At 42.5% G+C, this 72089-nt stretch overlaps 4 protein-coding genes across 4 annotated transcripts; all 4 read left to right on the forward strand.

The window, feature by feature from the left end:
• The first annotated feature begins 3541 nt into the window (after nucleotides 1-3541).
• Nucleotides 3542-5894, forward strand: LOC135574998 (uncharacterized). The gene is made up of 7 exons (XM_065027132.1): nucleotides 3542-3679; nucleotides 3780-3912; nucleotides 4041-4180; nucleotides 4396-4515; nucleotides 4612-4753; nucleotides 5021-5160; nucleotides 5390-5894. The coding sequence occupies exons 1-7, from the start codon at nucleotides 3607-3609 to the stop codon at nucleotides 5530-5532; spliced, it is 891 nt and encodes a 296-aa protein (XP_064883204.1). The 5' UTR covers nucleotides 3542-3606; the 3' UTR covers nucleotides 5533-5894.
• An 11685-nt stretch (nucleotides 5895-17579) lies between these two features.
• On the forward strand, nucleotides 17580-19633 carry LOC135574999 (uncharacterized). Its single transcript, XM_065027133.1, has 7 exons — nucleotides 17580-17620; nucleotides 17721-17853; nucleotides 17982-18121; nucleotides 18337-18456; nucleotides 18553-18694; nucleotides 18962-19101; nucleotides 19331-19633. The coding sequence occupies exons 2-7, from the start codon at nucleotides 17819-17821 to the stop codon at nucleotides 19471-19473; spliced, it is 720 nt and encodes a 239-aa protein (XP_064883205.1). The 5' UTR covers nucleotides 17580-17620; nucleotides 17721-17818; the 3' UTR covers nucleotides 19474-19633.
• A 4957-nt stretch (nucleotides 19634-24590) lies between these two features.
• LOC135575050 (uncharacterized) lies at nucleotides 24591-37699 on the forward strand. The gene is made up of 9 exons (XM_065027208.1): nucleotides 24591-24693; nucleotides 31273-31356; nucleotides 31457-31589; nucleotides 31718-31857; nucleotides 32075-32194; nucleotides 32291-32432; nucleotides 32700-32839; nucleotides 33069-33166; nucleotides 37529-37699. Exons 1-9 carry the CDS (start codon nucleotides 24591-24593, stop codon nucleotides 37697-37699), a joined length of 1131 nt encoding a protein of 376 aa, XP_064883280.1.
• Nucleotides 37700-47502: 9803 nt separating this feature from the next.
• LOC115141509 (uncharacterized) lies at nucleotides 47503-49856 on the forward strand. Its single transcript, XM_029680433.2, has 7 exons — nucleotides 47503-47640; nucleotides 47741-47873; nucleotides 48002-48141; nucleotides 48357-48476; nucleotides 48573-48714; nucleotides 48982-49121; nucleotides 49351-49856. Exons 1-7 carry the CDS (start codon nucleotides 47568-47570, stop codon nucleotides 49491-49493), a joined length of 891 nt encoding a protein of 296 aa, XP_029536293.2. The 5' UTR covers nucleotides 47503-47567; the 3' UTR covers nucleotides 49494-49856.
• Nucleotides 49857-72089: the final 22233 nt, after the last annotated feature.

Genomic DNA, 72089 nt, shown 5'->3' on the forward strand with positions numbered 1-72089 from the left:
CTCTTCATTACTCAATGCCTAGGTTTACCTCCAATGTACTCACATCCTACCTTAATAACTTTGTCTGTACACTATGCCTTGAATCTATGCTATCGTGCCCAGAAACCTGCTCCTTTACTCTCTGTTCTGAACTTGCTAGACGGCCAGTTCGTAAAGTCTTTAGCCGTACCCTTATCCTACTTCTCCTCTGTTCCTCTGGTGATGTGGAGGTTAATCCAGGTCCTGCAGTGTCTATCTCCACTCCCACCCCACAGGTGCTCTCATTTGTTGACTTCTGTAAACGTAAAAGCCTTGGTTCCATGCATGTTAACATTAGAAGCCTACTCCCTAAGTTTGTTTTACTCACTGCTTTAGCACACTCTGCCAACCCAGATGTCTTAGCCGTGTCTGAATCCTGGTTTAGGAAAACCACCAAAAACCCTGAAATCTCCATTGCTAACTATAACGTTTTCCGCCAAGATAGAACTGCCAAAGGGGCGGTGTTGCAATCTACTGCAAAGATAGCCTGCAGAGTTCTGTATTACTATCTAAGTCTGTACCCAAACAATTTGAGCTTCTACTTCTAAAAATTCACCTTTCCAGAAACAAGTCTCTCACTGTTGCCGCTTGCTATAGACCTCCCTCTGCCCCCAGCTGTGCCCTCGATACCATATCTGAATTGATTGCCCCCCACCTATCTTCGGAGCTCGTGCTACTAGGTGATCTAAACTGGGACATGCTTAACACCCCGGCCATCCTACAAACTAAGCTTGATGCCCTCAATCTCACACAAATGATCAATGAACCTACCAGGTACAACCGCAAATCAGTAAACACGGGCACCCTCATAGATGTCATCCTAAATAATTTGCCCTCCAAATACACCTCTGCTGTTTTCAATCAAGATCTCAGCGATCACTGCCTCATTGCCTGCATCCGTAATGGGTCTGCGACCAAACAACCACTGCTCATCACTGTCAAACGCTCCCTGAAACACTTCTGCGAGCAGGTCTTTCTAATCGACCTGGCCGGGGTATCCTGGAATGACATTGACCTCATCCCGTCAGTAGATGATGCCTAGCTACTCTTTAAAAGTACCTTCCTCACCATCTTAAATAAGCATGCCCCTCTCAAAAATGTAGAACTAGGAATAGATATAGTCCTTGGTTCACTCCAGACCTGTCTGCCCTTGACCAGCACAAAAACATCCTGTGGCGTTCTGCATTAGCATCGAATAGCCCCCGTGATATGCAACTTTTCAGGGAAGTTAGGAACAAATATACACAGGCAGTTAGAAAAGCTAAGGCAAGCTTTTTCAAACAGAAATTTGCATCCTGTAGTACTAACTCAAAAAAGTTCTGGGACACTATTAAGTCCATGGAGAATAAGAGCACCTCCTCCCAGCTGCCCACTGCTCTGAGGCTAGGAAACACTGTCACCAATGATAAATCCACTATAATTGAGAATTTCAATAATAATTTCTCTACGGCTGGCCATGCTTTCCACATGGCTACCCCTCTGAAAGAGCTGCAAAATCTGGACCCCTACAAATCAGCCGGGCTAGACAATCTGGACCCTCTCTTTCTAAAATGATCTGCCGAAATTGTTGCAACCCCTATTACTAGCCTGTTCAACCTCTCTTTCGTATCATCTGAGATTCCCAAAGATTGGAAAGCTGCCACGGTCATCCCCCCTCTTCAAAGGGGTGACACTCTAGACCCAAACTGCTACAGACCTATATCTATCCTACCCTGTCTTTCTAAGGTGGTCAAAAGCCAAGTTAACAAACAGATTATTGACCATTTCGAATCTCACCATACCTTCTCCGCTATGCAATCTGGTTTCAGAGCTGGTCATGGGTGCATCTCAGCCACGCTCAAGGTTCTAAACGACACCATAACCGCCATCGATAAGAGACATTACTGTGCAGCCGTATTCATCGACCTGGCCAAGGCTTTCGACTCTGTCAATCACAACATTCTTATTGGCAGACTCGACAGCCTTGGTTTCTCAAATGATTGCCTCGCCTGGTTTACCAACTACTTCTCTGATAGAGTTCAGTGTGTCAAATCGGAGGGCCTGTTGTCCGGACCTCTGACAGTCTCTATGTGTGTGCCACAGGGTTCAATTCTCGGGCTGACTCTCTTTTCTGTATACATCAATGATGCTGCTCTTGCTGCTGGTGATCCACCTCTACGCAGACGACACCATTCTGTATACTTCTGGCCCCTCCTTGGACACTGTGTTAACTAACCTCCAGATGAGCTTCAATGCCATACAACTCTCCTTCCGTGGCCTCCAACTGCTCCTAAACGCAAGTAAAACTAAATGCATGCTATTCAATCGATCACTGCCTGCACCTGCTCGCCCGTCCAGCATCACTACTCTAGACGGCTCTGACTTAGAATACGTGGACAACTACAAATACCTGGGTGTCTGGTTAGACTGTAAACTCTCCTTCCAGACTCACATTAAGCATCTCCAATCCAAAATTAAATCTACAATCGGCTTCCTATATCGCAACAAAGCATCCTTCACTCATGCTGCCAAACATACCCTCGTAAAACTGACCATCCTACCGATCCTCAACTTCGGTGATGTCATCTATAAAATAGGCTCCAACACTCTACTCAACAAACTGGATGCAGTCTATCACAGTGCCATTCGTTTTGTCACCAAAGCCCTATACACTACCCACCATTGCGACCTGTGCGCTCTCGTTGGTTGGCCCCCGCTTCATACTCGTCGCCAAACCCACTGGCTACAGGTAATCTACAAGTCTCTGCTAGGTAAAGCCCTGCCTTATCTCAGCTCACTGGTCACCATAGCAGCACCCACTCAGCACGCGCTCCAGCAGGTATATCTCACTGGTCACCCCCAAAGCCAATTCCTCCTTTGGTTGTCTTTCCTTCCAGTTCTCTGCTACCCATGACTAGAACGAATTGCAAAATCTCTGAAGCTGGAGACTCACATCTCCCTCACTAGCTTTAAGCACCAGCTGTCAAAGCAGCTTACAGATCACTGCACCTGTACTTAGCCCATCTGTAAACAGCCCATCTATCTACCTATCTCATCCCCATACTGGTATTCATTTGACATTATTCATACATTTATTTAATCAAGATGTTCAGTTTACTAATTTAAAATATATTATTGATCGTATGTTGATTGGTTCGTAAGCGTGTCCATAAATACTGTACTTTCCATTCATTTTTGTGGCCCTCATTCTAAAGATCCTCCGAGGCAGGGCTTCCCAACCCTCTTCCTAGAGATCTACTGGTCTGTAGGTTTTCGATCCAACCCTAATTTAGCATATCTGATTCATCTAGTTAAGATCTTGTTGAGCAGCTAATTCGTAGAATCAGGTGTGTTAAATTAGGGTTGGACTGAAAACCCACAGGACGGTAGATCTCCAGGAAGAGGGTTGGACAGCCCTCCTGGAACTCATTGCACATGCCAGTTCAAAACATGTGTTACACATACATTACACAATAACTTGAGAAAGAGGGAAGAGGAAATACATTTTATTCCTTGTCAGAAACTCCCCAGATAAGGAGTGGCTACCGGTTCAACATAAAACGTAATGTATGAAATGAGTCCTGGACACTTCCAACAGAACCTGAATGCATGATGAGTATGATCATGGCATCTTTTCTCTCCGCAGCTCTGCTGTTGCTGGTTCCTGGAATCCTGACTGAAAGTAATGTAGAATATATTTATTTACTTTACGTCTTTGTAATGTCATCTCTATCTCCTATACACTACAGTATAGTTGACATTGTAAATTATAATTTAAACAGAGTCTTCCATTGAGTTGGTGGTAGTCAACAGCATCTCAAACACACCCAATAAGACCTACAGTACTAATGTCGCATTCAGAGGGGTCCTTATCGGTGCCATGAGAAGACTGCAGGAGACCAATGCAGGATTCAAGTTAGTAGATTATTAAGTTAAATTGGCTCATTGTTACATGCTGTTTCGTTAAATTCTCGGCAGTTGGTGTGTCAGTGAATTTATGTTATGTTGTCAGGTGTCATTGGTGAGCACTGTTGTTTTTGCAGTTTCACCTACACAGAGGACCGCAACTATGGCCCCTTCCTGGTGAGTGTGAATGGTGTAGCCGGGAACAATACTGAAAACACTTTCTGGGAGCTCCTTGTTCAGACTGGGGGGAATGGGACCATAATCAGACCTGATGTGGGTGAGTAATGATGGAAAGCCTCTTCTCTCTCTTTCTCATTTTTTTGTGGTGTATTTGCTGAGGGACAAATCACCCGATAGAAATTAGGGGAAAAGCATGCATGTTATTTACAATGACGTTCATAATATATAACAACACCTCTGTCACACAAATGTTGCACATACTGTACAGTATACCTACTCACACACGGACCTATTTGGACATTATTTCTGCAGGTATTGGCTGTTACATCCCTGAACCAAATGACCGCATCATCCTAAAATTTACTGAGTTCGTCTCGGGCTCGCACTCCGTGAGTGGCAACAGTTCGAATCCTGGGAACCTCACAGCAGGAAGTAATGTAGCATTTTTTTAACTTCTAGAACATGTTTACCTCTTTGCAATGTTATCACCACAGTATTGACATCGCAGGCAACATGGTTTTTCAACAGACACTTCCAGACTAGATTCCATTGAGCTTGTGGTAGTCAACAACATCTCAAACACCACCAACAAGACCTACAGTACTGACATTGCATTCAGAGGGGTCCTTATCGGTGCCATGAGGAGACTGCAGACCAATTCAGGATTCAAGTTAGTAGATCACTAGCTTCCATTGTGTCATTGTGAGATGCTGTAGATTGTTAAATGTGCGTTCAAATCATTACAGTTTGAGCAATTGTGTAGAACCTTTCAGTGACCATGAACAGACAATATTATGTAGTGCAAGGTGTCATTCATTGCATGGCATGGAGTGATACTGCATTTTGCACCTTGTTCACTGTCAAACGTAATTGTGGTATTCTGGCATTTCACAATGACTCAAATTCAAATAAATTCATTATTCTGTTGTTTTTGCAGTTTCACCTATACAGAGTACCCCGACTATGGCCCCTTCCTGGTGAGTGTGAATGGTGTGGCTGGGAACACTACTGAGAAGACTTTCTGGGAGCTCCTTGTTCAGACTGGGGGGAATGGGACCATAATCAGACCGGATGTGGGTGAGTAGTGATGGAATGTCTTTTGGTCGGTCAATACGATCTGTCGGACCGTCTCTCTGTCTTCATCTTTCTCTTTCTCTGCAAAGCTAGAGAAATACAGTAAGGAAAAAAAGCACGCAGGAGTTATTTTATATTATTTACATTCATAAAATATAACAACTGTCACCAAAAGGTTGCACATACTGTATAATTACTCACACATTGTCCTATTTTTATATTATTTCTGCAGGTATTGGCTGTTACATCCCAAAACAAAATGACCGCATCATCCTGAATTTTACAATGTTCACCACAAACTCCGCAAGTGGCAGTTGTACAAATCCTGGTGTGTTGTTGTTTTTGGTGGGTTTGTTTTTTTGTTTTCTAATCTAAGCTTAACCCTTGCCTCAGTGACTACCATACATAACCCTAAAACACTATCTAACCCCATACCTTTGTCACTACCATACCACACCTTATTAAGTCACTAATTAACTCCATATCTAACCCTAAGTCACTTACTAACTCATTAGCAGGGAAGTTCACTTGCTTAATACATCTAAATCGGCAGATAAATATGTGGTTTTTGTTGTTTTCTGTGAGTATGATTTTCAACCAGTGTAAAAGTTATTGTGTGATCATGTTGGAATAGACAGTAGCTTCTGATCAATACTGTTTTGTGATTTGAAATTGTGCCACAGTTTATTTTTTATTTTTACAAATTGTCATTCAAATAAAAAAATTCTCTCATTGTTTGAATGACCTTTAAAATTCATGAAGCTTTACCCTGACACCATAGCAAATACGCTGCAAAGGTTCCTTGAAGTGTTGGAAAAGTATGCAATTGTCATACTTGAGTAAAAGTAAAGATACCTTAAAAGAAAATGACTCAAGTAAAAGTGAAGTCACAGAATAACATACTACTTGAGTAAAAGTCTAAAAGTATTTGGTTTTAAATATACTTAAGTATTAAAAGTGAAAGTAAAATTCCTTATATTAAGCAAACCAGACGGCACCATGTTCTTGTATTTTTATTTACAGATAGCCAGGGGTACACTGCAAATCTCAGACATCATTTACAAACTAAGCATTTGTGTTTAGTGAGTCCACCAGATCAGATAACCAGGGATGTTCTCTTGATAAGTGAATGAATTGGACGATATGCCTGTCCTGCTAAGCATTCAAAATGTAAAGAGTACTTTTGTGTGTCAGGAATGTATGGCATAAAAAGTACATTATTTTCTTTAGGAATGTAGTGAAGTATATGTTGTCAAAAATATGATTAGTACAGAAAGTACAGATAACCCAAAAACTACTTAAGTACTACTTTAAAGTATTTTTCCTTAAGTACTTTACACCACTGGTTCCTTGTTCTTTCTTGGTAAAGACTAAGAAGAATGAAGATGGAAGATGAGGATGAAGAAAATGAAAACACCTCTTTGAAGACTGTTAAACAAATGTTAAATGAAGAACTCGGAATCAAATAAATATATTTAATTAGACATACAATGAATGAAGGTAGTTAACCCCTGAACCTGCCGAAAAGGTCTATTTTCAGTTCAAGGTAATTAGGTTGTACTCATAGAACAATTAATATTTGTGGGCATGGACACCAGAAAATATTGTGAGAATGGATAACATTAATCTGAGATCTATGAGACAATCACTGTCAACCTTTCTTGTTTTCAAAAATATTCACAGACATTATACTGCAATAGAAGCTCCACTCTTAAACAACAGAAGAGGGCGCACACAGAGAAAACACAGATCAGGAACAATATATACTTGCACTGTCAATAAAGGTGAAATCCAGTACTTTACAACTAATTGCAACAAATTGCACGCATGCCACTATCACTTCCATTGATTTTTTAGCTAGCAGAGGCAAAGGTAAGCTGAAGTTTGTATTGTCAAAACCATGGATTACAGTTTCTCCTGGCCCATAGACTACTGTCAGGTTCAGGAACCATCTATGTAAAATACTGAACTTCCCATTCAAATCTTCAGTCTCACAAAATAAAATATTGACACAAGAAAATATTGTGGGAATAGAGATCCGATATCTGATATCTTTCTAAAAATGAGTCAGAGACTATCAAACTTCCTTGTGTATCACTGGTTTCCGGCTTACTGTCAATGTCGGGATGAATGTTCATTTGGACGTCAAACTGAGTAGTTGGTGGATCAAGTTCACTACAGTGAACTTAGCAATTAAACACACCAAACCTTTTTGAAAGTATGGAGATTGTGCCTGGGAGGTGCCTGGCAGGCCATCAGAGAGGCATGTACACGTGACAGACTTAATTGGTATAGAGAATCATGCACTCTTTGAAAAAAAAAAAGGTTCCAAAGGGTTTCTTCGGATGTCCCCATAGGATAACCTTTTTGGTTCCAGATAAAACACTTTTGGGTTTTGTGTAGAACCTTATGTGGAAAGAGTTCTGTATTGAATCCAAAAGGGTTCTACCTGGAACCAAAATGGTTCTACCTGGAACCAAATGGGGATAGCTGACGAACCCTTCTGCATAAAACCCAGAGAATCTCACTGCCAATAGACTGCCGATAGGTACTTATCACAGTGGGACGCCATTCCTTCTCATGCTGGAACAAAAGCAATACCTGCTGCGTGCCGACATGGTAACAACAAACCTGCCATTTCTACTAGTAGAAACGCAATGTTCGTCACTGGCAAACAATTTGACTTTGAGCTAATTAGAAAGCACAGACCCCCACCCCACAGGAGTGAGAAAAAAGAGGGCATTTTCTCCGTACATCCACTGTTAAATGTCATGAGCTAGTCACACTTTATATGTGACACCTTTCAGCAAACTAGGTGTATGTCGCACGTCCACGGGTTGTGTTAATGGCTGCCGTTTTACGGGCTCTGAAGGAATTGTGCTATTGAGTGTGTTTTTTCGTGTTTTTTGTAACTTATTTTGTATATAATGTTTCTGCCACCGTCTCTTATGACCAAAAAGAGCTTCTGGATATCAGGACAGTGATTACTCACCTCGTACTGGACAAAGATTTTTTCTTTAACGAGTGGACGCAACGGATTTACTTCCGACACCCGACAAGGCCCACATCCCTATCATTCGCATGAGAAATAGATGGAGATATCAGAGAGGTAGGTCGACACTGTAATATCTTATGTTTCACCGAGTCGTGGCTGAACGACGACATGCTTAAAGTACAGCTGGTGGGATTTACGCTACATCGACAAGATAGAACCGCTGCCTCCGGTAAGACAAGGGGTGGCGGTCTGTGTATATTTGTAAACAACAGTTGGTGCAGAAAATCTAATATTAAGGAAGTCTCGAGGTTTTGCTCACCTGAGGTAGAGTTACTCATGATAAGTTGTAGACCAGACTATTTACCAAGAGACTTTTCACCTATATTTTTTATAGCTGTCTATTAACCACCACAAACCAATGCTGGCACTAAGTCCGCACTCAATGAGCTGTATAAAGCCATAAACAAACAGGAAATTGCTCATTCAGAGGCGACGCTCCTAGTGGCCACGGACTTAAATCCTTTTAAACTAATTTCTACCAGCATGTTAAATGTGCAACCAGAGAGAAAAAAAACTCTAGAACACCTTTACTCCACACACAGAGATGCATACAAAGCTCTCCCTCACCCTCCATTTAGCAAATCTGACCATAATTCTTTCCTCCTGATTCCTGCATACAAGCAGAAACTAAAGTAGGAAGCACCAGTAACTCTATCAATAAAGAAGTGGTCAGATGATGCAGATGCTAAGCTACAGGACTGTTTTGCTAGCACAGACTGGATTATGTTCCGGGATTCTTCCCGATGGCATTGAGGACTACACCACATCAGTAAAGGTATTGGAGTGGCCATCACAAAGCCCTGACCTCAATCCCATTGGGGAAAAAAATTCACCACACTTATTGTGGGAAGGTTGTGAAGGCTACCCGAAGCGTTTGACCCAAGTTAAAAAATGTAAAGGCAATGCTACCAAATGCTAATTGAGTGTATGTAAACTTCTGACCCACTGGGAATGTGATGAAAGAAATAAAAACTGAAATAAATCATTCTCTCTACTATTTTTCTGACATTTCACATTCTGAAACTAAAGTGGTGATCCTAACTGACCTAAAACAAGGTATTTCTACTTGGATTAAATGCCAGGGATTGTGATAAACTGAGTTTAAATGTATTTGGTTAAGGTGTATGTAAACTTCCGACTTCACCTGTGCAGTGTATATTGCAAAAGGCTGTTAGGTTGGAAATTATTATATTTAAACATGCTCAATTTTAGAATGAAAAAATACATTGAGCTACTATGAATGATTTGGAAGCATACCCTTATTTTATATAAAAATGGTTCTGGCCCCCATTTAAGTTGTTACATAATGGAAGGGGGACCCCTGGTGGAGAAGTTCATTTAAAGAGCCCACTCTATAGATTTATTTAGAATAATATTTGATGTAGGGACATATTTGAGGACACAATGGTAGTCTACATAGGAGATTAGGCACAGGACCAGAAACATTGCATTTGAACTCTGGGGCTAACATTCTGGAGCATAATAATGTCATGAGTCTTAAGCATCATAATGCCCAGTGTTGTGGAGTAGTGAACTACATGTTGGCTGGAGGAGGGAAATGGAAAGGGGGAGATAGAGAGAGTTTGGATGGAGAGATGAAGGAGGACCTTGTGAAGGATCTCTGTGCACTGCTGGAGAAGAGCTGGAGAAGATCGAGAAGGAGGGAGAGAAGATAGAAATAAAGGAGGGGTGTTGGAGAAGGGAGTGGAGTTCGCAAAGGATGAAATGAAGAAGAGGAAGGAGGAGGTAAAGAGGAAAGAGAAGGAGGTGGCAAGGCAGAGAGACGAGGTGGAGAAAGACAAACCGAGGGTGAGGAAGAAGGTCAATGAAGTGGAGAAGAAGAAGGAGGAGGAATATATGAAAGACAAGGGATTGGATAGACAGAAAGAGAAACTGGAGAAGAGAAAGAAGCTGGACATTTTGGAGAAAGTTGGAAAGTTGGAAAGTTGGAGTTGGAAAAGGAGAAAGAAAAGTTAGAGTGGAGGAATAAGATTGTGGAAAGGGTGAAAGTGGATGTGAATGAGAGATTGAAAAGATGACAAGAACAGGACAGATGATTAAAGAGAAATAGGAGATGGACAGAATTAAAATGGATATGGAAGAGAATGCAAGGGAGGAGGTGAAGAAAGTGAGAGAGGAGTTGGTGGGATTGAAGGAGAAAATAAAAAAGGGAAAAGAGGGGCAGCAATGGGGAGAGAAAGAAGTGGAGGGAAAGAGGGAGTATGAGGAGAGGAAGGTGGAGGTGGAGCGTGTGAAGAAGGATATGGAGGAGAGGCTAAATATGGAAATAGAGGGGGTGATGATAGAGACAGAGGACAAGAAAGAGAAACAGGTGGAGTAGATGAAGTTAGATATGGAGGAGAAGCTTAAGCTGAAGGTAGAGAGGGTGATGGCAAAGATGGAGGAGAAGGAAGAGAAAGAGGTGGAGCTTGTGAAGGCGGGGACAGGGGAAATGTGGAACACCAAGATGAAGAAAGTGAGAGAGTTCATTGAGGTTGTGGGAGAGAAGGTAAACAAGAAAGGAGCTGGGAAGGAATGAAATAGAGGAGAAGAGAGAGAAGCAGGTGAAGCAGAAAAAGGAGGAGTTGGAAGAGAAGTGGAGGATAGAGATGAAGAGTCAGAGAGTAGATTAAGAGAATGGAAGAGAAGACAACAGAGAGAAAGGAAATCGAGAGAAAAGCAGAAGATATGAAGAAATTGATGGAGGAGTTGGAAGGATTGAAGGAGAAGATGAAGGAGAGTGAGAAAGAGGTAGAGGGTTAAGGACATGGCAATCAGGGTCAAGAAGGAAATGGAGTTGGTGAGAGAGAAGGTGGAGGGAGAAAATGAGAGAGTGAGAGAGATTATGGAAGGAGAGGAAAGACTGAATGAGGAGAAAAATAAATACAAGGAACCATACATGGACGCAGTGCTGGAGCTGAAAAAAAAAGGACTGGAGAATGTAAGACAAAACCTTGAGGGGGGGGTTGCGTGATTGTGTGAAGAGGGCCTGAGATGTTCAAAGACATCGCAGAAAGAGAGAGCAGATGAAGATTAGCGATTGGTGCTTGGTGCTATGAGTTAGAAGCGAGTTGCAGGATGAGAGGAGGGAATTGATCTACAGACTAATCAAGAAAAATAAACCGACTGAATAGGTACAGACCCTCCACATAACAGGTAGTTCACTCAAATGACCTTCTATATATGTACTGTGTTTCCTTAACTTAACAGTATTCTATGAGAGACTTAGATCCATAAACCCTATACTGCACATAGCCAAAGCCATATGAACAGAATAATGATACTATACAGCAGAGGAATTTCATAAAATAAAAATAGTGAAACATTTAAAAAGTTATTATTTTTAGATAAAACACACTGTTTTGCAATGATCTAAAGTAGCCTCAGCAGCACTCTGTAGGGTAGCACCATGGTGTAGCTGGAGGACAGCTAGTTTCCATCCTCCTCTTGGTGCATTGACTTCAATACAAAATCGAGGACGCTCGTGGTTGACACCCCCTTCCATAGACTTACACGGTAGTTACATGTATGACCACTTATGCTGCAAATACTACGTCCAAAATAACACTTTTTTACTGCAGTAATTTTTGCAGTGTTAGTGCAGTCACAGTGCAGTATAAATGCAGTTCACCTGCAGTACACTGCAGTTATTCTGCAATCACTGCACCCAAATATCATAGTCAACTGCAGATACTGCAGCTTCAAAACTTTTATAAGGGCATGATTGTAGTGGTTTACTAACACATTCGTTCTAGTAGCTATGTTGACTTGAAGTTAGCTTATATGGCAACAACGATGTAGGCTGTGTGTAACAGTTAGCGGTCATGATATGAAGGTTTGGCTTGGAATGTTTTTTTCGGGCTTGTCACAGACAGCTGATGTGTTTTGCACTGAAGTACACAAACAAAGGGAAAAGGTGAGAGGAGAGCGCCTAGATGCGAAAAGGAATTACTGAAAAATCAACGAGGCTCATGCTGTTTGTATGTGGCTGCTATGAAAGCGTTTTAATATGCCACAATAGATGTTGGCAAAATACCTACCTGCACTTTCAAACTACAAAAGCTGCAGGAGCAGCTTTTTTGGGTGTGTACGTGTGTCTCTGTGTGTGTCCTCAACTTGCAGCCGGTAGCCAAGTTGCGCATTCGTTTCATGTTTTTCCCTACCCTTTCCCCACTTGTTAGATATTAAGCACATTGATAGCTTGATAGCAAACGTCCTCGCCATGTGATTTATCATAATAGCAGGCAGCAGCAACCTAAATGATCAGACCGAAAACATGCAAAGAAATGTGATCGGGTGAAATTATGAAGTGAGTAGAAGGAGAAATAAAGCTTCATTCTATCCAACAAGAGCAGCAGGATCAACATACAGCCCGCACTTCTCTTTACAGACAGGCAAACTAGACAGTTGAGTTATTCAGACCGCACATCAACGACTCAAAGAGTACAGTATGGTTTAGAAACTCTGTGACTGACTGGCATGACAAAGTTGCTTCCTGGCACCCGAAAATACGTTTTCTTCCGATCAACAAAATACTCGGTTCCTCATAGTATCCAGAAAATTGCCCATATCCGTTACATACTCGTTTTGTCCGACTACTCGGCACACCCCTATATGAAAGTGAACTGTGTTTGCTATGATCAGAGGTGTATTCATTCAGCCAATTCTGTTGAAAAACATTTATTAGAAGGAAGCAAAAAGAATGGGGATAAACATATTTTATTTATTTAACTAGGCAAGTCAGTTAAGAACAAATTCTAATTTACAATGGTGGCTTACCCTGGCAAAACCCTAACCTGGACAACGCTGAGCCAATTGTGCACTGCCCTATGGGACTCCCAATCACCGACAGTTGTGATACAGTCTGGAATCAAACCAGGGTCTGTAGTGACACTTCTAGCACAGAGATGCAGTGCCTTAGACCTCTGAGCCGCTCAGGAGCCCAAAAACATACCTTAATTTGTCTAATAGAAACTCTCATTTGCAACTGTTGGACTAATGATTACACCCTAGATCAGCTAGATGTAGGCAATATTGTGAAATGCGGTATTCACTGTGTCAATGTCTGTCAACTTGATTATTCAAATTTCTCTCCACCTTTGCACCTGCGTTGTAAACTTTCATTCATAGGCTAGGTTGTGGGAACCTCATGGTGGGTATAGGGGAAAGTCGAGGATCGTGTAGTAGCCTAAACCTGTCAATGTTACATTGAGCTGGGTGAATGGGATATGAATGACAGTCATCCATTAAGGCCAATAAGGCCATGCTCCTAAAAAATATTATTGTCCTCCCTCAGCGCGACGCCCGCTGAAGGCCCATTATGCTAACCAGCTAGGCCTGCTAGCTACCTAGAGCTATTTGGAATCCTACTAATTCCACGACTGGTCTATCGACATCACCGCACGAAGAGGCAAAAACAGACTTACCCCCATCGCGAAGTCCCCTAAAGGCTAACTTTCTAGCCCCTGCTATCTGCTTGCTTGCTAACCCGGTCTGCTAACTGCTAGCTTGCCGGGCCGGTCTGCTAACTGCTTGCTTGCTAACCCGGCCTGCTAACTGCTAGCTTTCCCCGGTCTACTAACTGCAGTCTACTAACTGCTAGCTGCCGGCCCCGGCCTGCTAACTGCTAGCTTACCTGCCAGGTCTGTAACTGCTAGCGCATGCTAATTGCTTGCTTGCTAACCCGGCCTGCTAACTGCTAGCTATATCTCTATATCTCTCTCTTCATTACTCAATGCCTAGGTTTACCTCCAATGTACTCACATCCTACCTTAATAACTTTGTCTGTACACTATGCCTTGAATCTATGCTATCGTGCCCAGAAACCTGCTCCTTTTACTCTCTGTTCTGAACTTGCTAGACGGCCAGTTCGTAAAGTCTTTAGCCGTACCCTTATCCTACTTCTCCTCTGTTCCTCTGGTGATGTGGAGGTTAATCCAGGTCCTGCAGTGTCTATCTCCACTCCCACCCCACAGGTGCTCTCATTTGTTGACTTCTGTAAACGTAAAAGCCTTGGTTCCATGCATGTTAACATTAGAAGCCTACTCCCTAAGTTTGTTTTACTCACTGCTTTAGCACACTCTGCCAACCCAGATGTCTTAGCCGTGTCTGAATCCTGGTTTAGGAAAACCACCAAAAACCCTGAAATCTCCATTGCTAACTATAACGTTTTCCGCCAAGATAGAACTGCCAAAGGGGGCGGTGTTGCAATCTACTGCAAAGATAGCCTGCAGAGTTCTGTATTACTATCTAAGTCTGTACCCAAACAATTTGAGCTTCTACTTCTAAAATTCACCTTTCCAGAAACAAGTCTCTCACTGTTGCCGCTTGCTATAGACCTCCCTCTGCCCCCAGCTGTGCCCTCGATACCATATCTGAATTGATTGCCCCCCACCTATCTTCGGAGCTCGTGCTACTAGGTGATCTAAACTGGGACATGCTTAACACCCCGGCCATCCTACAAACTAAGCTTGATGCCCTCAATCTCACACAAATGATCAATGAACCTACCAGGTACAACCGCAAATCAGTAAACACGGGCACCCTCATAGATGTCATCCTAAATAATTTGCCCTCCAAATACACCTCTGCTGTTTTCAATCAAGATCTCAGCGATCACTGCCTCATTGCCTGCATCCGTAATGGGTCTGCGACCAAACAACCACTGCTCATCACTGTCAAACGCTCCCTGAAACACTTCTGCGAGCAGGTCTTTCTAATCGACCTGGCCGGGGTATCCTGGAATGACATTGACCTCATCCCGTCAGTAGATGATGCCTAGCTACTCTTTAAAAGTACCTTCCTCACCATCTTAAATAAGCATGCCCCTCTCAAAAAATGTAGAACTAGGAATAGATATAGTCCTTGGTTCACTCCAGACCTGTCTGCCCTTGACCAGCACAAAAACATCCTGTGGCGTTCTGCATTAGCATCGAATAGCCCCCGTGATATGCAACTTTTCAGGGAAGTTAGGAACAAATATACACAGGCAGTTAGAAAAGCTAAGGCAAGCTTTTTCAAACAGAAATTTGCATCCTGTAGTACTAACTCAAAAAAGTTCTGGGACACTATTAAGTCCATGGAGAATAAGAGCACCTCCTCCCAGCTGCCCACTGCTCTGAGGCTAGGAAACACTGTCACCAATGATAAATCCACTATAATTGAGAATTTCAATAATAATTTCTCTACGGCTGGCCATGCTTTCCACATGGCTACCCCTCTGAAAGAGCTGCAAAATCTGGACCCCTACAAATCAGCCGGGCTAGACAATCTGGACCCTCTCTTTCTAAAATGATCTGCCGAAATTGTTGCAACCCCTATTACTAGCCTGTTCAACCTCTCTTTCGTATCATCTGAGATTCCCAAAGATTGGGAAAGCTGCCACGGTCATCCCCCTCTTCAAAGGGGGTGACACTCTAGACCCAAACTGCTACAGACCTATATCTATCCTACCCTGTCTTTCTAAGGTGGTCAAAAGCCAAGTTAACAAACAGATTATTGACCATTTCGAATCTCACCATACCTTCTCCGCTATGCAATCTGGTTTCAGAGCTGGTCATGGGTGCATCTCAGCCACGCTCAAGGTTCTAAACGACACCATAACCGCCATCGATAAGAGACATTACTGTGCAGCCGTATTCATCGACCTGGCCAAGGCTTTCGACTCTGTCAATCACAACATTCTTATTGGCAGACTCGACAGCCTTGGTTTCTCAAATGATTGCCTCGCCTGGTTTACCAACTACTTCTCTGATAGAGTTCAGTGTGTCAAATCGGAGGGCCTGTTGTCCGGACCTCTGACAGTCTCTATGTGTGTGCCACAGGGTTCAATTCTCGGGCTGACTCTCTTTTCTGTATACATCAATGATGCTGCTCTTGCTGCTGGTGATCCACCTCTACGCAGACGACACCATTCTGTATACTTCTGGCCCCTCCTTGGACACTGTGTTAACTAACCTCCAGATGAGCTTCAATGCCATACAACTCTCCTTCCGTGGCCTCCAACTGCTCCTAAACGCAAGTAAAACTAAATGCATGCTATTCAATCGATCACTGCCTGCACCTGCTCGCCCGTCCAGCATCACTACTCTAGACGGCTCTGACTTAGAATACGTGGACAACTACAAATACCTGGGTGTCTGGTTAGACTGTAAACTCTCCTTCCAGACTCACATTAAGCATCTCCAATCCAAAATTAAATCTACAATCGGCTTCCTATATCGCAACAAAGCATCCTTCACTCATGCTGCCAAACATACCCTCGTAAAACTGACCATCCTACCGATCCTCAACTTCGGTGATGTCATCTATAAAATAGGCTCCAACACTCTACTCAACAAACTGGATGCAGTCTATCACAGTGCCATTCGTTTTGTCACCAAAGCCCTATACACTACCCACCATTGCGACCTGTGCGCTCTCGTTGGTTGGCCCCCGCTTCATACTCGTCGCCAAACCCACTGGCTACAGGTAATCTACAAGTCTCTGCTAGGTAAAGCCCTGCCTTATCTCAGCTCACTGGTCACCATAGCAGCACCCACTCGTAGCACGCGCTCCAGCAGGTATATCTCACTGGTCACCCCCAAAGCCAATTCCTCCTTTGGTTGTCTTTCCTTCCAGTTCTCTGCTACCCATGACTAGAACGAATTGCAAAAATCTCTGAAGCTGGAGACTCACATCTCCCTCACTAGCTTTAAGCACCAGCTGTCAAAGCAGCTTACAGATCACTGCACCTGTACTTAGCCCATCTGTAAACAGCCCATCTATCTACCTATCTCATCCCCATACTGGTATTCATTTGACATTATTCATACATTTATTTAATCAAGATGTTCAGTTTACTAATTTAAAATATATTATTGATCGTATGTTGATTGGTTCGTAAGCGTGTCCATAAATACTGTACTTTCCATTCATTTTTTGTGGCCCTCATTCTAAAGATCCTCCGAGGCAGGGCTTCCCAACCCTCTTCCTAGAGATCTACTGGTCTGTAGGTTTTCGATCCAACCCTAATTTAGCATATCTGATTCATCTAGTTAAGATCTTGTTGAGCAGCTAATTCGTAGAATCAGGTGTGTTAAATTAGGGTTGGACTGAAAACCCACAGGACGGTAGATCTCCAGGAAGAGGGTTGGACAGCCCTCCTGGAACTCATTGCACATGCCAGTTCAAAACATGTGTTACACATACATTACACAATAACTTGAGAAAGAGGGAAGAGGAAATACATTTTATTCCTTGTCAGAAACTCCCCAGATAAGGAGTGGCTACCGGTTCAACATAAAACGTAATGTATGAAATGAGTCCTGGACACTTCCAACAGAACCTGAATGCATGATGAGTATGATCATGGCATCTTTTCTCTCTCCGCAGCTCTGCTGTTGCTGGTTCCTGGAATCCTGACTGAAAGTAATGTAGAATATATTTATTTACTTTACGTCTTTGTAATGTCATCTCTATCTCCTATACACTACAGTATAGTTGACATTGTAAATTATAATTTAAACAGAGTCTTCCATTGAGTTGGTGGTAGTCAACAGCATCTCAAACACACCCAATAAGACCTACAGTACTAATGTCGCATTCAGAGGGGTCCTTATCGGTGCCATGAGAAGACTGCAGGAGACCAATGCAGGATTCAAGTTAGTAGATTATTAAGTTAAATTGGCTCATTGTTACATGCTGTTTCGTTAAATTCTCGGCAGTTGGTGTGTCAGTGAATTTATGTTATGTTGTCAGGTGTCATTGGTGAGCACTGTTGTTTTTGCAGTTTCACCTACACAGAGGACCGCAACTATGGCCCCTTCCTGGTGAGTGTGAATGGTGTAGCCGGGAACAATACTGAAAACACTTTCTGGGAGCTCCTTGTTCAGACTGGGGGGAATGGGACCATAATCAGACCTGATGTGGGTGAGTAATGATGGAAAGCCTCTTCTCTCTCTTTCTCATTTTTTTGTGGTGTATTTGCTGAGGGACAAATCACCCGATAGAAATTAGGGGAAAAGCATGCATGTTATTTACAATGACGTTCATAATATATAACAACACCTCTGTCACACAAATGTTGCACATACTGTACAGTATACCTACTCACACACGGACCTATTTGGACATTATTTCTGCAGGTATTGGCTGTTACATCCCTGAACCAAATGACCGCATCATCCTAAAATTTACTGAGTTCGTCTCGGGCTCGCACTCCGTGAGTGGCAACAGTTCGAATCCTGGGAACCTCACAGCAGGAAGTAATGTAGCATTTTTTTAACTTCTAGAACATGTTTACCTCTTTGCAATGTTATCACCACAGTATTGACATCGCAGGCAACATGGTTTTTCAACAGACACTTCCAGACTAGATTCCATTGAGCTTGTGGTAGTCAACAACATCTCAAACACCACCAACAAGACCTACAGTACTGACATTGCATTCAGAGGGGTCCTTATCGGTGCCATGAGGAGACTGCAGACCAATTCAGGATTCAAGTTAGTAGATCACTAGCTTCCATTGTGTCATTGTGAGATGCTGTAGATTGTTAAATGTGCGTTCAAATCATTACAGTTTGAGCAATTGTGTAGAACCTTTCAGTGACCATGAACAGACAATATTATGTAGTGCAAGGTGTCATTCATTGCATGGCATGGAGTGATACTGCATTTTGCACCTTGTTCACTGTCAAACGTAATTGTGGTATTCTGGCATTTCACAATGACTCAAATTCAAATAAATTCATTATTCTGTTGTTTTTGCAGTTTCACCTATACAGAGTACCCCGACTATGGCCCCTTCCTGGTGAGTGTGAATGGTGTGGCTGGGAACACTACTGAGAAGACTTTCTGGGAGCTCCTTGTTCAGACTGGGGGGAATGGGACCATAATCAGACCGGATGTGGGTGAGTAGTGATGGAATGTCTTTTGGTCGGTCAATACGATCTGTCGGACCGTCTCTCTGTCTTCATCTTTCTCTTTCTCTGCAAAGCTAGAGAAATACAGTAAGGAAAAAAAGCACGCAGGAGTTATTTTATATTATTTACATTCATAAAATATAACAACTGTCACCAAAAGGTTGCACATACTGTATAATTACTCACACATTGTCCTATTTTGATATTATTTCTGCAGGTATTGGCTGTTACATCCCAAAACAAAATGACCGCATCATCCTGAATTTTACAAAGTTCACCACAAACTCCGCAAGTGGCAGTTGTACAAATCCTGGTGTGTTGTTGTTTTTGGTGGGTTTGTTTTTTTGTTTTCTAATCTAAGCTTAACCCTTGCCTCAGTGACTACCATACATACATACATCATGTTGGAATAGACAGTAGCTTCTGATCAATACTGTTTTGTGATTTGAAATTGTGCCACAGTTAATTTTTTATTTTTACAAATTGTCATTCAAATAAAAAAAATCTCTCATTGTTTGAATGACCTTTAAAATTCATGAAGCTTTACCCTGACACCATAGCAAATACGCTGCAAAGGTTCCTTGAAGTGTTGGAAAAGTATGCAATTGTCATACTTGAGTAAAAGTAAAGATACCTTAAAAGAAAATGACTCAAGTAAAAGTGAAGTCACAGAATAACATACTACTTGAGTAAAAGTCTAAAAGTATTTGGTTTTAAATATACTTAAGTATTAAAAGTGAAAGTAAAATTCCTTATATTAAGCAAACCAGACGGCACCATGTTCTTGTATTTTTATTTACAGATAGCCAGGGGTACACTGCAAATCTCAGACATCATTTACAAACTAAGCATTTGTGTTTAGTGAGTCCACCAGATCAGATAACCAGGGATGTTCTCTTGATAAGTGAATGAATTGGACGATATGCCTGTCCTGCTAAGCATTCAAAATGTAAAGAGTACTTTTGTGTGTCAGGAATGTATGGCATAAAAAGTACATTATTTTCTTTAGGAATGTAGTGAAGTATATGTTGTCAAAAATATGATTAGTACAGAAAGTACAGATAACCCAAAAAACTACTTAAGTACTACTTTAAAGTATTTTTCCTTAAGTACTTTACACCACTGGTTCCTTGTTCTTTCTTGGTAAAGACTAAGAAGAATGAAGATGGAAGATGAGGATGAAGAAAATGAAAACACCTCTTTGAAGACTGTTAAACAAATGTTAAATGAAGAACTCGGAATCAAATAAATATATTTAATTAGACATACAATGAATGAAGGTAGTTAACCCCCTGAACCTGCCGAAAAGGTCTATTTTCAGTTCAAGGTAATTAGGTTGTACTCATAGAACAATTAATATTTGTGGGCATGGACACCAGAAAATATTGTGAGAATGGATAACATTAATCTGAGATCTATGAGACAATCACTGTCAACCTTTCTTGTTTTCAAAAATATTCACAGACATTATACTGCAATAGAAGCTCCACTCTTAAACAACAGAAGAGGGCGCACACAGAGAAAAACACAGATCAGGAACAATATATACTTGCACTGTCAATAAAGGTGAAATCCAGTACTTTACAACTAATTGCAACAAATTGCACGCATGCCACTATCACTTCCATTGATTTTTTAGCTAGCAGAGGCAAAGGTAAGCTGAAGTTTGTATTGTCAAAACCATGGATTACAGTTTCTCCTGGCCCATAGACTACTGTCAGGTTCAGGAACCATCTATGTAAAATACTGAACTTCCCATTCAAATCTTCAGTCTCACAAAATAAAATATTGACACAAGAAAATATTGTGGGAATAGAGATCCGATATCTGATATCTTTCTAAAAATGAGTCAGAGACTATCAAACTTCCTTGTGTATCACTGGTTTCCCGGCTTACTGTCAATGTCGGGATGAATGTTCATTTGGACGTCAAACTGAGTAGTTGGGTGGATCAAGTTCACTACAGTGAACTTAGCAATTAAACACACCAAACCTTTTTGAAAGTATGGAGATTGTGCCTGGGAGGTGCCTGGCAGGCCATCAGAGAGGCATGTACACGTGACAGACTTAATTGGTATAGAGAATCATGCACTCTTTGAAAAAAAAAGGTTCCAAAGGGTTTCTTCGGATGTCCCCATAGGATAACCTTTTTGGTTCCAGATAAAACACTTTTGGGTTTTGTGTAGAACCTTATGTGGAAAGAGTTCTGTATTGAATCCAAAAGGGTTCTACCTGGAACCAAAATGGTTCTACCTGGAACCAAATGGGGATAGCTGACGAACCCTTCTGCATAAAACCCAGAGAATCTCACTGCCAATAGACTGCCGATAGGTACTTATCACAGTGGGACGCCATTCCTTCTCATGCTGGAACAAAAGCAATACCTGCTGCGTGCCGACATGGTAACAACAAACCTGCCATTTCTACTAGTAGAAACGCAATGTTCGTCACTGGCAAACAATTTGACTTTGAGCTAATTAGAAAGCACAGACCCCCCACCCCACAGGAGTGAGAAAAAAAGAGGGCATTTTCTCCGTACATCCACTGTTAAATGTCATGAGCTAGTCACACTTTATATGTGACACCTTTCAGCAAACTAGGTGTATGTCGCACGTCCACGGGTTGTGTTAATGGCTGCCGTTTTACGGGCTCTGAAGGAATTGTGCTATTGAGTGTGTTTTTTCGTGTTTTTTTGTAACTTATTTTGTATATAATGTTTCTGCCACCGTCTCTTATGACCAAAAAGAGCTTCTGGATATCAGGACAGTGATTACTCACCTCGTACTGGACAAAGATTTTTCTTTAACGAGTCGGACGCAACGGATTTACTTCCGACACCCGACAAGGCCCACATCCCTATCATTCGCATGAGAAATAGATGGAGATATCAGAGAGGTAGGTCGACACTGTAATATCTTATGTTTCACCGAGTCGTGGCTGAACGACGACATGCTTAAAGTACAGCTGGTGGGATTTACGCTACATCGACAAGATAGAACCGCTGCCTCCGGTAAGACAAGGGGTGGCGGTCTGTGTATATTTGTAAACAACAGTTGGTGCAGAAAATCTAATATTAAGGAAGTCTCGAGGTTTTGCTCACCTGAGGTAGAGTTACTCATGATAAGTTGTAGACCAGACTATTTACCAAGAGACTTTTCACCTATATTTTTATAGCTGTCTATTAACCACCACAAACCAATGCTGGCACTAAGTCCGCACTCAATGAGCTGTATAAAGCCATAAACAAACAGGAAATTGCTCATTCAGAGGCGACGCTCCTAGTGGCCACGGACTTAAATCCTTTTAAACTAATTTCTACCAGCATGTTAAATGTGCAACCAGAGAGAAAAAAAACTCTAGAACACCTTTACTCCACACACAGAGATGCATACAAAGCTCTCCCTCACCCTCCATTTAGCAAATCTGACCATAATTCTTTCCTCCTGATTCCTGCATACAAGCAGAAACTAAAGTAGGAAGCACCAGTAACTCTATCAATAAAGAAGTGGTCAGATGATGCAGATGCTAAGCTACAGGACTGTTTTGCTAGCACAGACTGGATTATGTTCCGGGATTCTTCCCGATGGCATTGAGGACTACACCACATCAGTAAAGGTATTGGAGTGGCCATCACAAAGCCCTGACCTCAATCCCATTGGGGAAAAAATTCACCACACTTATTGTGGGAAGGTTGTGAAGGCTACCCGGCGTTTGACCCAAGTTAAAAATGTAAAGGCAATGCTACCAAATGCTAATTGAGTGTATGTAAACTTCTGACCCACTGGGAATGTGATGAAAGAAATAAAAACTGAAATAAATCATTCTCTCTACTATTTTTCTGACATTTCACATTCTGAAACTAAAGTGGTGATCCTAACTGACCTAAAACAAGGTATTTCTACTTGGATTAAATGCCAGGGATTGTGATAAACTGAGTTTAAATGTATTTGGTTAAGGTGTATGTAAACTTCCGACTTCACCTGTGCAGTGTATATTGCAAAAGGCTGTTAGGTTGGAAATTATTATATTTAAACATGCTCAATTTTAGAATGAAAAAATACATTGAGCTACTATGAATGATTTGGAAGCATACCCTTATTTTATATAAAAATGGTTCTGGCCCCCATTTAAGTTGTTACATAATGGAAGGGGGACCCCTGGTGGAGAAGTTCATTTAAAGAGCCCACTCTATAGATTTATTTAGAATAATATTTGATGTAGGGACATATTTGAGGACACAATGGTAGTCTACATAGGAGATTAGGCACAGGACCAGAAACATTGCATTTGAACTCTGGGGCTAACATTCTGGAGCATAATAATGTCATGAGTCTTAAGCATCATAATGCCCAGTGTTGTGGAGTAGTGAACTACATGTTGGCTGGAGGAGGGAAATGGAAAGGGGGAGATAGAGAGAGTTTGGATGGAGAGATGAAGGAGGACCTTGTGAAGGATCTCTGTGCACTGCTGGAGAAGAGCTGGAGAAGATCGAGAAGGAGGGAGAGAAGATAGAAATAAAGGAGGGGGTGTTGGAGAAGGGAGTGGAGTTCGCAAAGGATGAAATGAAGAAGAGGAAGGAGGAGGTAAAGAGGAAAGAGAAGGAGGTGGCAAGGCAGAGAGACGAGGTGGAGAAAGACAAACCGAGGGTGAGGAAGAAGGTCAATGAAGTGGAGAAGAAGAAGGAGGAGGAATATATGAAAGACAAGGGATTGGATAGACAGAAAGAGAAACTGGAGAAGAGAAAGAAGCTGGACATTTTGGAGAAAGTTGGAAAGTTGGAAAGTTGGAGTTGGAAAAGGAGAAAGAAAAGTTAGAGTGGAGGAATAAGATTGTGGAAAGGGTGAAAGTGGATGTGAATGAGAGATTGAAAAGATGACAAGAACAGGACAGATGATTAAAGAGAAATAGGAGATGGACAGAATTAAAATGGATATGGAAGAGAATGCAAGGGAGGGAGGAGGTGAAGAAAGTGAGAGAGGAGTTGGTGGGATTGAAGGAGAAAATAAAAAAGGGAAAAGAGGGGCAGCAATGGGGAGAGAAAGAAGTGGAGGGAAAGAGGGAGTATGAGGAGAGGAAGGTGGAGGTGGAGCGTGTGAAGAAGGATATGGAGGAGAGGCTAAATATGGAAATAGAGGGGGTGATGATAGAGACAGAGGACAAGAAAGAGAAACAGGTGGAGTAGATGAAGTTAGATATGGAGGAGAAGCTTAAGCTGAAGGTAGAGAGGGTGATGGCAAAGATGGAGGAGAAGGAAGAGAAAGAGGTGGAGCTTGTGAAGGCGGGGACAGGGGAAATGTGGAACACCAAGATGAAGAAAGTGAGAGAGTTCATTGAGGTTGTGGGAGAGAAGGTAAACAAGAAAGGAGCTGGGAAGGAATGAAATAGAGGAGAAGAGAGAGAAGCAGGTGAAGCAGAAAAAGGAGGAGTTGGAAGAGAAGTGGAGGATAGAGATGAAGAGTCAGAGAGTAGATTAAGAGAATGGAAGAGAAGACAACAGAGAGAAAGGAAATCGAGAGAAAAGCAGAAGATATGAAGAAATTGATGGAGGAGTTGGAAGGATTGAAGGAGAAGATGAAGGAGAGTGAGAAAGAGGTAGAGGGTTAAGGACATGGCAATCAGGGTCAAGAAGGAAATGGAGTTGGTGAGAGAGAAGGTGGAGGGAGAAAATGAGAGAGTGAGAGAGATTATGGAAGGAGAGGAAAGACTGAATGAGGAGAAAAATAAATACAAGGAACCATACATGGACGCAGTGCTGGAGCTGAAAAAAAAAAGGACTGGAGAATGTAAGACAAAACCTTGAGGGGGGGGTTGCGTGATTGTGTGAAGAGGGCCTGAGATGTTCAAAGACATCGCAGAAAGAGAGAGCAGATGAAGATTAGCGATTGGTGCTTGGTGCTATGAGTTAGAAGCGAGTTGCAGGATGAGAGGAGGGAATTGATCTACAGACTAATCAAGAAAAATAAACCGACTGAATAGGTACAGACCCTCCACATAACAGGTAGTTCACTCAAATGACCTTCTATATATGTACTGTGTTTCCTTAACTTAACAGTATTCTATGAGAGACTTAGATCCATAAACCCTATACTGCACATAGCCAAAGCCATATGAACAGAATAATGATACTATACAGCAGAGGAATTTCATAAAATAAAAATAGTGAAACATTTAAAAAGTTATTATTTTTAGATAAAACACACTGTTTTGCAATGATCTAAAGTAGCCTCAGCAGCACTCTGTAGGGTAGCACCATGGTGTAGCTGGAGGACAGCTAGTTTCCATCCTCCTCTTGGTGCATTGACTTCAATACAAAATCGAGGACGCTCGTGGTTGACACCCCCTTCCATAGACTTACACGGTAGTTACATGTATGACCACTTATGCTGCAAATACTACGTCCAAAATAACACTTTTTTTACTGCAGTAATTTTGCAGTGTTAGTGCAGTCACAGTGCAGTATAAATGCAGTTCACCTGCAGTACACTGCAGTTATTCTGCAATCACTGCACCCAAATATCATAGTCAACTGCAGATACTGCAGCTTCAAAACTTTTATAAGGGCATGATTGTAGTGGTTTACTAACACATTCGTTCTAGTAGCTATGTTGACTTGAAGTTAGCTTATATGGCAACAACGATGTAGGCTGTGTGTAACAGTTAGCGGTCATGATATGAAGGTTTGGCTTGGAATGTTTTTTTCGGGCTTGTCACAGACAGCTGATGTGTTTTGCACTGAAGTACACAAACAAAGGGAAAAGGTGAGAGGAGAGCGCCTAGATGCGAAAAGGAATTACTGAAAAATCAACGAGGCTCATGCTGTTTGTATGTGGCTGCTATGAAAGCGTTTTAATATGCCACAATAGATGTTGGCAAAATACCTACCTGCACTTTCAAACTACAAAAGCTGCAGGAGCAGCTTTTTTGGGTGTGTACGTGTGTCTCTGTGTGTGTCCTCAACTTGCAGCCGGTAGCCAAGTTGCGCATTCGTTTCATGTGTTTTCCCTACCCTTTCCCCACTTGTTAGATATTAAGCACATTGATAGCTTGATAGCAAACGTCCTCGCCATGTGATTTATCATAATAGCAGGCAGCAGCAACCTAAATGATCAGACCGAAAACATGCAAAGAAATGTGATCGGGTGAAATTATGAAGTGAGTAGAAGGAGAAATAAAGCTTCATTCTATCCAACAAGAGCAGCAGGATCAACATACAGCCCGCACTTCTCTTTACAGACAGGCAAACTAGACAGTTGAGTTATTCAGACCGCACATCAACGACTCAAAGAGTACAGTATGGTTTAGAAACTCTGTGACTGACTGGCATGACAAAGTTGCTTCCTGGCACCCGAAAATACGTTTTCTTCCGATCAACAAAATACTCGGTTCCTCATAGTATCCAGAAAATTGCCCATATCCGTTACATACTCGTTTTGTCCGACTACTCGGCACACCCCTATATGAAAGTGAACTGTGTTTGCTATGATCAGAGGTGTATTCATTCAGCCAATTCTGTTGAAAAACATTTATTAGAAGGAAGCAAAAAGAATGGGGATAAACATATTTTATTTATTTAACTAGGCAAGTCAGTTAAGAACAAATTCTAATTTACAATGGTGGCTTACCCTGGCAAAACCCTAACCTGGACAACGCTGAGCCAATTGTGCACTGCCCTATGGGACTCCCAATCACCGACAGTTGTGATACAGTCTGGAATCAAACCAGGGTCTGTAGTGACACTTCTAGCACAGAGATGCAGTGCCTTAGACCTCTGAGCCGCTCAGGAGCCCAAAAACATACCTTAATTTGTCTAATAGAAACTCTCATTTGCAACTGTTGGACTAATGATTACACCCTAGATCAGCTAGATGTAGGCAATATTGTGAAATGCGGTATTCACTGTGTCAATGTCTGTCAACTTGATTATTCAAATTTCTCTCCACCTTTGCACCTGCGTTGTAAACTTTCATTCATAGGCTAGGTTGTGGGAACCTCATGGTGGGTATAGGGAAAGTCGAGGATCGTGTAGTAGCCTAAACCTGTCAATGTTACATTGAGCTGGGTGAATGGGATATGAATGACAGTCATCCATTAAGGCCAATAAGGCCATGCTCCTAAAAATATTATTGTCCTCCCTCAGCGCGACGCCCGCTGAAGGCCCATTATGCTAACCAGCTAGGCCTGCTAGCTACCTAGAGCTATTTGGAATCCTACTAATTCCACGACTGGTCTATCGACATCACCGCACGAAGAGGCAAAAACAGACTTACCCCCATCGCGAAGTCCCCTAAAGGCTAACTTTCTAGCCCCTGCTATCTGCTTGCTTGCTAACCCGGTCTGCTAACTGCTAGCTTGCCGGGCCGGTCTGCTAACTGCTTGCTTGCTAACCCGGCCTGCTAACTGCTAGCTTTCCCCGGTCTACTAACTGCAGTCTACTAACTGCTAGCTGCCGGCCCCGGCCTGCTAACTGCTAGCTTACCTGCCAGGTCTGTAACTGCTAGCGCATGCTAATTGCTTGCTTGCTAACCCGGCCTGCTAACTGCTAGCTATATCTCTATATCTCTCTCTTCATTACTCAATGCCTAGGTTTACCTCCAATGTACTCACATCCTACCTTAATAACTTTGTCTGTACACTATGCCTTGAATCTATGCTATCGTGCCCAGAAACCTGCTCCTTTTACTCTCTGTTCTGAACTTGCTAGACGGCCAGTTCGTAAAGTCTTTAGCCGTACCCTTATCCTACTTCTCCTCTGTTCCTCTGGTGATGTGGAGGTTAATCCAGGTCCTGCAGTGTCTATCTCCACTCCCACCCCACAGGTGCTCTCATTTGTTGACTTCTGTAAACGTAAAAGCCTTGGTTCCATGCATGTTAACATTAGAAGCCTACTCCCTAAGTTTGTTTTACTCACTGCTTTAGCACACTCTGCCAACCCAGATGTCTTAGCCGTGTCTGAATCCTGGTTTAGGAAAACCACCAAAAACCCTGAAATCTCCATTGCTAACTATAACGTTTTCCGCCAAGATAGAACTGCCAAAGGGGGCGGTGTTGCAATCTACTGCAAAGATAGCCTGCAGAGTTCTGTATTACTATCTAAGTCTGTACCCAAACAATTTGAGCTTCTACTTCTAAAAATTCACCTTTCCAGAAACAAGTCTCTCACTGTTGCCGCTTGCTATAGACCTCCCTCTGCCCCCAGCTGTGCCCTCGATACCATATCTGAATTGATTGCCCCCCACCTATCTTCGGAGCTCGTGCTACTAGGTGATCTAAACTGGGACATGCTTAACACCCCGGCCATCCTACAAACTAAGCTTGATGCCCTCAATCTCACACAAATGATCAATGAACCTACCAGGTACAACCGCAAATCAGTAAACACGGGCACCCTCATAGATGTCATCCTAAATAATTTGCCCTCCAAATACACCTCTGCTGTTTTCAATCAAGATCTCAGCGATCACTGCCTCATTGCCTGCATCCGTAATGGGTCTGCGACCAAACAACCACTGCTCATCACTGTCAAACGCTCCCTGAAACACTTCTGCGAGCAGGTCTTTCTAATCGACCTGGCCGGGGTATCCTGGAATGACATTGACCTCATCCCGTCAGTAGATGATGCCTAGCTACTCTTTAAAAGTACCTTCCTCACCATCTTAAATAAGCATGCCCCTCTCAAAAAATGTAGAACTAGGAATAGATATAGTCCTTGGTTCACTCCAGACCTGTCTGCCCTTGACCAGCACAAAAACATCCTGTGGCGTTCTGCATTAGCATCGAATAGCCCCCGTGATATGCAACTTTTCAGGGAAGTTAGGAACAAATATACACAGGCAGTTAGAAAAGCTAAGGCAAGCTTTTTCAAACAGAAATTTGCATCCTGTAGTACTAACTCAAAAAAGTTCTGGGACACTATTAAGTCCATGGAGAATAAGAGCACCTCCTCCCAGCTGCCCACTGCTCTGAGGCTAGGAAACACTGTCACCAATGATAAATCCACTATAATTGAGAATTTCAATAATAATTTCTCTACGGCTGGCCATGCTTTCCACATGGCTACCCCTCTGAAAGAGCTGCAAAATCTGGACCCCTACAAATCAGCCGGGCTAGACAATCTGGACCCTCTCTTTCTAAAATGATCTGCCGAAATTGTTGCAACCCCTATTACTAGCCTGTTCAACCTCTCTTTCGTATCATCTGAGATTCCCAAAGATTGGAAAGCTGCCACGGTCATCCCCCTCTTCAAAGGGGGTGACACTCTAGACCCAAACTGCTACAGACCTATATCTATCCTACCCTGTCTTTCTAAGGTGGTCAAAAGCCAAGTTAACAAACAGATTATTGACCATTTCGAATCTCACCATACCTTCTCCGCTATGCAATCTGGTTTCAGAGCTGGTCATGGGTGCATCTCAGCCACGCTCAAGGTTCTAAACGACACCATAACCGCCATCGATAAGAGACATTACTGTGCAGCCGTATTCATCGACCTGGCCAAGGCTTTCGACTCTGTCAATCACAACATTCTTATTGGCAGACTCGACAGCCTTGGTTTCTCAAATGATTGCCTCGCCTGGTTTACCAACTACTTCTCTGATAGAGTTCAGTGTGTCAAATCGGAGGGCCTGTTGTCCGGACCTCTGACAGTCTCTATGTGTGTGCCACAGGGTTCAATTCTCGGGCTGACTCTCTTTTCTGTATACATCAATGATGCTGCTCTTGCTGCTGGTGATCCACCTCTACGCAGACGACACCATTCTGTATACTTCTGGCCCCTCCTTGGACACTGTGTTAACTAACCTCCAGATGAGCTTCAATGCCATACAACTCTCCTTCCGTGGCCTCCAACTGCTCCTAAACGCAAGTAAAACTAAATGCATGCTATTCAATCGATCACTGCCTGCACCTGCTCGCCCGTCCAGCATCACTACTCTAGACGGCTCTGACTTAGAATACGTGGACAACTACAAATACCTGGGTGTCTGGTTAGACTGTAAACTCTCCTTCCAGACTCACATTAAGCATCTCAATCCAAAATTAAATCTACAATCGGCTTCCTATATCGCAACAAAGCATCCTTCACTCATGCTGCCAAACATACCCTCGTAAAACTGACCATCCTACCGATCCTCAACTTCGGTGATGTCATCTATAAAATAGGCTCCAACACTCTACTCAACAAACTGGATGCAGTCTATCACAGTGCCATTCGTTTTGTCACCAAAGCCCTATACACTACCCACCATTGCGACCTGTGCGCTCTCGTTGGTTGGCCCCCGCTTCATACTCGTCGCCAAACCCACTGGCTACAGGTAATCTACAAGTCTCTGCTAGGTAAAGCCCTGCCTTATCTCAGCTCACTGGTCACCATAGCAGCACCCACTCGTAGCACGCGCTCCAGCAGGTATATCTCACTGGTCACCCCAAAGCCAATTCCTCCTTTGGTTGTCTTTCCTTCCAGTTCTCTGCTACCCATGACTAGAACGAATTGCAAAAATCTCTGAAGCTGGAGACTCACATCTCCCTCACTAGCTTTAAGCACCAGCTGTCAAAGCAGCTTACAGATCACTGCACCTGTACTTAGCCCATCTGTAAACAGCCCATCTATCTACCTATCTCATCCCCATACTGGTATTCATTTGACATTATTCATACATTTATTTAATCAAGATGTTCAGTTTACTAATTTAAAATATATTATTGATCGTATGTTGATTGGTTCGTAAGCGTGTCCATAAATACTGTACTTTCCATTCATTTTTTGTGGCCCTCATTCTAAAGATCCTCCGAGGCAGGGCTTCCCAACCCTCTTCCTAGAGATCTACTGGTCTGTAGGTTTTCGATCCAACCCTAATTTAGCATATCTGATTCATCTAGTTAAGATCTTGTTGAGCAGCTAATTCGTAGAATCAGGTGTGTTAAATTAGGGTTGGACTGAAAACCCACAGGACGGTAGATCTCCAGGAAGAGGGTTGGACAGCCCTCCTGGAACTCATTGCACATGCCAGTTCAAAACATGTGTTACACATACATTACACAATAACTTGAGAAAGAGGGAAGAGGAAATACATTTTATTCCTTGTCAGAAACTCCCCAGATAAGGAGTGGCTACCGGTTCAACATAAAACGTAATGTATGAAATGAGTCCTGGACACTTCAACAGAACCTGAATGCATGATGAGTATGATCATGGCATCTTTTCTCTCCGCAGCTCTGCTGTTGCTGGTTCCTGGAATCCTGACTGAAAGTAATGTAGAATATATTTATTTACTTTACGTCTTTGTAATGTCATCTCTATCTCCTATACACTACAGTATAGTTGACATTGTAAATTATAATTTAAACAGAGTCTTCCATTGAGTTGGTGGTAGTCAACAGCATCTCAAACACACCCAATAAGACCTACAGTACTAATGTCGCATTCAGAGGGGTCCTTATCGGTGCCATGAGAAGACTGCAGGAGACCAATGCAGGATTCAAGTTAGTAGATTATTAAGTTAAATTGGCTCATTGTTACATGCTGTTTCGTTAAATTCTCGGCAGTTGGTGTGTCAGTGAATTTATGTTATGTTGTCAGGTGTCATTGGTGAGCACTGTTGTTTTTGCAGTTTCACCTACACAGAGGACCGCAACTATGGCCCCTTCCTGGTGAGTGTGAATGGTGTAGCCGGGAACAATACTGAAAACACTTTCTGGGAGCTCCTTGTTCAGACTGGGGGGAATGGGACCATAATCAGACCTGATGTGGGTGAGTAATGATGGAAAGCCTCTTCTCTCTCTTTCTCATTTTTTTTGTGGTGTATTTGCTGAGGGACAAATCACCCGATAGAAATTAGGGGGAAAAGCATGCATGTTATTTACAATGACGTTCATAATATATAACAACACCTCTGTCACACAAATGTTGCACATACTGTACAGTATACCTACTCACACACGGACCTATTTGGACATTATTTCTGCAGGTATTGGCTGTTACATCCCTGAACCAAATGACCGCATCATCCTAAAATTTACTGAGTTCGTCTCGGGCTCGCACTCCGTGAGTGGCAACAGTTCGAATCCTGGGAACCTCACAGCAGGAAGTAATGTAGCATTTTTTTAACTTCTAGAACATGTTTACCTCTTTGCAATGTTATCACCACAGTATTGACATCGCAGGCAACATGGTTTTTCAACAGACACTTCCAGACTAGATTCCATTGAGCTTGTGGTAGTCAACAACATCTCAAACACCACCAACAAGACCTACAGTACTGACATTGCATTCAGAGGGGTCCTTATCGGTGCCATGAGGAGACTGCAGACCAATTCAGGATTCAAGTTAGTAGATCACTAGCTTCCATTGTGTCATTGTGAGATGCTGTAGATTGTTAAATGTGCGTTCAAATCATTACAGTTTGAGCAATTGTGTAGAACCTTTCAGTGACCATGAACAGACAATATTATGTAGTGCAAGGTGTCATTCATTGCATGGCATGGAGTGATACTGCATTTTGCACCTTGTTCACTGTCAAACGTAATTGTGGTATTCTGGCATTTCACAATGACTCAAATTCAAATAAATTCATTATTCTGTTGTTTTTGCAGTTTCACCTATACAGAGTACCCCGACTATGGCCCCTTCCTGGTGAGTGTGAATGGTGTGGCTGGGAACACTACTGAGAAGACTTTCTGGGAGCTCCTTGTTCAGACTGGGGGGAATGGGACCATAATCAGACCGGATGTGGGTGAGTAGTGATGGAATGTCTTTTGGTCGGTCAATACGATCTGTCGGACCGTCTCTCTGTCTTCATCTTTCTCTTTCTCTGCAAAGCTAGAGAAATACAGTAAGGAAAAAAAGCACGCAGGAGTTATTTTATATTATTTACATTCATAAAATATAACAACTGTCACCAAAAGGTTGCACATACTGTATAATTACTCACACATTGTCCTATTTTGATATTATTTCTGCAGGTATTGGCTGTTACATCCCAAAACAAAATGACCGCATCATCCTGAATTTTACAATGTTCACCACAAACTCCATGCAAGTGGCAGTTGTACAAATCCTGGTGTGTTGTTGTTTTTGGTGGGTTTGTTTTTTTGTTTTCTAATCTAAGCTTAACCCTTGCCTCAGTGACTACCATACATAACCCTAAAACACTATCTAACCCCATACCTTTGTCACTACCATACCACACCTTATTAAGTCACTAATTAACTCCATATCTAACCCTAAGTCACTTACTAACTCATTAGCAGGGAAGTTCACTTGAATACATCTAAATCGGCAGATAAATATGTGGGTTTTTTGTTGTTTTCTGTGAGTATGATTTTCAACCAGTGTAAAAGTTATTGTGTGATCATGTTGGAATAGACAGTAGCTTCTGATCAATACTGTTTTGTGATTTGAAATTGTTTTATTTTTATTTTTACAAATTGTCATTCAAATAAAAAAATCTCTCATTGTTTGAATGACCTTTAAAATTCATGAAGCTTTACCCTGACACCATAGCAAATACGCTGCAAAGGTTCCTTGAAGTGTTGGAAAAGTATGCAATTGTCATACTTGAGTAAAAGTAAAGATACCTTAAAAGAAAATGACTCAAGTAAAAGTGAAGTCACAGAATAACATACTACTTGAGTAAAAGTCTAAAAGTATTTGGTTTTAAATATACTTAAGTATTAAAAGTGAAAGTAAAATTCCTTATATTAAGCAAACCAGACGGCACCATGTTCTTGTATTTTTATTTACAGATAGCCAGGGGTACACTGCAAATCTCAGACATCATTTACAAACTAAGCATTTGTGTTTAGTGAGTCCACCAGATCAGATAACCAGGGATGTTCTCTTGATAAGTGAATGAATTGGACGATATGCCTGTCCTGCTAAGCATTCAAAATGTAAAGAGTACTTTTGTGTGTCAGGAATGTATGGCATAAAAAGTACATTATTTTCTTTAGGAATGTAGTGAAGTATATGTTGTCAAAAATATGATTAGTACAGAAAGTACAGATAACCCAAAAAACTACTTAAGTACTACTTTAAAGTATTTTTCCTTAAGTACTTTACACCACTGGTTCCTTGTTCTTTCTTGGTAAAGACTAAGAAGAATGAAGATGGAAGATGAGGATGAAGAAAATGAAAACACCTCTTTGAAGACTGTTAAACAAATGTTAAATGAAGAACTCGGAATCAAATAAATATATTTAATTAGACATACAATGAATGAAGGTAGTTAACCCCCTGAACCTGCCGAAAAGGTCTATTTTCAGTTCAAGGTAATTAGGTTGTACTCATAGAACAATTAATATTTGTGGGCATGGACACCAGAAAATATTGTGAGAATGGATAACATTAATCTGAGATCTATGAGACAATCACTGTCAACCTTTCTTGTTTTCAAAAATATTCACAGACATTATACTGCAATAGAAGCTCCACTCTTAAACAACAGAAGAGGGCGCACACAGAGAAAAACACAGATCAGGAACAATATATACTTGCACTGTCAATAAAGGTGAAATCCAGTACTTTACAACTAATTGCAACAAATTGCACGCATGCCACTATCACTTCCATTGATTTTTTAGCTAGCAGAGGCAAAGGTAAGCTGAAGTTTGTATTGTCAAAACCATGGATTACAGTTTCTCCTGGCCCATAGACTACTGTCAGGTTCAGGAACCATCTATGTAAAATACTGAACTTCCCATTCAAATCTTCAGTCTCACAAAATAAAATATTGACACAAGAAAATATTGGAATAGAGATCCGATATCTGATATCTTTCTAAAAATGAGTCAGAGACTATCAAACTTCCTTGTGTATCACTGGTTTCCCGGCTTACTGTCAATGTCGGGATGAATGTTCATTTGGACGTCAAACTGAGTAGTTGGGTGGATCAAGTTCACTACAGTGAACTTAGCAATTAAACACACCAAACCTTTTTGAAAGTATGGAGATTGTGCCTGGGAGGTGCCTGGCAGGCCATCAGAGAGGCATGTACACGTGACAGACTTAATTGGTATAGAGAATCATGCACTCTTTGAAAAAAAAAAAGGTTCCAAAGGGTTTCTTCGGATGTCCCCATAGGATAACCTTTTTGGTTCCAGATAAAACACTTTTGGGTTTTGTGTAGAACCTATGTGGAAAGAGTTCTGTATTGAATCCAAAAGGGTTCTACCTGGAACCAAAATGGTTCTACCTGGAACCAAATGGGGATAGCTGACGAACCCTTCTGCATAAAACCCAGAGAATCTCACTGCCAATAGACTGCCGATAGGTACTTATCACAGTGGGACGCCATTCCTTCTCATGCTGGAACAAAAGCAATACCTGCTGCGTGCCGACATGGTAACAACAAACCTGCCATTTCTACTAGTAGAAACAATGTTCGTCACTGGCAAACAATTTGACTTTGAGCTAATTAGAAAGCACAGACCCCCACCCCACAGGAGTGAGAAAAAGAGGACATTTTCTCCGTACATCCACTGTTAAATGTCATGAGCTAGTCACACTTTATATGTGACACCTTTCAGCAAACTAGGTGTATATCGCTCGTCCACGGGTTGTGTTAATGGCTGGCTGCCGTTTACGGGCTCTGAAGGAATTGTGCTATTGAGTGTGTTTTTTTTTCGTGTTTTTTTGTAACTTATTTTGTATATAATGTTTCTGCCACCGTCTCTTATGACCAAAAAGAGCTTCTGGATATCAGGACAGTGATTACTCACCTCGTACTGGACAAAGATTTTTTCTTTAACGAGTCGGACGCAACGGATTTACTTCCGACACCCGACAAGGCCCACATCCCTATCATTCGCATGAGAAATAGATGGAGATATCAGAGAGGTAGGTCGACACTGTAATATCTTATGTTTCACCGAGTCGTGGCTGAACGACGACATGCTTAAAGTACAGCTGGTGGGATTTACGCTACATCGACAAGATAGAACCGCTGCCTCCGGTAAGACAAGGGTGGCGGTCTGTGTATATTTGTAAACAACAGTTGGTGCAGAAAATCTAATATTAAGGAAGTCTCGAGGTTTTGCTCACCTGAGGTAGAGTTACTCATGATAAGTTGTAGACCAGACTATTTACCAAGAGACTTTTCACCTATATTTTTTATAGCTGTCTATTAACCACCACAAACCAATGCTGGCACTAAGTCCGCACTCAATGAGCTGTATAAAGCCATAAACAAACAGGAAATTGCTCATTCAGAGGCGACGCTCCTAGTGGCCACGGACTTAAATCCTTTTAAACTAATTTCTACCAGCATGTTAAATGTGCAACCAGAGAGAAAAAAAACTCTAGAACACCTTTACTCCACACACAGAGATGCATACAAAGCTCTCCCTCACCCTCCATTTAGCAAATCTGACCATAATTCTTTCCTCCTGATTCCTGCATACAAGCAGAAACTAAAGTAGGAAGCACCAGTAACTCTATCAATAAAGAAGTGGTCAGATGATGCAGATGCTAAGCTACAGGACTGTTTTGCTAGCACAGACTGGATTATGTTCCGGGATTCTTCCCGATGGCATTGAGGACTACACCACATCAGTAAAGGTATTGGAGTGGCCATCACAAAGCCCTGACCTCAATCCCATTGGGGAAAAAAATTCACCACACTTATTGTGGGAAGGTTGTGAAGGCTACCCGAAGCGTTTGACCCAAGTTAAAAAATGTAAAGGCAATGCTACCAAATGCTAATTGAGTGTATGTAAACTTCTGACCCACTGGGAATGTGATGAAAGAAATAAAAACTGAAATAAATCATTCTCTCTACTATTTTTCTGACATTTCACATTCTGAAACTAAAGTGGTGATCCTAACTGACCTAAAACAAGGTATTTCTACTTGGATTAAATGCCAGGGATTGTGATAAACTGAGTTTAAATGTATTTGGTTAAGGTGTATGTAAACTTCCGACTTCACCTGTGCAGTGTATATTGCAAAAGGCTGTTAGGTTGGAAATTATTATATTTAAACATGCTCAATTTTAGAATGAAAAAATACATTGAGCTACTATGAATGATTTGGAAGCATACCCTTATTTTATATAAAAATGGTTCTGGCCCCATTTAAGTTGTTACATAATGGAAGGGGACCCCTGGTGGAGAAGTTCATTTAAAGAGCCCACTCTATAGATTTATTTAGAATAATATTTGATGTAGGGACATATTTGAGGACACAATGGTAGTCTACATAGGAGATTAGGCACAGGACCAGAAACATTGCATTTGAACTCTGGGGGCTAACATTCTGGAGCATAATAATGTCATGAGTCTTAAGCATCATAATGCCCAGTGTTGTGGAGTAGTGAACTACATGTTGGCTGGAGGAGGGAAATGGAAAGGGGAGATAGAGAGAGTTTGGATGGAGAGATGAAGGAGGACCTTGTGAAGGATCTCTGTGCACTGCTGGAGAAGAGCTGGAGAAGATCGAGAAGGAGGGAGAGAAGATAGAAATAAAGGAGGGGGTGTTGGAGAAGGGAGTGGAGTTCGCAAAGGATGAAATGAAGAAGAGGAAGGAGGAGGTAAAGAGGAAAGAGAAGGAGGTGGCAAGGCAGAGAGACGGGTGGAGAAAGACAAACCGAGGGTGAGGAAGAAGGTCAATGAAGTGGAGAAGAAGAAGGAGGAGGAATATATGAAAGACAAGGGATTGGATAGACAGAAAGAGAAACTGGAGAAGAGAAAGAAGCTGGACATTTTGGAGAAAGTTGGAAAGTTGGAAAGTTGGAGTTGGAAAAGGAGAAAGAAAAGTTAGAGTGGAGGAATAAGATTGTGGAAAGGGTGAAAGTGGATGTGAATGAGAGATTGAAAAGATGACAAGAACAGGACAGATGATTAAAGAGAAATAGGAGATGGACAGAATTAAAATGGATATGGAAGAGAATGCAAGGGAGGAGGTGAAGAAAGTGAGAGAGGAGTTGGTGGGATTGAAGGAGAAAATAAAAAAGGGAAAAGAGGGGCAGCAATGGGGAGAGAAAGAAGTGGAGGGAAAGAGGGAGTATGAGGAGAGGAAGGTGGAGGTGGAGCGTGTGAAGAAGGATATGGAGGAGAGGCTAAATATGGAAATAGAGGGGTGATGATAGAGACAGAGGACAAGAAAGAGAAACAGGTGGAGTAGATGAAGTTAGATATGGAGGAGAAGCTTAAGCTGAAGGTAGAGAGGGTGATGGCAAAGATGGAGGAGAAGGAAGAGAAAGAGGTGGAGCTTGTGAAGGCGGGACAGGGGAAATGTGGAACACCAAGATGAAGAAAGTGAGAGAGTTCATTGAGGTTGTGGGAGAGAAGGTAAACAAGAAAGGAGCTGGGAAGGAATGAAATAGAGGAGAAGAGAGAGAAGCAGGTGAAGCAGAAAAAGGAGGAGTTGGAAGAGAAGTGGAGGATAGAGATGAAGAGTCAGAGAGTAGATTAAGAGAATGGAAGAGAAGACAACAGAGAGAAAGGAAATCGAGAGAAAAGCAGAAGATATGAAGAAATTGATGGAGGAGTTGGAAGGATTGAAGGAGAAGATGAAGGAGAGTGAGAAAGAGGTAGAGGGTTAAGGACATGGCAATCAGGGTCAAGAAGGAAATGGAGTTGGTGAGAGAGAAGGTGGAGGGAGAAAATGAGAGAGTGAGAGAGATTATGGAAGGAGAGGAAAGACTGAATGAGGAGAAAAATAAATACAAGGAACCATACATGGACGCAGTGCTGGAGCTGAAAAAAAGGACTGGAGAATGTAAGACAAAACCTTGAGGGGGTGCGTGATTGTGTGAAGAGGGCCTGAGATGTTCAAATACATAGCAGAAAGAGAGAGCAGATGAAGATTAGCGTTTGGTGCTTGCTATGAGTTAGAAGCGAGTTGCAGGATGAGAGGAGGGAATTGATTTACAGACTAATCAAGAAAAATAAACCGACTGGACAGGTACAGGCACTCCACATAACAGGTAGTTCACTCAAATGACCTTCTATATATGTACTGTGTTTCCTTAACTTAATAGTATTCTATGAGAGATTTAGATCCATATACCCAACACTGCACATAGCCAGAGCCATATGAACAGAATAATGATACTATACAGCAGAGGCTCCTCAGATCCTTCAGTGAATTTCATAAAATAAAAACAGTGAAACATTTAAAAAGTTATTATTTTTAGATAAAACTACAATAAATATATTCACATTTCACCAAATAGATTAAAACACACTGTTTTGCAATGAAGATCTAAAGTAGCCTCAGCAGCACTCTGTAGGGTAGCACCATGGTGTAGCTGGAGGACAGCTAGTTTCCATCCTCCTCTTGGTGCATTGACTTCAATACAAAATCGAGGACGCTCGTGGTTGACACCCCCTTCCATAGACTTACACAGTAGTTACATGTATGACCACTTATGCTGCAAATACTACATCCAAAATAACACTTTTTTTACTGCAGTAATTTTGCAGTGTAACTGCAGTTACAGTGCAGTATAAATGCAGTTCACCTGCAGTACACTGCAGTTATTCTGCAATCACTGCACCCAAACATCAACTGCAGATACTGCAGCTTCAAAACTTTTTGTAAGGGCATGATTGTAGTGGTTTACTAACATGTTCGTTCTAGTAGCTATGTTGACTTGTAGTTAGCTTGTATGTTTACAATGATGTAGGCTGTGTGCAACAGTTAGCGATCATGATATGAAGGTTTGGCTTGGAATGTTTTTTTCGGGCTTGTCACAGACAGCTGATGTGTTTTGCACTGAAGTACACAAACAAAGGGAAAAGGTGAGAGGAGAGCGCCTTGGTGCGAAAAGGAATTACTGAAAAATCAACGGGGCTCATGCTGTTTGTATGTGGCTGCTATGAAAGCGTTTTTAATATGCCACAATAGATGTTGGCAAAATACCTACCTGCACTTCCAAACTGCAAAAGCTGCAGGAGCAGCACTCGGAGGGGATCAACATACAGCCCACACTTCTCTTTACAGACAAGCAAACTAGACAGTTGAGTTATTGAGACCGCACATCAACGACTCAAAAGAGTACAGCATGATTTAGAAACTCTGTGACTGACTGGCATGACAAAGTTGCTTCCTGGCACCCGAAAATAGGTTCTTCCGATCAACAAAATACTCGGTTCATCATTGTATCCAGAAAATTGCCCATATCCGTTACAATACTCGTTTGTCCGACTACTCGGCACACCCCTATATGAAAGTGAACTGTATTTGCGTGTGATCAGGGGTGTATTCATTCAGCCAATTCTGTTGAAAAATATTTATTAGAAGGAAGCAAAAAGAATGGGGATAAACATATTTTATTTATTTAACTAGGCACGTCAGTTAAGAACAAATTCTAATTTACAATGGCGGCTTACCCCGGCAAAACCTTAACCTGGAAGACGCTGGGCCAATTGTGCACTGCCCTATGGGACTCCCAATCACCGACAGTTGTGATACAGTCTGGAATCAAACCAGGGTCTATAGTGACACTTCTAGCACAGAGATGCAGTGCCTTAGACCTCTGAGCCACTCAGGAGCCCAAAAACATACCTGAATTTGTCTAATAGAAACTCTCGCTTGCAACTGGTGGACTAATGATTACACCCTAGATCAGCTAGATGTATGTAATATTGTGAAATGCGGTATTCACTGTGTCAATGTCTGTCAACTTGATTATTCAAATTTCTCTACACCTTTGCACCTGCGTTGTAAACTTTCATTCATAGGCTAGGTTGCGGGAACCTCATGGTGGGTATAGGGAAAAGTCGAGGATCGTGTAGTAGCCTAAACCTGTCAATGTTACATTGAGCTGGGTGAATGGGATATGAATGACAGTCATCCATTAGGCCAATAAGGCCAATAAGGCCATACTCCTAAAAAATATTGTCCTCCCTCAGCGCGACGCCCGCTGAAGGCCCATTATGCTAACCAGCTAGGCCTGCTAGCTACCTAGAGCTACTTGGAACCCTACTAATTCCACGACTGGTCTATCGACATCACCGCACGAAGAGGCAAAAACAGACTTACCCCATCGCAACGTCCCTAAAGGCTAACTTTCTAGCCCCTGCTATCTGCTTGCTTGCTTACTAACCCGGTCTGCTAACTGCTAGCTTACCTGCCCGGTCTGTAACTGCTAGCCCATGCTAATTGCTTGTTTGCTAACCCGCCTGCTAACTGCTAACTTAGCTTGCCCCGGTCTACTAGCCTACTAACTGTTAGCTTGTTAGCATCGGCCTGCTAACTGTCTGAATCGCTGTGTCCCCAGCCAGCCCAACCACTCACTGGACCCATATGTTCACTTGGCTACGCATGCATTTACATTACATTTACATTTAAGTCATTTAGCAGACGCTCTTATCCAGAGCGACTTACAAATTGGTGCGTTCACCTTAAGACATCCAGTGGAACAGCCACTTTACAATAGTGCATCTAAATCTAGTAAGGGGGTGAGAAGGATTACTTTATCCTATCCTAGGTATTCCTGAAAGAGGTGGGGTTTCAGGTGTCTCCGGAAGGTGGTGATTGACTCCGCTGTCCTGGCGTCGTGAGGGAGTTTGTTCCACCATTGGGGGCCAGAGCAGCGAACAGTTTTGACTGGGCTGCGCGGAACTGTACTTCCTCAGTGGTAGGGAGGCGAGCAGGCCAGAGGTGGATGAACGCAGTGCCCTTGTTTGGGTGTAGGGCCTGATCAGAGCCTGGAGGTACTGAGGTGCCGTTCCCCTCACAGCTCCGTGAGGCAAGCACCATGGTCACCATGGTTCTCACCTGGTTTCTGGATGACAGCGTTCTTAACACGGCCTCCACAAGCATTCGCTACACCTGCAATAACATCTGCTAAATCACGTGTATGTGACCAATAAAATTTGATTTATTAAAACATTTATAAAATAAAACAAAAAGTTTGGCACCACCAAGACTCTTCCTAGAGCTGGCTGCCCGGCCAAACTGAACAATCGGGGGAGAAGGGCCTTGGTCAGGGAGGTGACCAAGATGGTCACTGACAGAGTTCAAGAGTTCCTCTATGGAGACCCGAGAACTTTCCAGGAGGACAACCATCTCTGCAGCACTCCACCAATCAGGCCTTTATGGTAGAGTGGCCAGACGGACACCACTCCTCAGTAAAAAAAAAAAAAAAAAAAAAAAAGCACGACAGCCCGGCTTGGAGTTTGCCAAAGGCCCCTAAAGAACTCTCAGACCCTGAGAAACAAGATTCTCTGGTCTGATGAAACCAAGATTGAACGCTTTGGCCTGAATGCCAACCGTCACGTCTGGAGGAAACCTGGCATCATCCCTAGAGAAGACAGTTAAAATAAAAAAATGGGTGGCAGCATCATGCTGTGGGGATGTTTTTCAGCAGCAGTGACTGGGGAGACTAGTCAGGCTTGAGGAAAAGATGAACGGAGCAAAGTATAAAGAGATTCTTTATTGAAAATCTGCTCCAGATTCTTCAGAACCTCAGACTTGGGAGAAGGTTCACCTTCCAACAGGACAATGACACTAAGCTCACAGCCAAGACAATGCAGGATGGCTAAGGGACAGGTCTCTGAATGTCCTTGAGTGGCCCAGCCAGAGCCAGGACTTGAACCCAATCTGAAAATAGCCGTGCAGCGTGCTCCCATCCAACCTGACAGAAATTCCCCAAATACAGGTATGCGAAGCTTGTAGTGTCACACCCAAGAAGACGCAAGGCTGTAATCGCTGCTAAAGTTGCTTCAACATAGCACTGATTAAAGGGTCTGAATTAAATTAAAGGGTCTGAAATGTGATATTTTTCATAAATTAGCTGAAATTTCTAAAAACCTCTTTTCGCTTTGTCATTATGGGGTATTGTGTGTAGATTGATGAGGATTTATTTATTTTGTTAATCATTTTTTAATCAAAGGCTGTAATGTAACAAAACATGGAAAAAGTCCAAAAGTCATGTCAACTTAGCCAAAACCAACTTTATATTGGAGTGCCTGTTGTCATAGGGATCGATAGAGGACTCATCATGGATATAATCTGTTTTAGCGTGGACATTTCTATTGAGGGCTTCCACTATTTTAAAGTAGTCATCTCAGTGGGGATTCCTATGAGTTGGGTGCAATCAGCCAATGAGAAAAAAAAAGAAAAAAAAAAAAAAAAAAGACTACTTTAAATTAAGTGATGGCTTCAATGATGCTGCCAGAGACTATAAAATGGTACAGATACAAAGAGGAGTTCTCTATTCATCTCTATGGCCTGCTCACACACACATCAGCCCACTCATTGGCTAGAATGGTCCCGCCTGATCTCGCATCCTCACGACTGCCTTCCATCTTTGAGGATTGTATTTCCATTGTTAAGAGTAATCGCTTGAATATCTTGTTAATATAATTGAGCATCTTTGCTACAGTCTAACCAATAAAAACTATCAACTAAATGTAGTAATGGGAGTTAAGCTAAAAACACAAAATGTCTCCAGTTTTGAACCTTTCAGCGTAACACTAGGGGTGTAACGGTACAAGTATACGCACCTAACCGTTTGGTACAGGAACCTCGGTTTGGTCAGCACTGTGAATCTGAATGAATACATAAAACTAGTGATGCACAGATATGACATTTTTGGCCGATACCAATATTCCCAATATATTTTCCTTGCCAAGTTCAGTGTGTCAAATTGGAGGCCTGTTGTCCGGACCTCTGGCAGTCTATGGGGGTGCCACAGGGATCAATTCTTGGGCCGACTCTCTTCTCTGTATACATCAATGATGTCGCTCTTGCTGCTGGTGATTCTCTGATCCACCTCTACACAGACAACACCATTCTGTATACATCTGGCCCTTCTTTGGACACTGTTTTAACAAACCTCCAAACGAACTTCAATGCCATACAATGCCAACTGCTCTTAAATGAAAGTAAAATTAAATGCATGCTTTTCAACCGATCGCTGCCCACACCTGCCCTCCCCTCCAGCATCACAACTCTGGACGGTTCTGACTTGTGGATAACTACAAATACCTAGGTGTCTGGTGTAGAGGTCGGCCGATTAATTAGGGCCGATTTCAAGTTGTCATACAAATCGGAAATCGCTATTTTTGCCTCTCTCTAATATCAATATGCCTTGTCCATTACTGTCCTGGTTAGTGATTACTGTCTTATTTCACTGTAGAGACTCTAGCCCTGCTCAATATGCCTTAATCAACCATGTTGTTCCACCTCCTACATATGCGATGACATCACCTGGTTTAAACATCTCTAGTGACTATATCTCTCTCTTCATTACTCAATGCCTAGGTTTACCTCCAATGTACTCACACCCTACCTTAATAACTTTGTCTGTACACTATGCCTTGAATCTATGCTATCGTGCCCAGAAACCTGCTCCTTTTACTCTCTGTTCTGAACGTGCTAGACGGCCAGTTCGTATAGTCTTTAGCCGTACCCTTATCCTACTTCTCCTCTGTTCCTCTGGTGATGTGGAGGTTAATCCAGGGCCTGCAGTGCCTAGCTCCACTCCCACCCCACAGGTGCTCTCATTTGTTGACTTCTGTAAACGTAAAAGCATTGGTTTCATGCATGTTAACATTAGAAGCCTACCTAAGTTTGTTTTACTCACTGCTTTAGCACACTCTGCCAACCCAGATGTCTTAGCCGTGTCTGAATCCTGGTTTAGGAAAACCACCAAAAACCCTGAAATCTCCATTGCTAACTATAATGTTTTCCGCCAAGATAGAACTGCCAAAGGGGGCGGTGTTGCAATCTATTGCAAAGATAGCCTGCAGAGTTCTGTATTACTATCTAAGTCTGTACCCAAACAATTTGAGCTTCTACTTCTAAAAATTCACCTTTCCAGAAACAAGTCTCTCACTGTTGCCGCTTGCTATAGACCTACCTCTGCCCCCAGCTGTGCCCTCGATACCATATCTGAATTGATTGCCCCCCATCTATCTTCGGAGCTCGTGCTACTAGGTGATATAAACTGGGACTTGCTTAACACCCCGGCCATCCTACAAACTAAGCTTGATGCCCTCAATCTCACATCAATGAACCTACCAGGTACAACCCCAAATCAGTAAACAAGAGCACCCTCATAGATGTCATCCTAAATAATTCGCCCTCCAAATACACCTCTGCTGTTTTCAATCAAGATCTCACCGATCACTGCCTCATTTGCCTGCATCCGTAATGGTCTGCGACCAAACAACCACCCCTCATCACTGTCAAACGCTCCCTGAAACACTTCTGCGAGCAGGCCTTACTAATCGACCTGGCCAGGGTATCCTGGAAGGACAGTGACCTCATCCCGTCAGTAGATGATGCTTGGCTATTCTTTAAAAGTGCCTTCCTCATCTTAAATAAGCATGCCCCTCTCAAAAAATGTAGAACTAGGAATAGATATAGTCCTTGGTTCACTCCAGACCTGTCTTGCCTGTCTTGCTAGACAATCTGGACCCTCTAATTCTAAAATGATCTGCCGAAATTGTTGCAACCCCTATTACTAGCCTGTTCAACCTCCCTTTCGTATCATCTGAGATTCCCAAAGATTGGAAAGCTGCCACGGTCATCCCCCTCTTCAAAGGGGGTGACACTCTAGACCCAAACTGCTACAGACCTATATCTATCCTACCCTGTCTTTCTAAGGTGGTCAAAAGCCAAGTTAACAAACAGATTATTGACCATTTCGAATCTCACCATACCTTCTCCGCTATGCAATCTGGTTTCAGAGCTGGTCATGGGTGCATCTCAGCCACGCTCAAGGTTCTAAACGACACCATAACCGCCATCGATAAGAGACATTACTGTGCAGCCGTATTCATCGACCTGGCCAAGGCTTTCGACTCTGTCAATCACAACATTCTTATTGGCAGACTCGACAGCCTTGGTTTCTCAAATGATTGCCTCGCCTGGTTTACCAACTACTTCTCTGATAGAGTTCAGTGTGTCAAATCGGAGGGCCTGTTGTCCGGACCTCTGACAGTCTCTATCCGTGTGCCACAGGGTTCAATTCTCGGGCTGACTCTTTTTCTGTATACATCAATGATGCTGCTCTTGCTGCTGGTGATCCACCTCTACGCAGACGACACCATTCTGTATACTTCTGGCCCCTCCTTGGACACTGTGTTAACTAACCTCCAGATGAGCTTCAATGCCATACAACTCTCCTTCCGTGGCCTCCAACTGCTCCTAAACGCAAGTAAAACTAAATGCATGCTATTCAATCGATCACTGCCTGCACCTGCTCGCCCGTCCAGCATCACTACTCTGGACGGCTCTGACTTAGAATACGTGGACAACTACAAATACCTGGGTGTCTGGTTAGACTGTAAACTCTCCTTCCAGACTCACATTAAGCATCTCAATCCAAAATTAAATCTACAATCGGCTTCCTATATCGCAACAAAGCATCCTTCACTCATGCTGCCAAACATACCCTCGTAAAACTGACCATCCTACCGATCCTCAACTTCGGTGATGTCATCTATAAAATAGGCTCCAACACTCTACTCAACAAACTGGATGCAGTCTATCACAGTGCCATTTGTTTTGTCACCAAAGCCCTATACACTACCCACCATTGCGACCTGTGCGCTCTCGTTGGTTGGCCCCCGCTTCATACTCGTCGCCAAACCCACTGGCTACAGGTAATCTACAAGTCTCTGCTAGGTAAAGCCCTGCCTTATCTCAGCTCACTGGTCACCATAGCAGCACCCACTCGTAGCACGCGCTCCAGCAGGTATATCTCACTGGTCACCCCAAAGCCAATTCCTCCTTTGGTTGTCTTTCCTTCCAGTTCTCTGCTACCCATGACTAGAACGAATTGCAAAAATCTCTGAAGCTGGAGACTCACATCTCCCTCACTAGCTTTAAGCACCAGCTGTCAAAGCAGCTTACAGATCACTGCACCTGTACTTAGCCCATCTGTAAACAGCCCATCTATCTACCTATCTCATCCCCATACTGGTATTCATTTGACATTATTCATACATTTATTTAATCAAGATGTTCAGTTTACTAATTTAAAATATATTATTGATTGTATGTTGATTGGTTCGTAAGCGTGTCCATAAATACTGTACTTTCCATTCATTTTTTGTGGCCCTCATTCTAAATATTTACTTAATGGTCACCCCTGGTGGGTGAACAGTGAATCTAAAGATCATCTGAGGCAGGGCCCTCTTCCTAGAGATCTACTGGTCTGTAGGTTTTCGATCCAACCCTAATTTAGCATATCTGATTCATCTAGTTAAGATCTTGTTGAGCAGCTAATTCGTAGAATCAGGTGTGTTAAATTAGGGTTGGACTGAAAACCCACAGGACGGTAGATCTCCAGGAAGAGGGTTGGACAGCCCTCCTGGAACTCATTGCACATGCCAGTTCAAAACATGTGTTACACATACATTACACAATAACTTGAGAAAGAGGGAAGAGGAAATACATTTTATTCCTTGTCAGAAACTCCCCAGATAAGGAGTGGCTACCGGTTCAACATAAAACGTAATGTATGAAATGAGTCCTGGACACTTCCAACAGAACCTGAATGCATGATGAGTATGATCATGGCATCTTTTCTCTCCGCAGCTCTGCTGTTGCTGGTTCCTGGAATCCTGACTGAAAGTAATGTAGAATATATTTATTTACTTTACGTCTTTGTAATGTCATCTCTATCTCCTATACACTACAGTATAGTTGACATTGTAAATGACAATTTAAACAGAGTCTTCCATTGAGTTGGTGGTAGTCAACAGCATCTCAAACACACCCAATAAGACCTACAGTACTAATGTCGCATTCAGAGGGGTCCTTATCGGTGCCATGAGAAGACTGCAGGAGACCAATGCAGGATTCAAGTTAGTAGATTATTAAGTTAAATTGGCTCATTGTTACATGCTGTTTCGTTAAATTCTCGGCAGTTGGTGTGTCAGTGAATTTATGTTATGTTGTCAGGTGTCATTGGTGAGCACTGTTGTTTTTGCAGTTTCACCTACACAGAGGACCGCAACTATGGCCCCTTCCTGGTGAGTGTGAATGGTGTAGCCGGGAACAATACTGAAAACACTTTCTGGGAGCTCCTTGTTCAGACTGGGGGGAATGGGACCATAATCAGACCTGATGTGGGTGAGTAATGATGGAAAGCCTCTTCTCTCTCTTTCTCATTTTTTTTGTGGTGTATTTGCTGAGGGACAAATCACCCGATAGAAATTAGGGAAAAGCATGCATGTTATTTACAATGACGTTCATAATATATAACAACACCTCTGTCACACAAATGTTGCACATACTGTACAGTATACCTACTCACACACAGACCTATTTGGACATTATTTCTGCAGGTATTGGCTGTTACATCCCTGAACCAAATGACCGCATCATCCTAAAATTTACTGAGTTCGTCTCGGGCTCGCACTCCGTGAGTGGCAACAGTTCGAATCCTGGGAACCTCACAGCAGGAAGTAATGTAGCATTTTTTTAACTTCTAGAACATGTTTACCTCTTTGCAATGTTATCACCACAGTATTGACATCGCAGGCAACATGGTTTTTCAACAGACACTTCCAGACTAGATTCCATTGAGCTTGTGGTAGTCAACAACATCTCAAACACCACCAACAAGACCTACAGTACTGACATTGCATTCAGAGGGGTCCTTATCGGTGCCATGAGGAGACTGCAGACCAATTCAGGATTCAAGTTAGTAGATCACTAGCTTCCATTGTGTCATTGTGAGATGCTGTAGATTGTTAAATGTGCGTTCAAATCATTACAGTTTGAGCAATTGTGTAGAACCTTTCAGTGACCATGAACAGACAATATTATGTAGTGCAAGGTGTCATTCATTGCATGGCATGGAGTGATACTGCATTTTGCACCTTGTTCACTGTCAAACGTAATTGTGGTTTTCTGGCATTTCACAATGACTCAAATTCAAATAAATTCATTATTCTGTTGTTTTTGCAGTTTCACCTATACAGAGTACCCCGACTATGGCCCCTTCCTGGTGAGTGTGAATGGTGTGGCTGGGAACAATACTGAGAAGACTTTCTGGGAGCTCCTTGTTCAGACTGGGGGGAATGGGACCATAATCAGACCGGATGTGGGTGAGTAGTGATGGAATGTCTTTTGGTCGGTCAATACGATCTGTCGGACCGTCTCTCTGTCTTCATCTTTCTCTTTCTCTGCAAAGCTAGAGAAATACAGTAAGGAAAAAAAGCACGCAGGAGTTATTTTATATTATTTACATTCATAAAATATAACAACTGTCACCAAAAGGTTGCACATACTGTATAATTACTCACACATTGTCCTATTTTGATATTATTTCTGCAGGTATTGGCTGTTACATCCCAAAACAAAATGACCGCATCATCCTGAATTTTACAATGTTCACCACAAACTCCGCAAGTGGCAGTTGTACAAATCCTGGTGTGTTGTTGTTTTTGGTGGGTTTGTTTTTTTGTTTTCTAATCTAAGCTTAACCCTTGCCTCAGTGACTACCATACATAACCCTAAAACACTATCTAACCCCATACCTTTGTCACTACCATACCACACCTTATTAAGTCACTAATTAACTCCATATCTAACCCTAAGTCACTTACTAACTCATTAGCAGGGAAGTTCACTTGCTTAATACATCTAAATCGGCAGATAAATATGTGGGTTTTTGTTGTTTTCTGTGAGTATGATTTTCAACCAGTGTAAAAGTTATTGTGTGATCATGTTGGAATAGACAGTAGCTTCTGATCAATACTGTTTTGTGATTTGAAATTGTGCCACAGTTTATTTTTTATTTTTACAAATTGTCATTCAAATAAAAAAAATCTCTCATTGTTTGAATGACCTTTAAAATTCATGAAGCTTTACCCTGACACCATAGCAAATACGCTGCAAAGGTATCTGTTCCTTGAAGTGTTGGAAAAGTATGCAATTGTCATACTTGAGTAAAAGTAAAGATACCTTAAAAGAAAATGACTCAAGTAAAAGTGAAGTCACAGAATAACATACTACTTGAGTAAAAGTCTAAAAGTATTTGGTTTTAAATATACTTAAGTATTAAAAGTGAAAGTAAAATTCCTTATATTAAGCAAACCAGACGGCACCATGTTCTTGTATTTTTATTTACAGATAGCCAGGGGTACACTGCAAATCTCAGACATCATTTACAAACTAAGCATTTGTGTTTAGTGAGTCCACCAGATCAGATAACCAGGGATGTTCTCTTGATAAGTGAATGAATTGGACGATATGCCTGTCCTGCTAAGCATTCAAAATGTAAAGAGTACTTTTGTGTGTCAGGAATGTATGGCATAAAAAGTACATTATTTTCTTTAGGAATGTAGTGAAGTAAATGTTGTCAAAAATATGATTAGTACAGAAAGTACAGATAACCCAAAAAACTACTTAAGTACTACTTTAAAGTATTTTTCCTTAAGTACTTTACACCACTGGTTCCTTGTTCTTTCTTGGTAAAGACTAAGAAGAATGAAGATGGAAGATGAGGATGAAGAAAATGAAAACACCTCTTGAAGACTGTTAAACAAATGTTAAATGAAGAACTCGGAATTAAATAAATATATTTAATTAGACATACAATGAATGAAGGTAGTTAACCCCCTGAACCTGCCGAAAAGGTCTATTTTCAGTTCAAGGTAATTAGGTTGTACTCATAGAACAATTAATATTTGAGGGCATGGACGCCAGAAAATATTGTGAGAATGGAGAACATTCATCTGAGATCTATGAGACAATCACTATCAACCTTTCTTGTTTTCAAAAATATTCACAGACATTATACTGCAATAGAAGCTCCATTGTTTTAGACCGGTTCCACTCTTACACAACAGAAGAGGGCGCACACAGAGAAAAACACAGATCAGGAACAATATATACTTGCACTGTCAATAAAGGTGAAATCCAGTACTTTACAACTAATTGCAACAAATTGCACGCATGCCACTATCACTTCCACTGATTTCTTAGCTAGCAGAAGCAAAGGTAAGCTGAAGTTTGTATTGTCAAAACCATGGATTACAGTTTCTCCTGGCCCATAGACTACTGTCAGGTTCAGGAACCATCTATGTAAAATACTGAACTTCCCCTTCAAATCTTCAGTCTCACAAAATAAAATATTGTGGGAATAGAGATCTGATATCTGATATCTTTCTAAAAATGAGTCAGAGACTATCAAACTTCCTTGTGTATCACTGGTTTCCCGACTTACTGTCAATGTCGGGAGGAATGTTCATTTGGACGTCAAACTGAGTAGTTGGTTGGATCAAGTTCACTACAGTGAACTTAGCAATTAGACACACCAAACCTTTTTTAATTGATTGTGCCTGGGAGGTGCCTGGCAGGCCATCAGAGAGGGATGTACACATGATGGACGTAATTGGTATAGAGAATCATGAACTCTTTGAAAAAAAGGTTCCAAAAGGGTTTCTTCGGCTGTCCCCATAGGATAACCTTTTTGGTTCCAGTTGAAAAACTGGTTTCATGTAGAACCCTATGTGGAAAGAGTTCTGCATTGAACCCAAAAGGGTTCTACCTTGAACCAAACGGGTTCTTCAAAGGGTTCTCGTATGGGGATAGCTGTGCATAAAACCCAGAGAATCTCACTGCCAATAGACTGCCGATAGGTACTTAACACAGTTGGACGCCATTCCTTCTCATGCTGGAACAAAAGCAATACCTGCTGCGTGCCGACATGTTCGTCACTGGCAAACAACTTGACTTTGAGCCAATTAGAAAGCACCGACCCCCACATGGGGGAGCCAACAGGAGTGAGAAAAAAAGAGGGCATTTTCTCCGTACATCCACTGTTAAATGTCATGAGCTAGTCACACTTTATATGTGACACCTTTCAGGAAACTAGGTGTATATCGCTCATCCACGGGTTGTGTTAATGGCGCCGGAGGAGATGGCTGCCGTTTTACGGGCTCTTAACCAATTGTGCTATTGAGTGTGTTTTTAAGTGTTATTTGTAACTTGTGTTGTATATAATGTTTCTGCCACTGTTTCTTATGACCAAAAAGAGCTTCTGGATATCAGGACAGTGATTACTCACCTCGTACTGGACAAAGATTTTTTCTTTAACGAGTCGGATGCAAAGGATTTACTTCAGACACCCGACAAGGCCCACATTCCTATCATTCGCATGAGAAAGAGATGGAGATATCTGGGACGTAGGTAGGGGTGCCTTGTAAGGATCTGATAGTGAGTGGGTAATCTGCCTCTACCAGTCCTATTAGCCAACGTACAATCATTGGATAACAAAATAGACAATCAACGATCACAAATATCCTACCAACGGGGCATTAAAAACTGTCATATCTTATGTTTCACGAGTCGTGTTTAAACGACGACATGGTTAAAGTACAGTCGTGGCCAAAAGTTTTGAGAATGACAGAAATATAAATTTTCACAAAGTCTGCTGCCTCAGTTTGTATGATGGCAATTTGCATATACTCCAGAATGTTATCAAGAGTGATCAGATGAATTGCAATTAATTGCAAAGTCCCTCTTTGCCATGCAAATTAACTGAATCCCCCAAAAACATTTCCACTGTATTTCAGCCCTTCCACAAAAGGACCAGCTGACATCATGTCAGTGATTCTCTCGTTAACACAGGTGTGAGTGTTGACGAGGACAAGGCTGGAGATCACTCTGTCATGCTGATTGAGTTCGAATAACAGACTTGAAGCTTCAAAAGGAGGGTGGTGCTTGGAATCATTGTTCTTCCTCTGTCAACCATGGTTGCTGCAAGGAAACACATGCCGTCATCATTGCTTTGCACAAAAAGGGCTTCACAGGCAAGGATATTGCTGCCAGTAAGATTGCACCTAAATCAACCATTTATCGGATCATCAAGAACTTCAAGGAGAGCGGTTCAATTGCTGTGAAGAAGGCTTCAGGGCTCCCAAGAAAGTCCAGCAACCGCCCGGACCGTCTCCTAAAGTTGATTCAGATGCGGGATCGGGGCAGCACCAGTACAGAGCGTGCTCAGGAATGGCAGCAGGCAGGTGTGAGTGCATCTGCACTCACAGTGAGGCGAAGACTTTTGGAGGATGCCTGGTGTCAAGAAGGGCAGCAAAGAAGCCACTTCTATCCAGGAAAAACATCAGGGACAGACTGATATTCTGCTAAAGGTACAGGGATTGGACTGCCGTGGACTGGGGTAAAGTAATTTTCTCTGATGAATCCCCTTTCCGATTGTTTGGGGCATCCGGAAAAAAGCTTGTCCGGAGAATACAAGATGAGCGCTACCATCAGTCCTGTGTCATGCCAACAGTAAAGCATCCTGAGACCATTCATGTGTGGGGTTGCTTCTCAGCCAAGGGAGTGGGCTCACTCACCATTGTGCCTAAAAAAACAGCCATGAATAAAGAATGGTACCAACACATTCTCCGAGAGCAACTTCTCCCACCCATCCAGGAACAGTTTGGTGACGAACAATGCCTTTTCCAGCATGATGGAGCACCTAGCCATAAGGCAAAAAAATTATAACTAAGTGGCTCAGGGAACAAAACATCAATATTTTGGGTCCATGGCCAGGAAACTCCCCAGACCTTAATCCCATTGAGAACTTGTGGTCAATCCTCAAGAGGCGGGTGGACAAACAAAAACCCACACATTTTGACCAACTCCAAGCATTGATTATGCAAGAATGGGCTGCCATCAGTCAGGATGTGGCCCAGAAGTTAATTAACAGCATGCCAGGGTGGATTGCAGAGGTCGTGAAAAAGAAGGGTCAACACTGCAAATATTGACTCTTTGCATCAATTTCATGTAATTGTCAATAAAAGCCTTTGACACTTAAGAAATGCTTGTAATTATACTTCAGTATTCCATAGTAACATCTGACAAAAATATCTAAAGACACTGAAGCAGCAAACTTTGTGTAAATGAATATTTGTGTCATTCTCAAAACTTTTGGCCACGACTGTACAGCTGGCGGGATTTACGCTACATCGACAAGATAGAACCGCTGCCTCCGATAAGACAAGGGGTGGCGGTCTGTGTTTATTTGTAAACAATAGCTGGTGCGGAACATCTAATATTACGGACGTCTCGAGGTTTTGCTCACCTGAGGTAGAGTAACTCTTGATAAGTTGTAGACCAGACTATTTACCAAGAGAGTTTTCATCTGTATTTTTCATAGCTGTCTATTAACCACGACAAACCGATGCTGGCACTAAGTCCGCACTCAATGAGCTGTATAAAGCCATAAACAAACAGGAAAATGCTCATCCAGGGGCGGAGCACCTAGTGGCCACGGACTTAAATCCTTTTAACCTCATTTCTACCAGCATGTTAAATGTGCAACCAGAGAGAAAAAATTATTTTAGACCGCCTTTACTCCACACACAAAGAAGCGTACGAAAGCTCTCCCTCACCATTTAGCAAATCTGACCATAATTCTTTCCTCCTGATTACTGCATACAAACAAAAACTAAAACAGGAAGCACCAGTGACTCAGTCAATAAAGAACTGATCAGATGATGCAGATGCTAAGCTACAGGACTGTTTTGCTAGCACAGACTGGAATATGTTCCGGGATTCTTCCCGATGACATTGAGGACTACACCACATCAGTCACTGGCTTCATCAATAAGTGCATCGATGACGTCGTCCTCACAGCGACTGTATGTACATACCCCAACCAAAAGCCATGGATTACAGGACACATCCGCACTGAACTAAAGGGTAGAGCTACTGCTTTCAAGTAGCGGGACTCTAGCTCGGACGCTTCTAAGAAATCATGCTGTGCCCTCAGACAAACCATCAAACAGGCAAAGTGTTAATACAGGACTAAGATTGAATCGCACTACACAGATCCGACACTCGTTGGATATGGTAGGGCTGGCAAACTATCACAGACTACAAAGGGAAGCACAGTCGTGAGCTGCCCAGTGACATGAGCCTACCAGACGAGCTAAAAATGTTCTATGCTCACTTCGAGGCAAGCAACACTGAAGCATGCATGAAAGCATCAGCTGTTCCGGATGACTGTGTGATCACTTTCTCCTTAGCCGATGTGAGAAAAGACTATGAAACAGGTCAACATTCACAAGGCCACTAGGCCAGACGGATTACCAGGACATGTACTGACATTTTCAACCTGACTGAGTCTGTAATACCAACATGTTTCAAGCAGACCACCATAGTCCATGTGCCCAAGAACAGTAAGGTAACCTGCCTAAATGACTACCGACCCGTAGCACTCACGTCTGTAGCCATGAAGTGCTTTCACATCAACACCATTATCCCAGAAAACCTAAACTCACTCCAATTTTCATACTTCCCCAACAGATCCACAGATGATGCAATCTCTATTGCACTCCACACTGCCCTTTCCCACCTGGACAAATGGAACACCTATGTGAGAATGTTATTAATTTACTACAGCTCAGCGTTCAACACCATAGTGCCCTGAAAACTCATCACTAAGCTAAGGACCCTGGGACTGAACACCTCCCTCTGCAACTGGATCCTGGACTTTCTGACGGGCCACCGCCAGATTGTAAGGGTAGGCAACAACACATCTGCCAAGCTGATCCTCAATTCAGGGGCCCCTCAGGGGTGCGTGCTCAGTCCCCTCCTGTACTCCCTGTTCACCCATGACTGCATGGCCAGGCACGACTCCAACACCATCATTTGCCGACAACACAACAGTGGTATGCCTGATCACCGACAATGATGAGACAGCATATAGGGAGGAGGTCAGAGATCTGGCCATGTGGTGCCAGGATAACAACCTCTCCCTCAATGTGGTGAAGACAAAGGAGATGATTGTGGACACCCCATTCTCATTGACAGGGCTGTAGTGGAGCAGGTGGAGAGCTTCAAGTTCCCTGATGTCCACATCACCAACAAACTATCACGGTCCAAACACACCAAGCCAGTCATGAAGAGGGCACGACAAAGCCTATTCCCCCTCAGGACACTGAAAAGATTTGGCATGGGTCCTCAAATTCTCAAAAAGTTCTACAGCTGCACCATCGAGAGCATCACTGACTGGTTGCATCACTGTCTGGTATGGCAACTGCTCGGCCTCCGACAGCAAGGCACCTCAGTGGGAAGGGCGTACAGGCCAGTACATCACTGGGGCCAAGCTTCCCGCCATCCAGGACCTCTATACCAGGAAGTGTCAGAGGAAGGCCCTAAATATTGTCAAAGACTCCAGCCACCATAGTCATAGACTGTTCTCTCTGCTCCCGCATGGCAAGCGGTACCGGAGCACCAAGTCTAGGTCCAAAAGGCTTCTTAACAGATCTACCCCCAAGCCATAAGACTCCTGAACAGCTGGTCAAATGGCTACGCAGACCATTTGCATTGTCCCCCCCCCCTCTTTTACGATGCTGCTACTCTCTGGTTATTATCTATATATATAGTGACTTTAACTATACTTACATGTACAGTACATATTACCTCAATTACCTCAACTAACCTGTGGCACCTGTTCAATTACAAACCTAGTGTCACATCTGCTCCTGCTCCGCCCTCTGGTGTTCATCCTGTGTCTTCTTGACCTGCAGTTACTCCCACTGTACACTCTCTCTCTCTCCCTCTCTGTGTGATTGTGTGGTTGGAGACAGGTGTGCTGGAGTCAGAGCAGATCCCTACCAGCTCCAACTTTTTCCTTAATCAAGACCTCTACAAAAACTTAGGCCTGCCACTTCCACTCTGCCAGATCGTAATCTTTGCTCAGTCAGTTCATGATTCTAGCCATTTATGATTGTTCAAGATCCTGTTACTCTGCTGTGCCTGAATCCAAGATGGCATAGCAGTAAGTCGTCCTGTCGTCCCGTCCCTGTATATATCGCTTCTTTTTCGTTTTTTTTACATATTTTTCTTCGCATACCTCTTTAAAAACATTTTGCTAAACCTAAGCTTCCAAATACTCTCCTGCAACCCGCCTCACCCAATGTAGCTATTTTTCCTAAAGTATTTATATTTACTTCGGAACCGGAACCCCTCAACTGAAGCTAGCCAGCTAACCACCAGCTATGCTAGCGGTCTTCAGCTAACCGGTCATCAGCTGAATCACCGCGTCCCAAACACTCTCTGGACCCATTTACTTTCTATCTCTTTTTGATTTTTAATTTGTTTATACCTTCCGGAAACCTGCCTCACCCAATGTGATACGGAATCGCTATTATTTTAAATTTTTTAGAACACACTCAAGAACCTCCAGACGCTAACCAGCTAACTAGCTACAAGCTATTTAGTCATTGTTAGTTTTTTTAACCTGGATAACACTTGCCAGTCCAGCTTCCCTGCCCATCCACCGCTGCCCCCTGGACACTGATCTCTTGGCTACATAGCTGACGCACGCTGGACTGTCCATTAATCACGGTACTCCATTCTGCTTGTTTGTTTTATCTGTCGGCCCCGTTGCCTAGTCAACGCTATTTTACCTGCTGTTTGTTGTGCTAGCTGATTAGCCTCGCCTACTGTTTTAGCTAGCTTTCCCAATTCAACACCTGTGATTACTGTATGCCTCGCTGTATGTCTCTCTCAAATGTCAATATGCCTTGTATACTGTTGTTCAGGTTAGTTATCATTGTTTTAGTTCACAATGGAGCCCCTAGTTCCACTCTTCATACCCCTGTTACCTCCTTTGTCCCACCTCCCACACATGCGGTGACCTCACCCATTACAACCAGCACGTCCAGAGATACAACCTCTCTCATCATCACCCAGTGCCTGGGCTTACCTCCGCTGTACCCGCACCCCACCATACCCCTGTCTGCGCATTATGCCCTGAATATATTCTACCATGCCCAGAAACCTGCTCCTCTTATTCTCTGCCCCCAACGCTCTAGGCGACCAGTTTTGATAGCCTTTAGCCGCACCCTCATACTACTCCTTCTCTGTTCCGCGGGTGATGTGGAGGTAAACCCAGGCCCTGCATGTCCCCAGGCACCCTCATTTGTTGACTTCTGTGATCGAAAAGCCTTGGTTTCATGCATGTCAACATCAGAAGCCTCCTCCCTAAGTTTGTTTTACTCACTGCTTTAGCACACTCTGCTAACCCTGATGTCCTTGCCATGTCTGAATCCTGGCTCAGGAAGGCCACCAAAATTCAGAGATTTCCATACCCAACTATAACATCTTCCGTCAAGATAGAACTGCCAAAGGGGGAGGAGTTGCAGTCTACTGCAGAGATAGCCTGCAAAGTAATGTCATACTTTCCAGGTCCATACCCAAACAGTTCGAACTACTAATTTTGAAAATTACTCTCTCCAGAAATAAGTCTCTCACTGTTGCCGCCTGCTACCGACCACCCTCAGCTCCCAGCTGTGCCCTGGACACCATTTGTGAATTGATCGCCCCCCATCTAGCTTCAGAGTTTGTTCTGTTAGGTGACCTAAACTGGGATATGCTTAACACCCCGGCAGTCCTACAATCTAAGCTAGATGCCCTCAATCTCACTCAAATCATCAAGGAACCCACCAGGTACAACCCTAACTCTGTAAACAAGGGCACCCTCATAGACGTCATCCTGACCAACTGGCCCTCCAAATACACCTCCGCTGTCTTCAACCAGGATCTCAGCGATCACTGACTCATTGCCTGTATCCGCCACGGAGCCGCAGTCAAACGACCACCCCTCATCATTGTCAAACGCTCCCTAAAACACTTCTGTGAGCAGGCCTTTCTAATCGACCTGGCCCGGGTATCCTGGAAGGACATTGACCTCATCCCGTCAGTTGAGGATGCCTGGTCATTCTTTAAAAGTAACTTCCTCACCATTTTAGATAAGCATGCTCCGTTCAAAAAATGCAGAACCAAGAACAGATACAGCCCTTGGTTCACTCCAGACCTGACTGCCCTCGACCAGCACAAAAACATCCTGTGGCGGACTGCAATAGCATCGAATAGTCCCCGTGATATGCAACTGTTCAGGGAAGTCAGGAACCAATACACGCAGTCAGTCAGGAAAGCTAAGGCCAGCTTCTTCAGGCAGAAGTTTGCATCCTGTAGCTCCAACTCCAAAAAGTTCTGGGACACTGTGAAGTCCATGGAGAACAAGAGCACCTCCTCCCAGCTGCCCACTGCACTGAGGCTAGGTAACACGGTCTCCACCGATAAATCCATGATTATCGAAAACTTCAATAAGCATTTCTCAACGGTTGGCCATGCCTTCCGCCTGGCTACTCCAACCTCGGCCAACAGCTCCGCCCCCCCCGCAGCTCCTCGCCCAAGCCTCTCCAGGTTCTCCTTTACCCAAATCCAGATAGCAGATGTTCTGAAAGAGCTGCAAAACCTGGACCCGTACAAATCAGCTGGGCTTGACAATCTGGACCCTCTATTTCTGAAACTATCCGCCGCCATTGTCGCAACCCCTATTACCAGCCTGTTCAACCTCTCTTTCATATCGTCTGAGATCCCCAAGGATTGGAAAGCTGCCGCAGTCATCCCCCTCTTCAAAGGAGACACCCTGGACCCAAACTGTTATAGACCTATATCCATCCTGCTCTGCCTATCTAAGGTCTTCGAAAGCCAAGTCAACAAACAGGTCACTGACCATCTCGAATCCCACCGTACCTTCTCCGCTGTGCAATCTGGTTTCCGAGCCGGTCACGGGTGCACCTCAGCCACACTCAAGGTACTAAATGATATCATAACCGCCATCGATAAAAGACAGTACTGTGCAGCCGTCTTCATCGACCTTGCCAAGGCTTTCGACTCTGTCAATCACCATATTCTTATCGGCAGACTCAGTAGCCTCGGTTTTTCGGATGACTGCCTTGCCTGGTTCACCAATTACTTTGCAGACAGAGTTCAGTGTGTCAAATCGGAGGGCATGCTGTCCGGTCCTCTGGCAGTCTCTATGGGGGTGCCACAGGGTTCAATTCTCGGGCCGACTCTTTTCTCTGTATATATCAATGATGTTGCTCTTGCTGCGGGCGATTCCCTGATCCACCTCTACGCAGACGACACCATTCTATATACTTTCGGCCCGTCATTGGACACTGTGCTATCTAACCTCCAAACGAGCTTCAATGCCATACAGCACTCCTTCCGTGGCCTCCAACTGCTCTTAAACGCTAGTAAAACCAAATGCATGCTTTTCAACCGATCGCTGCCTGCACCCGCATGCCCGACTAGCATCACCACCCTGGATGGTTCCGACCTTGAATATGTGGACATCTATAAGTACCTAGGTGTCTGGCTAGACTGCAAACTCTCCTTCCAGACTCATATCAAACATCTCCAATCGAAAATCAAATCAAGAGTCGGCTTTCTATTCCGCAACAAAGCCTCCTTCACTCACGCCACCAAGCTTACCCTAGTAAAACTATCCTACCGATCCTCGACTTCGGCGATGTCATCTACAAAATGGCTTCCAACACTCAGCAAACTGGATGCAGTCTATCACAGTGCCATCCGTTTTGTCACTAAAGCACCTTATACCACCCACCACTGCGACTTGTATGCTCTAGTCGGCTGGCCCTCGCTACATATTTGTCGCCAGACCCACTGGCTCCAGGTCATCTACAAGTCCATGCTAGGTAAAGCTCCGCCTTATCTCAGTTCACTGGTCACGATGGCAACACCCATCCGTAGCACGCGCTCCAGCAGGTGTATCTCACTGATCATCCCTAAAGCCAACACCTCATTTGGCCGCCTTTCGTTCCAGTACTCTGCTGCCTGTGACTGGAACGAACTGCAAAAATCACTGAAGTTGGAGACTTTTATCTCCCTCACCAACTTCAAACATCAGCTATCTGAGCAGCTAACCGATCGCTGCAGCTGTACATAGTCTATTGGTAAATAGCCCACCCATTTTCACCTACCTCATTCCCATACTGTTTTTATACTGTTTTTATTTATTTACTTTTCTGCTCTTTTGCACACCAATATCTCTACCTGTACATGACAATCTGATCATTTATCACTCCAGTGTTAATCTGCAAAATTGTAATTATTCGCCTACCTCCTCATGCCTTTTGCACACATTGTATATAGACTGCCCCTTTTTTCTACTGTGTTATTGACTTGTTAATTGTTTACTCCATGTGTAACTCTGTGTTGTCTGTTCACACTGCTATGCTTTATCTTGGCCAGGTCGCAGTTGCAAATGAGAACTTGTTCTCAACTAGCCTACCTGGTTAAATAAAGGTGAAATAAAAATAAAAATAAAAATAATTCCCTGTCTGACACCGTTTATCTTCTCATTGCAGTTTACCACTCTGTCTCTGGCTCCTGTCTCCCGTTCCACATCTCACCACCCAACTACATTGCTCTGGATTTTACTCACCACCACTACCTTGGATTCCTCTCAGGACCTGTTTACCCTGTTCTACTCAGCTAATTCCAACCTCAGTCTCCACATCTGGTTTTTCTGCAACTCATCCAAGCTTCTCCGGATATGCACTCCATTTCTCCCTTGGTTCAGTCATCCTGCTTCCTCATCTGAGTCTGCTCTTGGGTTCCCCTGTGTCGCTCCGCTTAACACCTATTTGGTTTAGTCATGGAAAAAGACAGATTGGCTGAGATAATGAGTGGGATGGACATGCCAAGGGATGAGTTCGGATTGATCTGCCATGTAGCACGCTTCTGTCTATAACATGAGCTGCCTCAGTATGTGTTGGTAATCCTTTCTAACGTGGTTCAGTCTGAATGCGCAGTAGTTTTATGTGTTTTCCCTACCTTTGCCCCACTTGTTAGATACTATGCACATTGATAGCAAACATCCTCGCCATGTGATTTATCATAGTAGCAGGCAGCAGCAACCTAAATGATCAGACCGAAAACATGAAAGGAAATGTGATCGGGTGAAATTATGAAGCTAGTGGATGGAAAAATACAGCCTCACTCTATCCAATCAGAGCAGCAGAATCAAAGTACACCCCACCCTTCTCTTTACAGACAGGCAAACTAGCACGTTGAGTTATTTAGACCGCACATGACTGACACAAAGACAGTACAGTGTGGTTTAGAAACTGTGACTGACTGGCATGACAAATATATTTGCTGGCACCAGAAATATGTTTTCCTCCGATCACAGATATTACAAAAAATACTCGGATTATCATCGTATCCAGAACATTGTCCATATCCATTACGATACTCGTTTTGTCCGACTACTCGGCACACCCCAATATGAAAGTGAGTTGTGTTTGCGTGTGATCAGGGGTGTATTCATTCCTCCAACTCTGTTGAAAAACATTTCTTAGAAGGAAGCAAACGGAACGAAACGGGGATACACATACATTCATTTGTCCAATAGAAACTGTCAATTGAAACGGTTGGATTAATGAGTACACCCTAGATAAGCTAGATGCAGGCAATATTGTGGAATACGGTATTCACTTTGGGTGAAGCTTGAAGTTACTAGAGTTCAAATTCCTTCTCAAGTGAATACTTAATCAGTAAGGCCCGACTGGGTGTGGTATATGGCCAAAGATTGTTCTTAGGCAAGACGCAACGCGGCGTGCCTGGATACAGCCCTTAGCCATGATATATTGGCCATATTCCACAAACCCTTGAGGTGCTTATTGCTATTATAAACTGGTTACCCACGTCATTACATCAGTAGAAATAAATGTTTTGGCAAACCCGTGGTATTTAGTCTGATATATCACAGCTGTCAGCCAATCAGCATAAACCACCCAGTTTATAAAGAAGGCCGACACACTATCTAACATTAAAGTGTTATCCCATCTACTATATTGTCATGTGTATGAATAGCATAAGTTCATATGGAGATATTGTAAAAGGCTGTTAGGTTTGAACATTATTCACATGTTTAATTTAACCAACATGCTCAATTTCCTAATTTAAATATATTATTGAGCGTATCTCGATTGATTTGTAGGCATGTCCTTCTACAGTACTTTACCTTAATTTTTGTGGCCCTCAATCTAACTACTAAATGGTGACCCCCGGTGGTGGAACAGTGAAACTAAAGATCCTCTATAGGCATCTCACAATTGACTATTTGGCATTACAATGCCTGACAATGAGTTGGCATGATAGGACTTGTAAACAGATTGGCACTCATGCCACATGGCAGTTCAAAACATACGTAACACATACATTACACAATAACTTGAGAAAAAAGGGAAGAGGAAATACATTTCTTTCCTTGTCAGAAACTCCCCAGATAAGGAGTGGCTACCGGTTCAACATAAAACGTAATGTATGAAATGAGTCCTGGACACTTCCAACAGGACCTGAATACATGATGAGTATGATCATGGCATCTTTTCTCTCCGCAGCTCTGCTGTTGCTGGTTCCTGGGATCCTGACTGAAAGTCATGTAGAATATATTTATTTACTTTACCTCTTTGTAATGTCATCTCTATCACCTATAAACTACAGTATAGTTGACATTGTAAATGACAATTTAAACAGAGTCTTCCATTGAGTTGGTGGTAGTCAACAGCATCTCAAACACACCCAATAAGACCTACAGTACTGATGTTGCATTCAGAGGGGTCCTTATCGGTGCAATGAGAAGACTGCAGGAGACCAATGCAGGATTCAAGTTAGTAGATTATTAAGTTAAATTGTTTCATTGTTAGATTCTCGGCAGTTGGTGTGTCAGTGAATTTATGTTATGTAGTCAGGTGTCATTAGTGAGCCCTGTTGTTTTTGCAGTTTCACCTACACAGAGGACCGCAACTATGGTCCCTTCCTGGTGAGTGTGAATAATGTAGCTGGGAACAATAATGAGAACAATTTCTGGTGAGATTCTTGTTCAAACTGGGGGTAATGGTAAACCAACTACCATTGACCTGATGTGGGAGAGTAATGATAAAAAGTCTCTCTCTGCAAAGCTACAGAATTAAAAACATGTGTTGTTTGTTTGCTGAGGGACAAGTGCAACACATTGACACATTGAACATATAATCGTCCGATTCAAATAAAGGGAAAAACATGCTATTGACCTTAACTGACATTCATAAAATATAACAACTCCCCTGTCACACAAATGTTGCACATACTGTACAGTATAACTACTCACACATTGACCTATTTGGACATTATGTCTGCAGGTATTGGCTGTTACATCCCTGAACCAAATGACCGCATCATCCTAAAATTTACTGTGTTCATCCTGGGCTCGCACTCCGTGAGTGGCAACGGTCAGAAATTCTGGGAAGCTGACAGGAGTACGTAATTATTTTTTTTACTTCTAGTTGAATCGAGTACAGGCTTACATAAATGACAACAGAGACAGAATGCAATATTGACAAATAAATACTCCCCTAGATTCATGCCCAGTGTTTGAAAGAAAGGAAAGTGATTACTGTACGAGTGAGCCCATAGGTTAATCTGCATTGCCTTAGTGTGCCATGCTCATAGGCTAAAGTTAATAGGCGAATGACATTCAGCACACTTGCCAATAGGAAAGGAGGAAGAGAGACGTGAAGCTTAGCTGATGAGTTAACATTAGACACTACCAAAGATACCTGCTATGCTAAATGAGGTAACATTATAAAGACTACCCTATGAATACTTGCTATGCTGATGAGGTAATGTTATAGATACTACCTGCTATGCTGATGAGTGAGAGAAAGCGATGTGAGTTATGAGTTTACTAGATTCATGAAAAGTGACGGTCCATTCACACCATCCTTGCTGATTGAACTTTGTAACTACAAAACATTTTTACCTCTTTGCAATGTCATCACCACAGTATTGACATTGCAGGCAACATTGTTTTCAACAGCCATCCAGACTAGATTCCATTAAACTGGTGGTAGTCAACAGCATCAAATTAGTAGATTATTAGCTTCCATTGTGTCAAATCAAATGTTATTGGTCACAAACACATGGTTAGCAGATGTTATTGCGAGTGTAACGAAATTCTTGTGCTTCTAGTTCCGACAATGCAGTAGTATCTAACAGTAATCTAACAATTCCACAACAACTACCTAATACACACAAATCCAAGTAAAGGGATGGAATACTAAGATATACATATAAATATATGGATGAGTGATGACCGAGCGCCAAAGGCAAGATGCAATAGATGGTATAAAATACAGTATACAGATATGAGATGATTAATGCAAGATATGTAAACATTATTGACTAGTGATCAATTTATTAAAGTGGCCAATGATTTCAAGTCTGCATGTAGGCAGCAGCTTCTCTGTTTCAGTGATGGCTGTTTAACAGTCTGATGGCCTTGAGATAGAAGCTGTTTTTCAGTCTCTCGGTCCCAGCTTTGATGCACCTGTACTGAACTCGCCATCTGGATGTTAGCGGCGTGAACAGGCTGTGGCTCGGGTGGTTGTTGTCCTTGATGATCTTTTTGGCCTTCCTGTGACATTGGATGCTGTAGGTGTCCTAGAGGGCAGGTAGTTTGCCCCCGGTGATGCGTTGTGCAGACCACACCACCCTCTGGAGAGCCTTTGCGGTTGTGGGCGGTGCAGTTGCCGTACCAGGCGGTGATACAGGCGGTGATCTAGGGAGTTTTTCCCAGCCACCGTGCTTCTACACCTGCATTGCTTGCTGTTTGGGGTTTTAGGCTGGGTTTCTGTACAACACTTTGTGACATCAGCTGATGTAAGAAGGGCTTTATAAATACATTTGATTGATTGACAGCCCGACAGGATGCTCTCAATTGTGCATCTGTAAAAGTTTGTGAGGGTTTTAGGTGACAAGACAAATTTTGCTGTTCGCTGTTGTGCCTTCTTCACCACACTATCCGTGTGGGTGAACTATTTCAGTTTGTCCGTGATGTGTATGTCGAGGAACTTAAAACTTCCCACCTTCTCCACTGCTGTCCCATTTATGTGGATAGGGGGGTGTTCCCTCTGCTGTTTCCTGAAGTCCACGATCATCTCCTTTGTCTTGTTGACGTAGAGTGAGAGGTTGTTTTCCTGACACCACACTCTGAGTGCCCTCACCTCCTCTGTAGGTTTGATTGAGTTGGAGGCGTGCATGGCCACGCAGTCATGGGTGAACAGGGAGTATAAGAAGGGGCTGAGCACGCACCCTTGTGGGGCCCCAGCATTGAGGATCAGCGGAGTGGAGATGTTGTTTCCTACCTTCACCAACTAGGGGCGGCCCGTCAGGAAGACCAGGACCCAATTGCACAGGGCGGGGTTGAGACCCAGGGCCTCAAGCTTGATGATGAGCTTGGAGGGTACTGTGGTTTTGAATGCTGAGCTGTAATCAATGAACAGCATTCGTACATAGGTATTCCTCTTGTCCAGATGGGATAGGGCAGTGTGGGTGTGATGGCGATTGAACCAATTGGAGCGATTTGCAAATTGAAATTTGGTCTGACAGAAGTGAGTGCTACGGGTGATAATCATTTTTGTCATTGTCAGATGCTGTAGATCGTTAGAAGTGCATTCAAATCATTAATGTTTGAGCAATTGTCTTGTGTAGAACCTTTCAGTGACCATTAACAGACAATATTGTGTAGTGCAAGGTGTCATTCATTGCATGGCATGGAGTGATACTGCATTTAGCACCTTCTTTACTGTCGAAAATAATTGTGGTATTCTGGCATTTCACATCTCAAATGAAAAATAAATACATTGTTCTGTTGTTTTTGCAGTTTCACCTATACAGAGGACCCCAACTATGGCCCCTTCCTGGTGAATGTGAATGGTGTGGCTGGGAACAATACTGAGAACTTTCTGGGAGATCCTTGTATAGACTGGGAGGAATGGGACCACGATCAGACCTGATGTCGGTGAGTAATGATGTAATGTATTTCGGTCACAGTGAGGAAAATAGCTATTTTCAATCATTTACTTTCACAAAATTTAACAACAACTGTCACAAACATTTTGCACATACTGTATAACTATTCACACCATTTAGACATTATTTTCACAGGTACTGGTTGTTACATCCCAGAACGAAATGACCACATCATCCTGAGATTTACAAGGTACACCCCAAGCTTGCAATTTGCGAGTGGCAGCGATATGAATCGTGGCTTGTTGTTGTTTTTGGTGTGTTCGTTTTTTTGTATTATTTATCTAAGCCTAACCCTTGCCTCAGTGACTGCCATACCACACCCTAAGTCCCTAACTAACCCCATACCTAACCCTAAGTCCCTAACTAACCCCATACCTAACCCTAAATCACTAACTAACAGCTAAATTGCTAGCAGGGAGGTTCTCTTGCTTAATATGTGGTTTTGGCTGGTTTCTGAGACAGTGATTTTCAACCAGTTGTAAAAGTTATTTTGTGTGATCATAGACAGTAGCTCCTGATAAATACAGTTTTGTGATTTGAAAATGTGCCACAGTTTGTGCTACAATTTATGCTTTTCAACAAAAAAAACATATGAATTAAATAAGTCTCTCATTGTTTGAATTACACATTACATCCAGGCTATATCACAACCGGCCGTGATTGGGAGTCCCTTAGGGCGGCGCACAATTGGCCCAGCGTCGTCCGGGTTTGGCCGGTGTAGGCCGTCATTGTAAATGAGAATTTGTTCTTAACTGACTTGCCTAGTTAAATAAAGGTTAAATAAATTAAAATATAAAAATAAAAAACATTTAATTTCATGTTGAAGGTTTACCCGGACATCATAGTAAATACGCTGCAAAGGAATGTGCTCCTTGTTCTTTCTTGCTGAAGACTAAGAAGAATGAAGATTGAAGATGAGGATGAAGAAAATGAAAACACCTCTTTGAAGACAGTTAAATAGATGTGGAACTGTTAGAAATAACAGTGTAACTGACGTTGCCATGACAAAGACCAAAGCCGGCGGGAGCATCGTTGAGGATAGTGGTGTCTCTCTATCACAGGTGAGCTCGATGAGTTGAAACAGGACAATGCCAAGATTACAGCAATCTGTAAGTCATTGAAAGAGGACATCAGTGCTGTGTTTGAATCCATGATAACAATGACGGATAAATCATCTCAAGGGATAATCAAGGCGGAATAATGGTTGTGGACGGAATTGCAGAATCTCCATGAGACCTGGACAGAGTCTGAGGACAAAGTGAGCGAAATGATCTCTGAGAAATTGAAGATGGACCACAGGAAGATTGAGGTGGAGCGTGCCCATTGGACTGAAAAACCCACCACTGGCCCGGGTGACAAGCCCAGGCCAATAGTGGTCAAGTTCCTGAGGTTCAAGGACAAGGTAGCTGTTCTGGAGAGAGCCAATAACTTGAAAGGGAAGTATATCATCCTCAACGAGGACTATCCTGAAGCTGTGTGCCAGAAGAGGAAAGAATCCCAGCCATGAAAGCAGCCAGAGCGAGTGGGGACATTGCTTACATCCGCTATGACAGGCTCATTGTCCACCCTCCCTCCCAGAAGCCTGGAAGGGATGAGAGAGCAAAGCCTATGGGTTCGTAGCTTCAACACTGCAGCACACACACACACCAATTTATTAATGGACTGCTGAATGTAAAAAGAAATATCTTGCTTTGTTTGTTCTTTTCCATTTTATGTGTATATCTGATGTCGTGACGTTGTTATCGTTAATGTGATGACGTGCTATTTATTGATTAAATTAATACTGTAACCATTAACTCAGTAACCTGGGGTACCACAGAAAAGGTTTGATGAATTATACCATTTCCCGAATTGACTCAAAGAATATCAGAATATCGATTTCACAGCAGTCACTAATTAATTCATTTCATCATCAGTCTCATTCTGAACGTCGCATAATTCATAAATCTGCACAAACCCGGGACTAGGTAAATCATTCCGTACCACACCAATTGAGTTTATTATTTATTTACTAACAAGATAAATGATAATATAAGATACACATACACAAACAGTCTAGGTTTTTGATTAGAACTTAATACAATGGCAACAGGTCCCTAGCGGACTAACACAATATGACATGTGTTACACAAGATGGAGATTTAAAGAGAGAGAGAGAGAGAGAGAGAAAGTGCATGAGAGAAAAGCACACTGGGATACATTTGTAAACTATGCTTAGTTTAGCCCTAACACCTTGCCCCGAACTGCTGCACTTATGGGTCAGAATTATTATGAATGCATTTACTTGTTGAAGGTCTTCGTTGGGTATCTCTTCGAGGACCGAGGTACGCTTAGTGGGATAAGTTTGGTGAACACCCTTTTCTTTCGATGGCCGCGTCTCCTTCATTGCCGGGTGTAAGTCTCTGATTGTCCACACGATGTCACAATATCCTTTCTCTTGGTTGTCTGTTTCCTTGCACTCGTTCTGTGAGAGTAGTCTTCTTAGGAGGCTAATCAGCCATGTCAACGCCGTGTAGACAACTGATGATCTGAAGAAAATATCTGGTTGGTTCTTTTTGAATTAATCTTCTTAGATACAGTAATCAACCGTAGCCTTGATTGTTAAGAGGTTCCTTTGTCCTCTTCCTCATGTTGCGTTTCAGGGTCACGACTAGTCGTAAACCTCGACTGCAGCGCGTGGTAAACTTAGACTGCATGTAAATTATTAACTTGCAAGTTTTATACCCTTGGGTCACAGAGGGGTGTTTCCGTCTTTATGACATGCTTTCTGGGTTCCTGGGGTGTTGCTCGTTACACAGCAAGGTATTAGAACTTACCAGAAACTCGTTTAGACAACTCGTTTAGAAAACAGTTCATCTTTACAATTACATTATCTTTGCTCTGGATATTTTCTACACAACGCACAGAATGTTAACGTTATGTACATTTTATGAAAATTCTTCAAGTGTAAATTTTCGTTACAAAGTATAATTGAACTTTTAATAACATATCAAAAACGACATAAATTTTCCTATTCCATCTATCATTGTTACCACCATTTTGGCTGATGAAATATAATGTCCCAAAGTCCATTTATTGCATGTTACCTTTCTGAGGTAGATTCTCCATAAGCCCCACACAGACATTCCAGTCCCAAACACTAACAGGACAAAGGATTTGTCTGCTGCCTTAAGATTTACAATGTGCATGAGGCATCATAAACCCCCTCCATCAATCCCTCTATACCGCTCCCTCTCTGCGGGAGGGAGAGATATCTCTGTAGAACTGTGATCCACGGTAACCTGATCCTCACAGGCCAGTCATGAAACTGATAAGCTACCCAGGAAAGGGCTGAAAATAGCCCATATGAATATATGTAGCCTTAGAATTTTTTTCCATGAAATCAAACTTGCTAACATCAGACAACATTCATACTGTACACTAGCCATTTCTGAGACTCACTTAGATAATTCATTTGATGACACAGCAGTAGCAATACAAGGATATAACATCTATAGAAGAGACAGAAATGCTTATGGGGGAGGTGTTGCTGTATATATTCAGAGCCATATCCCTGTAATGCTTAGAGAAGATTTTATGTCAAGTGTTATTTAAGTGTTGTGGTCGCAGGTTCACTTGGCACATCTAAAGCCTTTTCTTTGGGGTTGTTGCTATAGGCCACCAAGTGCTAACAGTCAGTATCTAAATCATATGTGTGAAATGCTTGATAGTGTATGTGATGTAAACAGAGAGGTCTACTTTCTTGGGGACCTGAATATTGACTGGTTTTCATCAAGCTGTACACTGAAGAGGAAGCTTCTTACTGTAACCAGTGCCTGTAATCTAGTTTAGGTTATTAATCAACCTACCAGGGTGTTTACAAACACTACAGGCACAAGAACATCGATCAAATTTGTACTAATACTGTAGAACTTTGTTCTAAAGCTGTATCCGTACTCATTGGATGCAATGATCACAATATAGTGGCTATATCCAGGAAAGTTCCAAAAGCTGGGCCTAAAATAATGTATAAGAGATCATACAAAAATGTTGCTGTGACTTATGTGGATGATGTTAAAAAATATTTGTTGGTCTGATGTGATTAATGAGGAGCATCCAGACACGGCACTTGATGAATTTATGCAACTTCCAATTATTGATAAACATGCACCTGTTAAGAAACGGACTGTTAGAACTGGTAAGGCTCCATGGATTGATGAGGACCTGAAAAACTGTATGGTTAAAAGAGATGGGGCAAAAGGAGTGGCTCACCAATAAACACCTGCACCAGTGTCTCATTGTTTCTCTCACACCATTTGTGCCAAAGTTCAAATTATTGTCAGGAGACAGAAAGTGTAATTTCTCTCATTAATGCAGGGCAAGGCCCAGAGTGACTTATACATTAATATTTAATGTCCCACAGTGACGTTCTGTGCATTCAGGTGATTATTTTTGTTCAAGTCTCTTTTGTTTCCAGAAAACATGCACTTAATTTTATTTAAATATTTTTTGGGCATTCAAGGCACATGTACAGTGCACTTTTTGCATAGACAATTATGCAACCAGTTTTGTTCTTCAGCAATGCTGATGCAATGTTGCACGTTTACATTCAAAATAAGTTGCAATTCAAAATCTTAATCTCATTTAATGTATTTAATGTACATTTTATATAGCAACATATTTCCTAAGTCGTAGACGACTATGTTTGTTACTAAAATCAAATCAAAATCAAATTTCATTGGTCACACACATATTTAGCAGGTGGAATTGCGGGTGTACCACAGCGCCGATATCAATCCGAACCTTTGCCACCTAAGGAAAAGGTCCAGTGTGTCACTGAAGACCTTCTCACATAGTAGTTGGATTGATACCCCTGATGTAGGGATTCACTCATGTCCCTTTTCATGACGGTGTTAACGTTAGCCACGTGATTGAGTGCTAGCTAGCAGCCAGGGCCCGGTTTCCCGATAGCAATGGAACTCAGGCTGAAGAGTGTTTAATGATGCATCTTTGCTACAACGGCTGATGATGTAACATGCCTTTCCCTAAACACCACACTGAGAGAACGGTTGCTAAGTGTGTCTTTGGAGGATGTGTCGATACTGATAGGATCAAAAGAAAGGGAGCGCTGCTCTCAGCTTTTTCCATTAAAATCTTTCCTTTACATTATAATTATTTCACAATACTGATGCCGGATCAGCTCCTAGAGTAGTTATCTCCAAACTTTTCTAGCATGAGAGCTAACTTTAAAAAATGAAACATGTCGCGGGCAACAATTGTTTTTCTAGCTTTCAAATAGGCAAATGCTTCTCCTCTAACTCTACCCTGGGTCCTTAGTGTAGCCTACAAGAGAAAGTAGTGAACTATGTTGCTTTCTGTCAATATATCTGGTAAAATAATGGTTA

This window comes from Oncorhynchus nerka, linkage group LG14 (assembly GCF_034236695.1).
Source record: "Oncorhynchus nerka isolate Pitt River linkage group LG14, Oner_Uvic_2.0, whole genome shotgun sequence".
NCBI classification, from domain to species: domain Eukaryota; kingdom Metazoa; phylum Chordata; class Actinopteri; order Salmoniformes; family Salmonidae; genus Oncorhynchus; species Oncorhynchus nerka.

Bases quoted from the DNA above. Each gene is read 5' to 3' on its own strand.
- LOC115141509 (XM_029680433.2), top strand. From the start codon at position 47,568: ATGATGAGTATGATCATGGCATCTTTTCTCTCCGCAGCTCTGCTGTTG. The intron at 47,641-47,740 runs GTAATGTAGAAT...CAATTTAAACAG, and splicing joins TCCTGGAATCCTGACTGAAA to AGTCTTCCATTGAGTTGGTG. The intron at 49,122-49,350 runs GTGAGTAGTGAT...TTATTTCTGCAG, and splicing joins CATAATCAGACCGGATGTGG to GTATTGGCTGTTACATCCCA.
- LOC135575050 (XM_065027208.1), top strand. From the start codon at position 24,591: ATGGAAGAGAAGACAACAGAGAGAAAGGAAATCGAGAGAAAAGCAGAA. The intron at 32,433-32,699 runs GTTAGTAGATCA...TTGTTTTTGCAG, and splicing joins CAGACCAATTCAGGATTCAA to TTTCACCTATACAGAGTACC. The intron at 33,167-37,528 runs GTGTGTTGTTGT...GCTGGAGAAGAG, and splicing joins TGGCAGTTGTACAAATCCTG to CTGGAGAAGATCGAGAAGGA.
- LOC135574998 (XM_065027132.1), top strand. From the start codon at position 3,607: ATGATGAGTATGATCATGGCATCTTTTCTCTCCGCAGCTCTGCTGTTG. The intron at 4,516-4,611 runs GTAATGTAGCAT...GTTTTTCAACAG, and splicing joins TGGGAACCTCACAGCAGGAA to ACACTTCCAGACTAGATTCC. The intron at 4,754-5,020 runs GTTAGTAGATCA...TTGTTTTTGCAG, and splicing joins CAGACCAATTCAGGATTCAA to TTTCACCTATACAGAGTACC.
- LOC135574999 (XM_065027133.1), top strand. From the start codon at position 17,819: ATGAGAAGACTGCAGGAGACCAATGCAGGATTCAA. The intron at 17,854-17,981 runs GTTAGTAGATTA...TTGTTTTTGCAG, and splicing joins GAGACCAATGCAGGATTCAA to TTTCACCTACACAGAGGACC. The intron at 19,102-19,330 runs GTGAGTAGTGAT...TTATTTCTGCAG, and splicing joins CATAATCAGACCGGATGTGG to GTATTGGCTGTTACATCCCA.